Raw genomic sequence first — 72,089 nt, 5'->3', positions numbered from 1 at the left:
GTTGCAACGTAACAATGAAGAACTGCACACAAATATGCCATGAACCTGTACCCTCCATAACCTCCCCGTCTCACTGGAACGTACCAATGCAGAATTCCACACGAATTTGCCCTGAACCTGTACCCCTCCATAACCTCCCTGTCTCACTGGAACGTACCAATGCAGAACTACACTCAAATATGCCCTGAACCTGTACCGTGCATAACCTCCCTGTCTCACTGGAACGTACCAATGCAGAACTCCACAATAATATGCCCTGAACGTGTACCCGTCCATAACCTCCCTGTCTCACTGGAACGTCCCACTGCAGAACTCCACACAAATATGCAATTAAACTGTACCCTCCATAACCTCCCTGTCTCAATGGAACGTACCAATGCAGAACTCCACACAAATATGCCCTGAACATGTACCCTCCATAACCTTCCTGTCTCACTGGAACGTACCAATGCAGAACTCCACACAAATATGCCCTGAACCTGTACCCGTCCATAACCTCCCTGTCTCACTGGAACGTACCACTGCTGAACTCCACACAAATATACACTGAACCTGTACCCTCCTAAACCTCCCTGTCTCACTGGAACGTCCCACTGCAGAACTCCACACAAATATGCCATGAACCTGTACCCGTCCATAACCTCCCTGTCTCACTGGAACGTACCAGTACAGAACTGCACACAAATATGCCCTGAACCTGTACCCTCTATAACCTCCCTGTCTCACTGGAACATACCAATGCAGAACTCCACTCAAATATGCCCTGATCCTGCACCGTGCATAACCTCCCTGTCTCACTGGAACGTACCATTGCAGAACAGCACACAAATATGCCCTGAACCTGTACCCCTCCATAACCTTCCTGTCTCACTGGAACGTACTAATGCAGAACTCCACACAAATATGCCCTGAACCTGTACCCCTCCATAACTTCCCTGTCTCACTGGAACGTACCATTGCAGAACACCACACAAATATGCCCTGAACCTGTACCCGTCCATAACCTCCCTGTCCCACCAGAACGTCCCACTGCAGAACTCCACACAACTAGGCCCTGAACCTGTACCCCTACATAACTTCCCTGTCCCACTGGAATGTACCCATGCAGAACTCCACACAAATATGCCCTGAACCTGTACCCGTCCATAACCTCCCTGTCCCACCGGAACGTCCCACTGCAGAACTCCACACAAATATACCCTGAACCTGTACCCTCCATAACCTCCCTGTGTCAATGGAAAGTACCAATGCAGAACTCCACACAAATATGCCCTGAACATGTACCCTCCATAACCTCCCTGTCTCACTGGAACGCACCAATGCCGAACTCAACTCAAATATGCCCTGATTCTGTACCGTGCATAACCTCCCTGTCTCACTGGAACGTACCATTGCAGAACACCACACAAATATGCCCTGAACCTGTACCCCTCCATAACCTCCCTGTCTCACTGGAACGCACCAAGGCCGAACTCCACTCAAATATGCCCTGATCCTGTACCGTGCATATCCTGCCTGTCTCACTAGAATTTACCATTGTAGAACTCCACACAAATATGCCCTGAACCTGTACCCCTCCATAACCTCCCTGTCTCACTGGAACGTACCATTGCAGAACACCACACAAATATGCCCTGAACCTGTATCCCTCCATAACCTCCCTGTCTCACTGGAACGTACCAATGCAGAACTCCACACAAATATGCCATGAACCTGTACCCTCCATTACCTCCCCGTCTCACTGGAACGTACCAATGCTGAATTCCACACGAATTTGCGCTGAACCTGTACCCCTCCATAACCTCCCTGTCTCACTGGAACGTACCAATGCAGAACTACACTCAAATATGCCCTGAACCTGTACCGTGCATAACCTCCCTGTCTCACTGGAGCGTACCAATGCAGAACTCCACAATAATATGCCCTGAACGTGTACCCGTCCATAACCTCCCTGTCTCACTGGAACGTCCCACTGCAGAACTCCACACAACTAGGCCCTGAACCTGTACCCCTACATAACTTCCCTGTCCCACTGGAATGTACCCATGCAGAACTCCACACAAATATGCCCTGAACCTGTACCCGTCCATAACCTCCCTGTCCCACCGGAACGTCCCACTGCAGAACTCCACACAAATATGCCATGAACCTGTATCCTCCATAAACTCACTGTCTCACAGGGAAATACCATTGCAGAACTCCACACAAATATGCCCTGAACCTGTACCCCTCCATACCTTTGTGTCTCATTGCAACGTACCAATGCAGAACTCCACACAAATATACCCTGAACCTGTACCCTCCATAACCTCCCTGTGTCAATGGAAAGTACCAATGCAGAACTCCACACAAATATGCCCTGAACATGTACCCTCCATAAACTCCCTGTCTCACTGGAACGCACCAATGCCGTACTCAACTCAAATATGCCCTGATTCTGTACCGTGCATAACCTCCCTGTCTCACTGGAACGTACCATTGCAGAACACCACACAAATATGCCCTGAACCTGTACCCCTCCATAACCTCCCTGTCTCACTGGAACGCACCAAGGCCGAACTCCACTCAAATATGCCCTGATCCTGTACCGTGCATAACCTGCCTGTCTCACTGGAACTTACCATTGTAGAACTCCACACAAATATGCCGTGAACCTGTACACCTCCATAACCTCCCTGTCTCACTGGAACGTACCATGACAGACCACCACACAAAAATGCCATGAATCTGTACCCATCCTTAACCTCCCTGTCTCACTGGAACGTACCAATGCAGAACTCCACACAAATATGCCCTGAACCTGTACCCCTCCAGAACCTCCCTGTCTCAGTGGAACGTTCAAATGAAGAACTCCACACAAATATGCCCTGAACCTGTACCCCTCCATAACCTCCCTGTCTCACTGGAACGTACAAATACAGAACTCCACTCAAATATGCCCTGATCCTGTACCGTGCATAACCTCCCTGTCTCACTGGAACTTACCAATGCAGAACTCCACACAAATATTGCCTGAACGTGTACCCGGCCATAACCTCCCTGTCTCACAGGAACGAACCACTGCGGAACTCCACACAAATATGCCATGAACCTGTACCCCTCCATAACCTCCCTGTCTCACTGGAACGCACAAATGCTGAACTCCACACAAATATGCCCTGAACCTGTACCCCTCCATAAAATCCCTGTCTCACTGGAACGTGCAATGCAGAACTCCACACAACTATGCCCTGAACCTGTACACCTCCATAACTTCCCTGTCACACTGGAACGTACCAACGCTGAACTCCACACAAATATGACCTGCACCTGTACCCCTCCATAACCTCCCTGTCTCACTGGAATGCACCAATGCCGAACTCCACTCAAATATGCCCTGATCCTGTACCGTGCATAACCTCTCTGTCTCACTGGAACGTACCATTGCAGAACAGCACACAAATATGCCCTAACCTGTACCCCTCCATAACCTCCCTGTCTCACTGGAACGCACCAAGGCCGAACTCCACTCAAATATGCCCTGATCCTGTACCGTGCATAACCTCCCTGTCTCACTGGAACGTACCATTGTAGAACTCCACACAAATATGCCCTGAACCTGTACCCCTCCATAACCTCCCTGTCTCACTGGAACGTACCATTACAGACCACCACACAAAAATGCCCTGAATCTGTACCCATCCATAACCTCCCGGTCTCACTGGAACATACCAATGCAGAACTCCACACAAATATGCCCTGAACCTGTACCCCTCCAGAACCTCCCTGTCTCAGTGGAGCGTTCAAATGCAGAACTCCACACAAATATGCCCTGAACATGTACCCCTCCATAAACTCCCTGTCTCACTGGAACGTACCAATGCAGAACTCCACACAAATATGCCCTGAACCTGTACCCCGCCATAACGTCCCTGTCTCACTGGAACGCACAAATGCCGAACTCCACTCAAATATGCCCTGATCCTGTACCGTGCATAACCTCCCTGTCACACTGGAACGTACCATTGCAGACCACACACACAAATATGCCCTGAACCTGTACCCCTCCATAACCTCCCTGTCTCACTGGAACGTACAAATACAGAACTCCACTCAAAAATGCCCTGAACCTGTACCGTGCATAACCTCCCTGTCTCACTGGAACTTTCCAATGCAGAACTCCACACAAATATCCCCTGAACGTGTACCCGTCCATAACCTCCCTGTCTCACAGGAACGAATCACTGCGGAACTCCACACAAATATGCCATGAACCTGTACCCCTCCATAACCTCCCTGTCTCACTGGAACGCACAAATGCCGAACTCCACTCAAATATGCCCTGATCCCGTACCGTGCATAACCTCCCTGTCTCACTGGAACGTACCATTGCATAAAACCACACAAATATGCCCTGAAGCTGTATCCCTCCATAACCTCCCTGTCTCACTGGAACGTACCATTGCAGAACACCACACAAAAATGCCCTGAATCTGTACCCCTCCATAACCTCCCTGTCTGACTGAAACGTACCATTGCAGAACACCACACAAATATGCCCTGAACCTGTACCCCTCCATAAAATCCCTGTCTCACTGGAACGTACAATGCAGAATTCCACACAACTATGCCCTGAACCTGTACACCTCCATAAATTCCCTGTCACACTGGAACGTACCAATGCAGAACTCCACACAAATATGCCCTGCACCTGTACCCCTCCATAACCTCCCAGACTCGTTGCAACGTAACAATGAAGAACTGCACACAAATATGCCATGAACCTGTACCCTCCATAACCTCCCCGTCTCTCTGGAACGTACCAATGCAGAATTCCACACGAATTTGCCCTGAACCTGTACCCCTCCATAACCTCCCTGTCTCACTGGAACGTACCAATGCAGAACTCCACACAAATATGCCCTGAACCTGTACCCGTCCATAACCTCCCTGTCTGACTGGAAGGTACCAATGCAGAACTCCACACAAATATGCCCTGAACCTGTACCCCTCCATAACCTCCCAGACTCGTTGCAACGTAACAATGAAGAACTGCACACAAATATGCCATGAACCTGTACCCTCCATAACCTCCCCGTCTCACTGGAACGTACCAATGCAGAATTCCACACGAATTTGCCCTGAACCTGTACCCCTCCATAACCTCCCTGTCTCACTGGAACGTACCAATGCAGAACTACACTCAAATATGCCCTGAACCTGTACCGTGCATAAACTCCCTGTCTCAATGGAACGTACCAATGCAGAACTCCACACAAATGTGCCCTGAACATGTACCCTCCATAACCTTCCTGTCTCACTGGAACGTACCAATGCAGAACTCCACACAAATATGCCCTGAACCTGTACCCGTCCATAACCTCCCTGTCTCACTGGAACGTACCACTGCTGAACTCCACACAAATATACACTGAACCTGTACCCTCCTAAACCTCCCTGTCTCACTGGAACGTCCCACTGCAGAACTCCACACAAATATGCCATGAACCTGTACCCGTCCATAACCTCCCTGTCTCACTGGAACGTACCAGTGCAGAACTGCACACAAATATGCCCTAAACCTGTACCCTCTATAACCTCCCTGTCTCACTGGAACATACCAATGCAGAACTCCACACAAATATGCCCTGAACCTGTACCCCTCCATAACCTCCCTGTCTCAATGGAACGTACCAATGCAGAACTCCACACAAATATGCCCTGAACATGTACCCTCCATAACCTTCCTGTCTCACTGGAACGTACCAATGCAGAACTCCACACAAATATGCCCTGAACCTGTACCCGTCCATAACCTCCCTGTCTCACTGGAACGTACCACTGCTGAACTCCACACAAATATACACTGAACCTGTACCCTCCTAAACCTCCCTGTCTCACTGGAACGTCCCACTGCAGAACTCCACACAAATATGCCATGAACCTGTACCCGTCCATAACCTCCCTGTCTCACTGGAACGTACCAGTGCAGAACTGCACACAAATATGCCCTGAACCTGTACCCTCTATAACCTCCCTGTCTCACTGGAACATACCAATGCAGAACTCCACACAAATATGCCCTGAACCTGTACCCCTCCATAACCTCCCTGTCTCACTGGAACGCACCAATGCCAAACTCCACTCAAATATGCCCTGATCCTGTACCGTGCATAACCTCCCTGTCTCACTGGAACGTACCATTGCAGAACAGCACACAAATATGCCCTGAACCTGTACCCCTCCATAACCTTCCTGTCTCACTGGAACGTACTAATGCAGAACTCCACACAAATATGCCCTGAACCTGTACCCCTCCATAACTTCCCTGTCTCACTGGAACGTACCATTGCAGAACACCACACAAATATGCCCTGAACCTGTACCCGTCCATAACCTCCCTGTCCCACCAGAACGTCCCACTGCAGAACTCCACACAACTAGGCCCTGAACCTGTACCCCTACATAACTTCCCTGTCCCACTGGAATGTACCCATGCAGAACTCCACACAAATATGCCCTGAACCTGTACCCGTCCATAACCTCCCTGTCCCACCGGAACGTCCCACTGCAGAACTCCACACATATATGCCATGAACCTGTACCCTCCATAAACTCCCTGTCTCACAGGGAAATACCATTGCAGAACTCCACACAAATATGCCCTGAACCTGTACCCCTCCATACCTTTGTATGTCATTGCAACGTACCAATGCAGAACTCCACACAAATATACCCTGAACCTGTACCCTCCATAACCTCCCTGTGTCAATGGAAAGTTCCAATGCAGAACTCCACACAAATATGCCCTGAACATGTACCCTCCATAACCTCCCTGTCTCACTGGAACACACCAATGCCGAACTCAACTCAAATATGCCCTGATTCTGTACCGTGCATAACCTCACTGTCTCACTGGAACGTACCATTGCAGAACACCACACAAATATGCCCTGAACCTGTACCCCTCCATAACCTCACTGTCTCACTGGAACGCACCAAGGCCGAACTCCACTCAAATATGCCCTGATCCTGTACCGTGCATAACCTGCCTGTCTCACTGGAACTTACCATTGTAGAACTCCTCACAAATATGCCCTGAACCTGTACCCCTCCATAACCTCCCTGTCTCACTGGAACGTACCATTACAGACCACCACACAAAAATGCCATGAATCTGTACCCATCCATAACCTCCCTGTCTCACTGGAACGTACCAATGCAGAACTCCACACAAATATGCCCTGAACCTGTACCCCTCCAGAACCTCCCTGTCTCAGTGGAACGTTCAAATGCAGAACTCCACACAAATATGCCCTGAACATGTACCCCTCCATAACCTCCCTGTCTCACTGGATTGCACCAATGCCGAACTCCACTCAAATATGCCCTGATCCTGTACCGTGCATAACCTCCCTGTCTCACTGGAACGTACCATTGCACAACACCACACAAATATGCCCTGAACCTGTATCCCTCCATAACCTCCCTGTCTCACTGGAACGTACCAATGCAGAACTCCACACAAATATGCCATGAACCTGTACTCTCCATAACCTCCCCGTCTCACTGGAACGTACCAATGCAGAATTCCACATGAATTTGCCCTGAACCTGTACCCCTCAATAACCTCCCTGTCTCACTGGAACGTACCAATGCAGAACTACACTCAAATATGCCCTGAACCTGTACCGTGCATAACCTCCCTGTCTCACTGGAACGTACCAATGCAGAACTCCACAATAATATGCCCTGAACGTGTACCCGTCCATAACCTCCCTGTCTCACTGGAACGTCCCACTGCAGAACTCCACACAACTAGGCCCTGAACCTGTACCCCTACATAACTTCCCTGTCCCACTGGAATGTACCCATGCAGAACTCCACACAAATATGCCCTGAACCTGTACCCGTCCATAACCTCCCTGTCCCACCGGAACGTCCCACTGCAGAACTCCACACAAATATGCCATGAACCTGAACCCTCCATAAACTCCCTGTCTCACAGTGAAATACCATTGCAGAACTCCACACAAATATGCCCTGAACCTGAACCCCTCCATACATTTGTGTCTCATTGCAACGTACCAATGCAGAACTCCACACAAATATGCCCTGATCCTATACCGTGCATAACCTGCCTGTCTCACTGGAAGTTACCATTGTAGAACTCCACACAAATATGCCCTGAACCTGTACACCTCCATAACCTCCCTGTCTCACTGGAACGTACCATTACAGACCACCACACAAAAATGCCATGAATCTGTACCCATCCATAACCTCCCTGTCTCACTGGAACGTACAATGCAGAACTCCACACAACAATGCCCTGAACCTGTACACCTCCATAACTTCCCTGTCACACTGGAACGTACCAATGCAGAACTCCACACAAATATGCCCTGCACCTGTAACCGTCCATAACCTCCCTGTCTCACAGGAAAGTACCAATGCAGAACTCCACACAAAAATGCCCTGAACCTGAACCGCTCCATAACCTACCTGTCTGACTGGAAGGTACCAATGCAGAACTCCACACAAATATGCCCTGAACCTGTACCCCTCCATAACCTCCCAGACTCGTTGCAACGTAACAATGAAGAACTGCACACAAATATGCCATGAACCTGTACCCTCCATAACCTCCCCGTCTCACTGGAACGTACCAATGCAGAATTCCACACGAATTTGCCCTGAACCTGTACCCCTCCATAACCTCCCTGTCTCACTGGAACGTACCAATGCAGAACTCCACACAAATATGCCCTGAACCTGTACCCGTCCATAACCTCCCTGTCTCACTGGAACGTACCACTGCTGAACTCCACACAAATATACACTGAACCTGTACCCTCCTAAACCTCCCTGTCTCACTGGAACGTCCCACTGCAGAACTCCACACAAATATGCCATGAACCTGTACCCGTCCATAACCTCCCTGTCTCACTGGAACGTACCAGTGCAGAACTGCACACAAATATGCCCTGAACATGTACCCCTCCATAACCTCCCTGTCTCAATGGAACGTACCAATGCAGAACTCCACACAAATATGCCCTGAACCTGTACCCCTCCATAACCTCCCTGTCTCACTGGAACGTACCAATGCAGAACTCCACACAAATATGCCCTGAACCTGTACCCGTCCATAACTTCCCTGTCTCACTGGAACGTACCACTGCTGAACTCCACACAAATATACACTGAACCTGTACCCTCCTAAACCTCCCTGTCTCACTGGAACGTCCCACTGCAGAACTCCACACAAATATGCCATGAACCCGTACCCGTCCATAACCTCCCTGTCTCAGTGGAACGTCCCACTGCAGAACTCCACACAAATATGCCCTGAACCTGTACCCCTCCATAACCTCCCTGTCTCAATGGAACGTACCAATGCAGAACTCCACACAAATATGCCCTGAACATGTACCCTCCATAACCTTCCTGTCTCACTGGAACGTACCAATGCAGAACTCCACACAAATATGCCCTGAACCTGTACCCGTCCATAACCTCCCTGTCTCACTGGAACGTACCACTGCTGAACTCCACACAAATATACACTGAACCTGTACCCTCCTAAACCTCCCTGTCTCACTGGAACGTCCCACTGCAGAACTCCACACAAATATGCCATGAACCTGTACCCGTCCATAACCTCCCTGTCTCACTGGAACGTACCAGTGCAGAACTGCACACAAATATGCCCTGAACCTGTACCCTCTATAACCTCCGTGTCTCACTGGAACATACCAATGCAGAACTCCACACAAATATGCCCTGAACCTGTACCCCTCCATAACCTCCCTGTCTCACTGGAACGCACCAATGCCAAACTCCACTCAAATATGCCCTGATCCTGTACCGTGCATAACCTCCCTGTCTCACTGGAACGTACCATTGCAGAACAGCACACAAATATGCCCTGAACCTGTACCCCTCCATAACCTTCCTGTCTCACTGGAACGTACTAATGCAGAACTCCACACAAATATGCCCTGAACCTGTACCCCTCCATAACTTCCCTGTCTCACTGGAACGTACCATTGCAGAACACCACACAAATATGCCCTGAACCTGTACCCGTCCATAACCTCCCTGTCCCACCAGAACGTCCCACTGCAGAACTCCACACAACTAGGCCCTGAACCTGTACCCCTACATAACTTCCCTGTCCCACTGGAATGTACCCATGCAGAACTCCACACAAATATGCCCTGAACCTGTACCCGTCCATAACATCCCTGTCCCACCGGAACGTCCCACTGCAGAACTCCACACATATATGCCATGAACCTGTACCCTCCATAAACTCCCTGTCTCACAGGGAAATACCATTGCAGAACTCCACACAAATATGCCCTGAACCTGTACCCCTCCATACCTTTGTATGTCATTGCAACGTACCAATGCAGAACTCCACACAAATATACCCTGAACCTGTACCCTCCATAACCTACCTGTGTCAATGGAAAGTTCCAATGCAGAACTCCACACAAATATGCCCTGAACATGTACCCTCCATAACCTCCCTGTCTCACTGGAACGCACCAATGCCGAACTCCACTCAAATATGCCCTGATCCTGTACCGTGCATAACCTGCCTGTCTCACTGGAACTTACCATTGTAGAACTCCTCACAAATATGCCCTGAACCTGTACCCCTCCATAACCTCCCTGTCTCACTGGAACGTACCATTACAGACCACCACACAAAAATGCCATGAATCTGTACCCATCCATAACCTCCCTGTCTCACTGGAACGTACCAATGCCGAACTCCACACAAATATGCCCTGAACATGTACCCCTCCATAACCTCCCTGTCTCACTGGAATGCACCAATGCCGAACTCCACTCAAATATGCCCTGATCCTGTACCGTGCATAACCTCCCTGTCTCACTGGAACGTACCATTGCACAACACCACACAAATATGCCCTGAACCTGTATCCCTCCATAACCTCCCTGTCTCACTGGAACGTACCAATGCAGAACTCCACACAAATATGCCATGAACCTGTACCCTCCATAACCTCCCCGTCTCACTGGAACGTACCAATGCAGAATTCCACACGAATTTGCCCTGAACCTGTACCCCTCAATAACCTCCCTGTCTCACTGGAACGTACCAATGCAGAACTACACTCAAATATGCCCTGAACCTGTACCGTGCATAACCTCCCTGTCTCACTGGAACGTACCAATGCAGAACTCCACAATAATATGCCCTGAACGTGTACCCGTCCATAACCTCCCTGTCTCACTGGAACGTCCCACTGCAGAACTCCACACAACTAGGCCCTGAACCTGTACCCCTACATAACTTCCCTGTCCCACTGGAATGTACCCATGCAGAACTCCACACAAATATGCCCTGAACCTGTACCCGTCCATAACCTCCCTGTCCCACCGGAACGTCCCACTGCAGAACTCCACACAAATATGCCATGAACCTGAACCCTCCATAAACTCCCTGTCTCACAGTGAAATACCATTGCAGAACTCCACACAAATATGCCCTGAACCTGAACCCCTCCATACATTTGTGTCTCATTGCAACGTACCAATGCAGAACTCCACAGAAATATGCCCTGATCCTATACCGTGCATAACCTGCCTGTCTCACTGGAAGTTACCATTGTAGAACTCCACACAAATATGCCCTGAACCTGTACACCTCCATAACCTCCCTGTCTCACTGGAACGTACCATTACAGACCACCACACAAAAATGCCATGAATCTGTACCCATCCATAACTTCCCTGTCACACTGGAACGTACCAATGCAGAACTCCACACAAATATGCCCTGCACCTGTACCCGTCCATAACCTCCCTGTCTCACAGGAAAGTACCAATGCAGAACTCCACACAGAAATGCCCTGAACCTGAACCGCTCCATAACCTACCTGTCTGACTGGAAGGTACCAATGCAGAACTCCACACAAATATGCCCTGAACCTGTACCCCTACATAACCTCCCAGACTCGTTGCAACGTAACAATGAAGAACTGCACACAAATATGCCATGAACCTGTACCCTCCATAACCTCCCCGTCTCACTGGAACGTACCAATGCAGAATTCCACACGAATTTGCCCTGAACCTGTACCCCTCCATAACCTCCCTGTCTCACTGGAACGTACCAATGCAGAACTCCACACAAATATGCCCTGAACCTGTACCCGTCCATAACCTCCCTGTCTCACTGGAACGTACCACTGCTGAACTCCACACAAATATACACTGAACCTGTACCCTCCTAAACCTCCCTGTCTCACTGGAACGTCCCACTGCAGAACTCCACACAAATATGCCATGAACCTGTACCCGTCCATAACCTCCCTGTCTCACTGGAACGTACCAGTGCAGAACTGCACACAAATATGCCCTGAACCTGTACCCCTCCATAACCTCCCTGTCTCAATGGAACGTACCAATGCAGAACTCCACACAAATATGCCCTGAACCTGTACCCCTCCATAACCTCCCTGTCTCACTGGAACGTACCAATGCAGAACTCCACACAAATATGCCCTGAACCTGTACCCGTCCATAACTTCCCTGTCTCACTGGAACGTACCACTGCTGAACTCCACACAAATATACACTGAACCTGTACCCTCCTAAACCTCCCTGTCTCACTGGAACGTCCCACTGCAGAACTCCACACAAATATGCCATGAACCCGTACCCGTCCATAACCTCCCTGTCTCACTGGAACGTCACACTGCAGAACTCCACACAAATATGCCCTGAACCTGTACCCCTCCATAACCTCCCTGTCTCAATGGAACGTACCAATGCAGAACTCCACACAAATATGCCCTGAACATGTACCCTCCATAACCTTCCTGTCTCACTGGAACGTACCAATGCAGAACTCCACACAAATATGCCCTGAACCTGTACCCGTCCATAACCTCCCTGTCTCACTGGAACGTACCACTGCTGAACTCCACACAAATATACACTGAACCTGTACCCTCCTAAACCTCCCTGTCTCACTGGAACGTCCCACTGCAGAACTCCACACAAATATGCCATGAACCTGTACCCGTCCATAACCTCCCTGTCTCACTGGAACGTACCAGTGCAGAACTGCACACAAATATGCCCTGAACCTGTACCCTCTATAACCTCCCTGTTACACTGGAACATACCAATGCAGAACTCCACACAAATATGCCCTGAACCTGTACCCCTCCATAACCTCCCTGTCTCACTGGAACGCACCAATGCCAAACTCCACTCAAATATGCCCTGATCCTGTACCGTGCATAACCTCCCTGTCTCACTGGAACGTACCATTGCAGAACAGCACACAAATATGCCCTGAACCTGTACCCCTCCATAACCTTCCTGTCTCACTGGAACGTACTAATGCAGAACTCCACACAAATATGCCCTGAACCTGTACCCCTCCATAACTTCCCTGTCTCACTGGAACTTACCATTGCAGAACACCACACAAATATGCCCTGAACCTGTACCCGTCCATAACCTCCCTGTCCCACCAGAACGTCCCACTGCAGAACTCCACACAAATATGCCATGAACCTGTACCCTCCATAAACTCCCTGTCTCACAGGGAAATACCATTGCAGAACTCCACACAAATATGCCCTGAACCTGTACCCCTCCATACCTTTGTATGTCATTGCAACGTACCAATGCAGAACTCCACACAAATATACCCTGAACCTGTACCCTCCATAACCTCCCTGTGTCAATGGAAAGTTCCAATGCAGAACTCCACACAAATATGCCCTGAACATGTACCCTCCATAACCTCCCTGTCTCACTGGAACGCACCAATGCCGAACTCAACTCAAATATGCCCTGATTCTGTACCGTGCATAACCTCCCTGTCTCACTGGAACGTACCATTGCAGAACACCACACAAATATGCCCTGAACCTGTACCCCTCCATAAACTCCCTGTCTCACTGGAACGCACCAAGGCCGAACTCCACTCAAATATGCCCTGATCCTGTACCGTGCATAACCTGCCTGTCTCACTGGAACTTACCATTGTAGAACTCCACACAAATATGCCCTGAACCTGTACCCCTCCATAACCTCCCTGTCTCACTGGAACGTACCATTACAGACCACCACACAAAAATGCCATGAATCTGTACCCATCCATCACCTCCCTGTCTCACTGGAACGTACCAATGCAGAACTCCACACAAATATGCCCTGAACCTGTACCCCTCCAGAACCTCCCTGTCTCACTGGAACGTACCAATGCAGAACTCCACACAAATATGCCCTGAACCTGTACCCCTCCAGAATCTCCCTGTCTCAGTGGAACGTTCGAATGCAGAACTCCACACAAATATGCCCTGAACATGTACCCCTCCAGAACCTCCCTGTCTCACTGGAATGCACCAATGCAGAACTCCACACAAATATGCCATGAACCTGTACCCTCCATAACCTGCCCGTCTCACTGGAACGTACCAATGCAGAATTCCACACGAATTTGCCCTGAACCTGTACCCCTCCATAAGCTCCCTGTCTCACTGGAACGTACCAATGCAGAACTCCACACAAATATGCCATGAACCTGTACCCTCCATAACCTCCCCGTCTCACTGGAACGTACCAATGCAGAACTCCACACAAATATGCCATGAACCTGTACCCTCCATAACCTCCCCGTCTCACTGGAACGTACCAATGCAGAATTCCACACGAATTTGCCCTGAACCTGTACCCCTCCATAAGCTCCCTGTCTCACTGGAACGTACCAATGCAGAACTCCACACAAATATGCCATGAACCTGTACCCTCCATAACCTCCTCGTCTCACTGGAACGTACCAATGCAGAACTCCACACAAATATGCCATGAACCTGTACCCTCCATAACCTCCCCGTCTCACTGGAACGTACCAATGCAGAATTCCACACGAATTTGCCCTGAACCTGTACCCCTCCATAAGCTCCCTGTCTCACTGGAACGTACCAATGCAGAACTCCACAATAATATGCCCTGAACGTGTACCCGTCCATAACCTCCCTGTCTCACTGGAACATCCCACTGCAGAACTCCACACAACTAGGCCCTGAACCTGTACACCTACATAACTTCCCTGTCCCACTGGAATGTACCCATGCAGAACTCCACACAAATATGCCCTGAACCTGTACCCGTCCATAACCTCCCTGTCCCACCGGAACGTCCCACTGCAGAACTCCACACAAATATGCCATGAACCTGTACCCTGCATAAACTCCCTGTCTCACAGGGAAATACCATTGCAGAACTCCACACAAATATGCCCTGAACCTGTACCCCTCCATAGCTTTGTGTCTCATTGCAACGTACCAATGCAGAACTCCACACAAATATACACTGAACCTGTACCCTCCATAACCTCCCTGTGTCAATGGAAAGTACCAATGCAGAACTCCACACTAATATGCCCTGAACATGTACCCTCCATAACCTCCCTGTCTCTCTGGAACGCACCAATGCCGAACTCAACTCAAATATGCCCTGATTCTGTACCGTGCATAACCTCCCTGTCTCACTGGAACGTACCATTGCAGAACACCACACAAATATGCCCTGAACCTGTACCCCTCCGTAACCTCCCTGTCTCACTGGAACGCACCAAGGCCGAACTCCACTCAAATATGCCCTGATCCTGTACCGTGCATAACCTGCCTGTCTCACTGGAAGTTACCATTGTAGAACTCCACACAAATATGCCCTGAACCTGTACCCCTCCATAACCTCCCTGTCTCACTGGAACGTACCATTACAGACCACCACACAAAAATGCCATGAATCTGTACCCATCCATAACCTCCCTGTCTCACTGGAACGTACCAATGCAGAACTCCACACAAATATGCCCTGAACCTGTACCCCTCCAGAACCTCCCTGTCTCAGTGGAACGTTCAAATGCAGAACTCCACACAAATATGCCCTGAACATGTACCCCTCCATAACCTCCCTGTCTCACTGGAATGCACCAATGCCGAACTCCACTCAAATATGCCCTGATCCTGTACCGTGCATAACCTCCCTGTCTCACTGGAACGTACCATTGCAGAACACCACACAAATATGCCCTGAACCTGTATCCCTCCATAACCTCCCTGTCTCACTGGAACGTACCAATGCAGAACTCCACACAAATATGCCCTGAACCTGTACCCCTCCATAACCTCCCTGTCTCACTGCAACGTACAAATACAGAACTCCACTCAAATATGCCCTGAACCTGTACCGTGCATAACCTCCCTGTCCCACTGGAACTTACCAATGCAGAAGTCCACACAAATATCCCCTGAACGTGTACCCGTCCATAACCTCCCTGTCTCACAGGAACGAACCACTGCGGAACTCCACACAAATATGCCATGAACCTGTACCCCTCCATAACCTCCCTGTCTCACTGGAACGCACAAATGCTGAACTCCACACAAATATGCCCTGAACCTGTAACCCTCCATAACCTCCCTGTCTCACTGGAACGCACCAATGCAGAGCTCCACACAAATATGCCCTTAACCTGTACCCCTCCATAACGTCCCTGTCTCACTGGAACGCACCAATGCCGAACTCCACTCAAATATGCCCTGATCCTGTACCGTGCATAACCTCCCTGTCTCACTGGAACGTACCATTGCAGAACACCACACAAATATGCCCTGAACCTCTACCCCTCCATAACCTCATTGTCTCACTGGAAAGTACCAATGCAGAACTCCACACAAATATGCCCTTAACCTGTACCCCTCCATAACCTCCCTGTCTCACTGGAATGCACCAATGCCGAACTCCACTCAAATATGCCCTGATCCTGTACCGTGCATAACCTCCCTGTCTCACTGGAACGTACCATTGCACAACACCACACAAATATGCCCTGAACCTGTATCCCTCCATAACCTCCCTGTCTCACTGGAACGTACCAATGCAGAACTCCACACAAATATGCCATGAACCTGTACCCTCCATAACCTCCCCGTCTCACTGGAACGTACCAATGCAGAATTCCACACGAATTTGCCCTGAACCTGTACCCCTCAATAACCTCCCTGTCTCACTGGAACGTACCAATGCAGAACTACACTCAAATATGCCCTGAACCTGTACCGTGCATAACCTCCCTGTCTCACTGGAACGTACCAATGCAGAACTCCACAATAATATGCCCTGAACGTGTACCCGTCCATAACCTCCCTGTCTCACTGGAACGTCCCACTGCAGAACTCCACACAACTAGGCCCTGAACCTGTACCCCTACATAACTTCCCTGTCCCACTGGAATGTACCCATGCAGAACTCCACACAAATATGCCCTGAACCTGTACCCGTCCATAACCTCCCTGTCCCACCGGAACGTCCCACTGCAGAACTCCACACAAATATGCCATGAACCTGAACCCTCCATAAACTCCCTGTCTCACAGTGAAATACCATTGCAGAACTCCACACAAATATGCCCTGAACCTGAACCCCTCCATACATTTGTGTCTCATTGCAACGTACCAATGCAGAACTCCACAGAAATATGCCCTGATCCTATACCGTGCATAACCTGCCTGTCTCACTGGAAGTTACCATTGTAGAACTCCACACAAATATGCCCTGAACCTGTACACCTCCATAACCTCCCTGTCTCACTGGAACGTACCATTACAGACCACCACACAAAAATGCCATGAATCTGTACCCATCCATAACTTCCCTGTCACACTGGAACGTACCAATGCAGAACTCCACACAAATATGCCCTGCACCTGTACCCGTCCATAACCTCCCTGTCTCACAGGAAAGTACCAATGCAGAACTCCACACAGAAATGCCCTGAACCTGAACCGCTCCATAACCTACCTGTCTGACTGGAAGGTACCAATGCAGAACTCCACACAAATATGCCCTGAACCTGTACCCCTACATAACCTCCCAGACTCGTTGCAACGTAACAATGAAGAACTGCACACAAATATGCCATGAACCTGTACCCTCCATAACCTCCCCGTCTCACTGGAACGTACCAATGCAGAATTCCACACGAATTTGCCCTGAACCTGTACCCCTCCATAACCTCCCTGTCTCACTGGAACGTACCAATGCAGAACTCCACACAAATATGCCCTGAACCTGTACCCGTCCATAACCTCCCTGTCTCACTGGAACGTACCACTGCTGAACTCCACACAAATATACACTGAACCTGTACCCTCCTAAACCTCCCTGTCTCACTGGAACGTCCCACTGCAGAACTCCACACAAATATGCCATGAACCTGTACCCGTCCATAACCTCCCTGTCTCACTGGAACGTACCAGTGCAGAACTGCACACAAATATGCCCTGAACCTGTACCCCTCCATAACCTCCCTGTCTCAATGGAACGTACCAATGCAGAACTCCACACAAATATGCCCTGAACCTGTACCCCTCCATAACCTCCCTGTCTCACTGGAACGTACCAATGCAGAACTCCACACAAATATGCCCTGAACCTGTACCCGTCCATAACTTCCCTGTCTCACTGGAACGTACCACTGCTGAACTCCACACAAATATACACTGAACCTGTACCCTCCTAAACCTCCCTGTCTCACTGGAACGTCCCACTGCAGAACTCCACACAAATATGCCATGAACCCGTACCCGTCCATAACCTCCCTGTCTCACTGGAACGTCCCACTGCAGAACTCCACACAAATATGCCCTGAACCTGTACCCCTCCATAACCTCCCTGTCTCAATGGAACGTACCAATGCAGAACTCCACACAAATATGCCCTGAACATGTACCCTCCATAACCTTCCTGTCTCACTGGAACGTACCAATGCAGAACTCCACACAAATATGCCCTGAACCTGTACCCGTCCATAACCTCCCTGTCTCACTGGAACGTACCACTGCTGAACTCCACACAAATATACACTGAACCTGTACCCTCCTAAACCTCCCTGTCTCACTGGAACGTCCCACTGCAGAACTCCACACAAATATGCCATGAACCTGTACCCGTCCATAACCTCCCTGTCTCACTGGAACGTACCAGTGCAGAACTGCACACAAATATGCCCTGAACCTGTACCCTCTATAACCTCCCTGTTACACTGGAACATACCAATGCAGAACTCCACACAAATATGCCCTGAACCTGTACCCCTCCATAACCTCCCTGTCTCACTGGAACGCACCAATGCCAAACTCCACTCAAATATGCCCTGATCCTGTACCGTGCATAACCTCCCTGTCTCACTGGAACGTACCATTGCAGAACAGCACACAAATATGCCCTGAACCTGTACCCCTCCATAACCTTCCTGTCTCACTGGAACGTACTAATGCAGAACTCCACACAAATATGCCCTGAACCTGTACCCCTCCATAACTTCCCTGTCTCACTGGAACTTACCATTGCAGAACACCACACAAATATGCCCTGAACCTGTACCCGTCCATAACCTCCCTGTCCCACCAGAACGTCCCACTGCAGAACTCCACACAAATATGCCATGAACCTGTACCCTCCATAAACTCCCTGTCTCACAGGGAAATACCATTGCAGAACTCCACACAAATATGCCCTGAACCTGTACCCCTCCATACCTTTGTATGTCATTGCAACGTACCAATGCAGAACTCCACACAAATATACCCTGAACCTGTACCCTCCATAACCTCCCTGTGTCAATGGAAAGTTCCAATGCAGAACTCCACACAAATATGCCCTGAACATGTACCCTCCATAACCTCCCTGTCTCACTGGAACGCACCAATGCCGAACTCAACTCAAATATGCCCTGATTCTGTACCGTGCATAACCTCCCTGTCTCACTGGAACGTACCATTGCAGAACACCACACAAATATGCCCTGAACCTGTACCCCTCCATAAACTCCCTGTCTCACTGGAACGCACCAAGGCCGAACTCCACTCAAATATGCCCTGATCCTGTACCGTGCATAACCTGCCTGTCTCACTGGAACTTACCATTGTAGAACTCCACACAAATATGCCCTGAACCTGTACCCCTCCATAACCTCCCTGTCTCACTGGAACGTACCATTACAGACCACCACACAAAAATGCCATGAATCTGTACCCATCCATCACCTCCCTGTCTCACTGGAACGTACCAATGCAGAACTCCACACAAATATGCCCTGAACCTGTACCCCTCCAGAACCTCCCTGTCTCACTGGAACGTACCAATGCAGAACTCCACACAAATATGCCCTGAACCTGTACCCCTCCAGAATCTCCCTGTCTCAGTGGAACGTTCGAATGCAGAACTCCACACAAATATGCCCTGAACATGTACCCCTCCAGAACCTCCCTGTCTCACTGGAATGCACCAATGCAGAACTCCACACAAATATGCCATGAACCTGTACCCTCCATAACCTGCCCGTCTCACTGGAACGTACCAATGCAGAATTCCACACGAATTTGCCCTGAACCTGTACCCCTCCATAAGCTCCCTGTCTCACTGGAACGTACCAATGCAGAACTCCACACAAATATGCCATGAACCTGTACCCTCCATAACCTCCCCGTCTCACTGGAACGTACCAATGCAGAACTCCACACAAATATGCCATGAACCTGTACCCTCCATAACCTCCCCGTCTCACTGGAACGTACCAATGCAGAATTCCACACGAATTTGCCCTGAACCTGTACCCCTCCATAAGCTCCCTGTCTCACTGGAACGTACCAATGCAGAACTCCACACAAATATGCCATGAACCTGTACCCTCCATAACCTCCTCGTCTCACTGGAACGTACCAATGCAGAACTCCACACAAATATGCCATGAACCTGTACCCTCCATAACCTCCCCGTCTCACTGGAACGTACCAATGCAGAATTCCACACGAATTTGCCCTGAACCTGTACCCCTCCATAAGCTCCCTGTCTCACTGGAACGTACCAATGCAGAACTCCACAATAATATGCCCTGAACGTGTACCCGTCCATAACCTCCCTGTCTCACTGGAACATCCCACTGCAGAACTCCACACAACTAGGCCCTGAACCTGTACACCTACATAACTTCCCTGTCCCACTGGAATGTACCCATGCAGAACTCCACACAAATATGCCCTGAACCTGTACCCGTCCATAACCTCCCTGTCCCACCGGAACGTCCCACTGCAGAACTCCACACAAATATGCCATGAACCTGTACCCTGCATAAACTCCCTGTCTCACAGGGAAATACCATTGCAGAACTCCACACAAATATGCCCTGAACCTGTACCCCTCCATAGCTTTGTGTCTCATTGCAACGTACCAATGCAGAACTCCACACAAATATACACTGAACCTGTACCCTCCATAACCTCCCTGTGTCAATGGAAAGTACCAATGCAGAACTCCACACTAATATGCCCTGAACATGTACCCTCCATAACCTCCCTGTCTCTCTGGAACGCACCAATGCCGAACTCAACTCAAATATGCCCTGATTCTGTACCGTGCATAACCTCCCTGTCTCACTGGAACGTACCATTGCAGAACACCACACAAATATGCCCTGAACCTGTACCCCTCCGTAACCTCCCTGTCTCACTGGAACGCACCAAGGCCGAACTCCACTCAAATATGCCCTGATCCTGTACCGTGCATAACCTGCCTGTCTCACTGGAAGTTACCATTGTAGAACTCCACACAAATATGCCCTGAACCTGTACCCCTCCATAACCTCCCTGTCTCACTGGAACGTACCATTACAGACCACCACACAAAAATGCCATGAATCTGTACCCATCCATAACCTCCCTGTCTCACTGGAACGTACCAATGCAGAACTCCACACAAATATGCCCTGAACCTGTACCCCTCCAGAACCTCCCTGTCTCAGTGGAACGTTCAAATGCAGAACTCCACACAAATATGCCCTGAACCTGTACCCGTCCATAACCTCCCTGTCTCACTGGAATGCACCAATGCCGAACTCCACTCAAATATGCCCTGATCCTGTACCGTGCATAACCTCCCTGTCTCACTGGAACGTACCAATGCAGAACTCCACAATAATATGCCCTGAACGTGTACCCGTCCATAACCTCCCTGTCTCACTGGAACGTCCCACTGCAGAACTCCACACAACTAGGCCCTGAACCTGTACCCCTACATAACTTCCCTGTCCCACTGGAATGTACCCATGCAGAACTCCACACAAATATGCCCTGAACCTGTACCCGTCCATAACCTCCCTGTCCCACCGGAACGTCCCACTGCAGAACTCCACACAAATATGCCATGAACCTGAACCCTCCATAAACTCCCTGTCTCACAGTGAAATACCATTGCAGAACTCCACACAAATATGCCCTGAACCTGAACCCCTCCATACATTTGTGTCTCATTGCAACGTACCAATGCAGAACTCCACAGAAATATGCCCTGATCCTATACCGTGCATAACCTGCCTGTCTCACTGGAAGTTACCATTGTAGAACTCCACACAAATATGCCCTGAACCTGTACACCTCCATAACCTCCCTGTCTCACTGGAACGTACCATTACAGACCACCACACAAAAATGCCATGAATCTGTACCCATCCATAACTTCCCTGTCACACTGGAACGTACCAATGCAGAACTCCACACAAATATGCCCTGCACCTGTACCCGTCCATAACCTCCCTGTCTCACAGGAAAGTACCAATGCAGAACTCCACACAGAAATGCCCTGAACCTGAACCGCTCCATAACCTACCTGTCTGACTGGAAGGTACCAATGCAGAACTCCACACAAATATGCCCTGAACCTGTACCCCTACATAACCTCCCAGACTCGTTGCAACGTAACAATGAAGAACTGCACACAAATATGCCATGAACCTGTACCCTCCATAACCTCCCCGTCTCACTGGAACGTACCAATGCAGAATTCCACACGAATTTGCCCTGAACCTGTACCCCTCCATAACCTCCCTGTCTCACTGGAACGTACCAATGCAGAACTCCACACAAATATGCCCTGAACCTGTACCCGTCCATAACCTCCCTGTCTCACTGGAACGTACCACTGCTGAACTCCACACAAATATACACTGAACCTGTACCCTCCTAAACCTCCCTGTCTCACTGGAACGTCCCACTGCAGAACTCCACACAAATATGCCATGAACCTGTACCCGTCCATAACCTCCCTGTCTCACTGGAACGTACCAGTGCAGAACTGCACACAAATATGCCCTGAACCTGTACCCCTCCATAACCTCCCTGTCTCAATGGAACGTACCAATGCAGAACTCCACACAAATATGCCCTGAACCTGTACCCCTCCATAACCTCCCTGTCTCACTGGAACGTACCAATGCAGAACTCCACACAAATATGCCCTGAACCTGTACCCGTCCATAACTTCCCTGTCTCACTGGAACGTACCACTGCTGAACTCCACACAAATATACACTGAACCTGTACCCTCCTAAACCTCCCTGTCTCACTGGAACGTCCCACTGCAGAACTCCACACAAATATGCCATGAACCCGTACCCGTCCATAACCTCCCTGTCTCACTGGAACGTCCCACTGCAGAACTCCACACAAATATGCCCTGAACCTGTACCCCTCCATAACCTCCCTGTCTCAATGGAACGTACCAATGCAGAACTCCACACAAATATGCCCTGAACATGTACCCTCCATAACCTTCCTGTCTCACTGGAACGTACCAATGCAGAACTCCACACAAATATGCCCTGAACCTGTACCCGTCCATAACCTCCCTGTCTCACTGGAACGTACCACTGCTGAACTCCACACAAATATACACTGAACCTGTACCCTCCTAAACCTCCCTGTCTCACTGGAACGTCCCACTGCAGAACTCCACACAAATATGCCATGAACCTGTACCCGTCCATAACCTCCCTGTCTCACTGGAACGTACCAGTGCAGAACTGCACACAAATATGCCCTGAACCTGTACCCTCTATAACCTCCCTGTTACACTGGAACATACCAATGCAGAACTCCACACAAATATGCCCTGAACCTGTACCCCTCCATAACCTCCCTGTCTCACTGGAACGCACCAATGCCAAACTCCACTCAAATATGCCCTGATCCTGTACCGTGCATAACCTCCCTGTCTCACTGGAACGTACCATTGCAGAACAGCACACAAATATGCCCTGAACCTGTACCCCTCCATAACCTTCCTGTCTCACTGGAACGTACTAATGCAGAACTCCACACAAATATGCCCTGAACCTGTACCCCTCCATAACTTCCCTGTCTCACTGGAACTTACCATTGCAGAACACCACACAAATATGCCCTGAACCTGTACCCGTCCATAACCTCCCTGTCCCACCAGAACGTCCCACTGCAGAACTCCACACAAATATGCCATGAACCTGTACCCTCCATAAACTCCCTGTCTCACAGGGAAATACCATTGCAGAACTCCACACAAATATGCCCTGAACCTGTACCCCTCCATACCTTTGTATGTCATTGCAACGTACCAATGCAGAACTCCACACAAATATACCCTGAACCTGTACCCTCCATAACCTCCCTGTGTCAATGGAAAGTTCCAATGCAGAACTCCACACAAATATGCCCTGAACATGTACCCTCCATAACCTCCCTGTCTCACTGGAACGCACCAATGCCGAACTCAACTCAAATATGCCCTGATTCTGTACCGTGCATAACCTCCCTGTCTCACTGGAACGTACCATTGCAGATCACCACACAAATATGCCCTGAACCTGTACCCCTCCATAAACTCCCTGTCTCACTGGAACGCACCAAGGCCGAACTCCACTCAAATATGCCCTGATCCTGTACCGTGCATAACCTGCCTGTCTCACTGGAACTTACCATTGTAGAACTCCACACAAATATGCCCTGAACCTGTACCCCTCCATAACCTCCCTGTCTCACTGGAACGTACCATTACAGACCACCACACAAAAATGCCATGAATCTGTACCCATCCATCACCTCCCTGTCTCACTGGAACGTACCAATGCAGAACTCCACACAAATATGCCCTGAACCTGTACCCCTCCAGAACCTCCCTGTCTCACTGGAACGTACCAATGCAGAACTCCACACAAATATGCCCTGAACCTGTACCCCTCCAGAATCTCCCTGTCTCAGTGGAACGTTCGAATGCAGAACTCCACACAAATATGCCCTGAACATGTACCCCTCCAGAACCTCCCTGTCTCACTGGAATGCACCAATGCAGAACTCCACACAAATATGCCATGAACCTGTACCCTCCATAACCTGCCCGTCTCACTGGAACGTACCAATGCAGAATTCCACACGAATTTGCCCTGAACCTGTACCCCTCCATAAGCTCCCTGTCTCACTGGAACGTACCAATGCAGAACTCCACACAAATATGCCATGAACCTGTACCCTCCATAACCTCCCCGTCTCACTGGAACGTACCAATGCAGAACTCCACACAAATATGCCATGAACCTGTACCCTCCATAACCTCCCCGTCTCACTGGAACGTACCAATGCAGAATTCCACACGAATTTGCCCTGAACCTGTACCCCTCCATAAGCTCCCTGTCTCACTGGAACGTACCAATGCAGAACTCCACACAAATATGCCATGAACCTGTACCCTCCATAACCTCCTCGTCTCACTGGAACGTACCAATGCAGAACTCCACACAAATATGCCATGAACCTGTACCCTCCATAACCTCCCCGTCTCACTGGAACGTACCAATGCAGAATTCCACACGAATTTGCCCTGAACCTGTACCCCTCCATAAGCTCCCTGTCTCACTGGAACGTACCAATGCAGAACTCCACAATAATATGCCCTGAACGTGTACCCGTCCATAACCTCCCTGTCTCACTGGAACATCCCACTGCAGAACTCCACACAACTAGGCCCTGAACCTGTACACCTACATAACTTCCCTGTCCCACTGGAATGTACCCATGCAGAACTCCACACAAATATGCCCTGAACCTGTACCCGTCCATAACCTCCCTGTCCCACCGGAACGTCCCACTGCAGAACTCCACACAAATATGCCATGAACCTGTACCCTGCATAAACTCCCTGTCTCACAGGGAAATACCATTGCAGAACTCCACACAAATATGCCCTGAACCTGTACCCCTCCATAGCTTTGTGTCTCATTGCAACGTACCAATGCAGAACTCCACACAAATATACACTGAACCTGTACCCTCCATAACCTCCCTGTGTCAATGGAAAGTACCAATGCAGAACTCCACACTAATATGCCCTGAACATGTACCCTCCATAACCTCCCTGTCTCTCTGGAACGCACCAATGCCGAACTCAACTCAAATATGCCCTGATTCTGTACCGTGCATAACCTCCCTGTCTCACTGGAACGTACCATTGCAGAACACCACACAAATATGCCCTGAACCTGTACCCCTCCGTAACCTCCCTGTCTCACTGGAACGCACCAAGGCCGAACTCCACTCAAATATGCCCTGATCCTGTACCGTGCATAACCTGCCTGTCTCACTGGAAGTTACCATTGTAGAACTCCACACAAATATGCCCTGAACCTGTACCCCTCCATAACCTCCCTGTCTCACTGGAACGTACCATTACAGACCACTACACAAAAATGCCATGAATCTGTACCCATCCATAACCTCCCTGTCTCACTGGAACGTACCAATGCAGAACTCCACACAAATATGCCCTGAACCTGTACCCCTCCAGAACCTCCCTGTCTCAGTGGAACGTTCAAATGCAGAACTCCACACAAATATGCCCTGAACATGTACCCCTCCATAACCTCCCTGTCTCACTGGAATGCACCAATGCCGAACTCCACTCAAATATGCCCTGATCCTGTACCGTGCATAACCTCCCTGTCTCACTGGAACGTACCATTGCAGAACACCACACAAATATGCCCTGAACCTGTATCCCTCCATAACCTCCCTGTCTCACTGGAACGTACCAATGCAGAACTCCACACAAATATGCCCTGAACCTGTACCCCTCCATAACCTCCCTGTCTCACTGCAACGTACAAATACAGAACTCCACTCAAATATGCCCTGAACCTGTACCGTGCATAACCTCCCTGTCCCACTGGAACTTACCAATGCAGAAGTCCACACAAATATCCCCTGAACGTGTACCCGTCCATAACCTCCCTGTCTCACAGGAACGAACCACTGCGGAACTCCACACAAATATGCCATGAACCTGTACCCCTCCATAACCTCCCTGTCTCACTGGAACGCACAAATGCTGAACTCCACACAAATATGCCCTGAACCTGTAACCCTCCATAACCTCCCTGTCTCACTGGAACGCACCAATGCAGAGCTCCACACAAATATGCCCTTAACCTGTACCCCTCCATAACGTCCCTGTCTCACTGGAACGCACCAATGCCGAACTCCACTCAAATATGCCCTGATCCTGTACCGTGCATAACCTCCCTGTCTCACTGGAACGTACCATTGCAGAACACCACACAAATATGCCCTGAACCTCTACCCCTCCATAACCTCATTGTCTCACTGGAAAGTACCAATGCAGAACTCCACACAAATATGCCCTTAACCTGTACCCCTCCATAACCTCCCTGTCTCACTGGAATGCACCAATGCCGAACTCCACTCAAATATGCCCTGATCCTGTACCGTGCATAACCTCCCTGTCTCACTGGAACGTACCATTGCAGAACAGCACACAAATATGCCCTGAACCTGTACCCCTCCATACACTCCCTGTCTCACTGGAACGTACCAATGCAGAACTCCACACAAATATGCCCTCAACCTGTACCCCTCCATAACGTCCCTGTCTCACTGGAACGCACCAAGGCCGAACTCCACTCAAATATGTCCTGATCCTGTACCGTGCATAACCTCCCTGTTTCACTGGAACGTACAAATACAGAACTCCACACAAATATGCCCTGAACCTGTACCCCTCCATAAAATCCCTGTCTCACTGGAACGTACAATGCAGAACTCCACACAACTATGCCCTGAACCTGTACACCTCCATAACTTCCCTGTCACACTGGAACTTACCAATGCAGAACTCCACACAAATATGCCCTGCACCTGTACCCCTCCATAACCTCCCTGTCTCACTGGAATGCACCAATGCCGAACTCCACTCAAATATGCCCTGATCCTGTACCGTGCATAACCTCCCTGTCTCACTGGAACGTACCATTGCAGAACAGCACACAAATATTCCCTGAACCTGTACCCCTCCATAACCTCCCTGTCTCACTGGAACGCACCAAGGCCGAACTCCACTCAAATATGCCCTGATCCTGTACCGTGCATAACCTCCCTGTCTCACTGGAACGTACCATTGTAGAACTCCATACAAATATGCCCTGAAACTGTACCCCTCCATAACCTCCCTGTCTCACTGGAACGTACCATTACAGACCACCACACAAAAATGCCCTGAATCTGTACCCATTCATAACCTCCCTGTCTCACTGGAACATACCAATGCAGAACTCCACACAAATATGCCCTGAACCTGTACCCCTCCAGAACCTCCCTGTCTCAGTGGAGCGTTCAAATGCAGAACTCCACACAAATATGCCCTGAACCTGTACCCATCCATAACCTCCCTGTCTCACTGGAACGTACCATTGCAGAACACCACACAAATATGCCCTGAACCTGTATCCCTCCATAAACTCCCTGTCTCACTGGAACGTACCAATGCAGAACTCCACACAAATATGCCCTGAACCTGTACCCCGCCATAACGTCCCTGTCTCACTGGAACGCACCAATGCCGAACTCCACTCAAATATGCCCTGATCCTGTACCGTGCATAACCTCCCTGTCACACTGGAACGTACCATTGCAGACCACACACACAAATATGCCCTGAACCTGTACCCCTCCATAACCTCCCTGTCTCACTGGAACGTACAAATACAGAACTCCACTCAAATATGCCCTGAACCTGTACCGTGCATAACCTCCCTGTCTCACTGGAACTTACCAATGCAGAACTCCACACAAATATCCCCTGAACGTGTACCCGTCCATAACCTCCCTGTCTCACAGGAACGAACCACTGCGGAACTCCACACAAATATGCCATGAACCTGTACCCCTCCATAACCTCCCTGTCTCACTGGAACGCACAAATGCTGAACTCCACACAAATATGCCCTGAACCTGTACCCCTCCATAACCTCCCTGTCTCACTGGAACGTACCAATGCAGAGCTCCACACAAATATGCCCTTAACCTGTACCCCTCCAAAACCTCCCTGTCTCACTGGAACGCACTAATGCCGAACTCCACTCAAATATGCCCTGATCCTGTACCGTGCATAACCTCCCTGTCTCACTGGAACGTACCATTGCATAAAACCACACAAATATGCCCTGAAGCTGTATCCCTCCATAACCTCCCTGTCTCACTGGAACGTACCATTGCAGAACACCACACAAAAATGCCCTGAATCTGTACCCCTCCATAACCTCCCTGTCTCACTGAAACGTACCATTGCAGAACACCACACAAATATGCCCTGAACCTGTACCCCTCCATAAAATCCCTGACTCACTGGATCGTACAATGCAGAACTTCACACAACAATGCCCTGAACATGTACCCTCCATAACCTCCCTGTCTCACTGGAACGCACCAATGCCGAACTCAACTCAAATATGCCCTGATTCTGTACCGTGCATAACCTCCCTGTCTCACTGGAACGTACCATTGCAGAACACCACACAAATATGCCCTGAACCTGTACCCCTCCATAACCTCCCTGTCTCACTGGAACGCACCAAGGCCGAACTCCACTCAAATATGCCCTGATCCTGTACCGTGCATAACCTGCCTGTCTCACTGGAACTTACCATTGTAGAACTCCACACAAATATGCCCTGAACCTGTACCCCTCCATAACCTCCCTGTCTCACTGGAACGTACCATTACAGACCACCACACAAAAATGCCGTGAATCTGTACCCATCCATAACCTCCCTGTCTCACTGGAACGTACCAATGCAGAACTCCACACAAATATGCCCTGAACCTCTACCCCTCCAGAACCTCCCTGTCTCAGTGGAACGTTCAAATGCAGAACTCCACACAAATATGCCCTGAACATGTACCCCTCCATAACCTCCCTGTCTCACTGGAATGCAACAATGCCGAACTCCACTCAAATATGCCCTGATCCTGTACCGTGCATAACCTCCCTGTCTCACTGGAACGTACCATTGCAGAACACCACACAAATATGCCCTGAACCTGTATCCCTCCATAACCTCCCCGTCTCACTGGAACGTACCAATGCAGAATTCCACACGAATTTGCCCTGAACCTGTACCCCTCCATAACCTCCCTGTCTCACTGGAACGTACCAATGCAGAACTACACTCAAATATGCCCTGAACCTGTACCGTGCATAGCCTCGCTGTCTCACTGGAACGTACCAATGCAGAACTCCACAATAATATGCCCTGAACGTGTACCCGTCCATAACCTCCCTGTCTCACTGGAATGCACCAATGCCGAACTCCACTCAAATATGCCCTGATCCTGTACCGTGCATAACCTCCCTGTCACACTGGAACGTACCATTGCAGACCACACACACAAATATGCCCTGAACCTGTACCCCTCCATAACCTCCCTGTCTCACTGGAACGTACAAATACAGAACTCCACTCAAATATGCCCTGAACCTGTACCGTGCATAACCTCCCTGTCTCACTGGAACTTACCAATGCAGAACTCCACACAAATATCCCCTGAACGTGTACCCGTCCATAACCTCCCTGTCTCACAGGAACGAACCACTGCGGAACTCCACACAAATATGCCATGAACCTGTACCCCTCCATAACCTCCCTGTCTCACTGGAACGCACAAATGCTGAACTCCACACAAATATGCCCTGAACCTGTACCCCTCCATAACCTCACTGTCTCACTGGAACGTACCAATGCAGAGCTCCACACAAATATGCCCTTAACCTGTACCCCTCCATAACCTCCCTGTCTCACTGGAACGCACTAATGCCGAACTCCACTCAAATATGCCCTGATCCTGTACCGTGCATAACCTCCCTGTCTCACTGGAACGTACCATTGCATAAAACCACACAAATATGCCCTGAAGCTGTATCCCTCCATAACCTCCCTGTCTCACTGGAACGTACCATTGCAGAACACCACACAAAAATGCCCTGAATCTGTACCCCTCCATAACCTCCCTGTCTCACGGAAACGTACCATTGCAGAACACCACACAAATATGCCCTGAACCTGTACCCCTCCATAAAATCCCTGTCTCACTGGAACGTACAATGCAGAACTCCACACAACTATGCCCTGAACATGTACCCTCCATAACCTCCCTGTCTCACTGGAACGCACCAATGCCGAACTCAACTCAAATATGCCCTGATTCTGTACCGTGCATAACCTCCCTGTCTCACTGGAACGTACCATTGCAGAACACCACACAAATATGCCCTGAACCTGTACCCCTCCATAACCTCCCTGTCTCACTGGAACGCACCAAGGCCGAACTCCACTCAAATATGCCCTGATCCTGTATCGTGCATAACCTGCCTGTCTCACTGGAACGTACAATTGCAGACCACACACACAAATATGCCCTGAACCTGTACCCCTCCATAACCTCCCTGTCTCCCTGGAACGTACCATTACAGACCACCACACAAAAATGCCATGAATCTGTACCAATCCATAACCTCCCTGTCTCACTGGAACGTACCAATGCAGAACTCCACACAAATATGCCCTGAACCTGTACCCCTCCAGATCCTCCCTGTCTCAGTGGAACGTTCAAATGCAGAACTCCACACAAATATGCCCTGAACATGTACCCCTCCATAACCTCCCTGTCTCACTGGAATGCACCAATGCCGAACTCCACTCAAATATGCCCTGATCCTGTACCGTGCATAACCTCCCTGTCTCACTGGAACGTACCATTGCAGAACACCACACAAATATGCCCTGAAACTGTATCCCTCCATAACCTCCCAGTCTCACTGGAACGTACCAATGCAGAACTCCACACAAATATGCCCTGAACCTGTACCCCTCCATAACCTCCCTGTCTCACTGGAACGCACCAATGCCGAACTCCACTCAAATATGCCCTGATCCTGTACCGTGCATAACCTCCCTGTCACACTGGAACGTACAATTGCAGACCACACACATAAATATGCCCTGAACCTGTACCCCTCCATAACCTCCCTGTCTCACTGGAACGTACAAATACAGAACTCCACTCAAATATGCCCTGAACCTGAACCGTGCATAACCTCCCTGTCTCACTGGAACTTACCAATGCAGAACTCCACACAAATATCCCCTGAACGTGTACCCGTCCATAACCTCCCTGTCTCACAGGAACGAACCACTGCGGAACTCCACACAAATATGCCATGAACCTGGACCCCTCCATAACCTCCCTGTCTCACTGGAACGCACAAATGCTGAACTCCACACAAATATGCCCTGAACCTGTACCCCTCCATCACCTCCCTGTCTCACTGGAACGTACCAATGAGGAACTCCACTCAAATATGCCCTGATCCTGTACCGTGCATAACCTCCCTGTCTCACTGGAACGTACCATTGCAGAACACCACACAAATATGCCCTGAACCTGTATCCCTCCATAACCTACCTGTCTCACTGGAACGCACCAATGCCGAACTCCTCTCAAATATGCCCTGATCCTGTACCGTGCATAACCTCCCTGTCTCACTGGAACGTACCATTGCAGAACAGCACACAAATATGCCCTGAACCTGTACCCCTCCATACACTCCCTGTCTCACTGGAACGTACCAATGCAGAACTCCACACAAATATGCCCTGAACCTGTACCCCTCCATAACCTCCCTGTCTCACTGGAACGCACCAAGGCCGAACTCCACTCAAATATGCCCTGATCCTGTACCGTGCATAACCTGCCTGTCTCACTGGAACGTACCATTGTAGAACTCCACACAAATATGCCCTGAACCTGTACCCCTCCATAACCTCCCTGTCTCACTGGAACGTACCATTACAGACCACCACACAAAAATGCCATGAATCTGTACACATCCATAACCTCCCTGTCTCACTGGAACGTACCAATGCAGAACTCCACACAAATATGCCCTGAACCTGTACCCCACCAGAACCTCCCTGTCTCAGTGGAACGTTCAAATGCAGAACTCCACACAAATATGCCCTGAACATGTACCCCTCCATAACCTCCCTGGCTCACTGGAATGCACCAATGCCGAACTCCACTCAAATATGCCCTGATCCTGTACCGTGCATAACCTCCCTGTCTCACTGGAACGTACCATTGCAGAACACCACACAAATATGCCCTGAACCTGTATCCCTCCATAACCTCCCTGTCTCACTGGAACGTACCAATGCAGAACTCCACACAAATATGCCCTGAACCTGTACCCCTCCATAACCTCCCTGTCTCACTGGAACGCACCAATGCCGAACTCCACTCAAATATGCCCTGATCCTGTACCGTGCATAACCTCCCTGTCACACTGGACGGTACAATTGCAGACCACACACACAAATATGCCCTGAACCTGTACCCCTCCATAACCTCCCTGTCTCACTGGAATGCCCCAATGCCGAACTCCACTCAAATATGCCCTGATCCTGTACCGTGCATAACCTCCCAGTCTCACTGGAACGTACCATTGCAGAACAGCACACAAATATGCCCTGAACCTGTACCCCTCCATACACTCCCTGTCTCACTGGAACGTACGAATGCAGAACTCCACACAAATATTCCCTCAACATGTACCCCTCCACAATCTCCCTGTCTCACTGGAACGCACCAAGGCCGAACTCCACTCAAATATGCCCTGATCCTGTACCGTGCATAATCTCCCTGTCTCACTGAAACGTACAATGCAGAACTCCACACAACTATGCCCTGAACCTGTATCGCTCCATAACCTACCTGTCTCACTGGAACGCACCAATGCCGAACTCCACTCAAATATGCCCTGATCCTGTACCGTGCATAACCTCGCTGTCTCACTGGAACGTGCCATTGCAGAACAGCACACAAATATGCCCTGAACCTGTACCCCTCCATAACCTCCCTGTCTCACTGGAACGCACCAAGGCCGAACACCACTCAAATATGCCCTGATCCTGTACCGTGCATAACCTCCCTGACTCACTGGAACGTACCATTGTAGAACTCCACACAAATATGCCCTGAACCTGTACCCCTCCATAACCTCCCTGTCTCACTGGAACGTACCATTACAGACCACCACACAAAAATGCCCTGAATCTGTACCCATCCATAACCTCCCTGTCTCACTGGAACGTACCAATGCAGAACTCCACACAAATATGCCCTGAACCTGTACCCCTCCAGAACCTTCCTGTCTCAGTGGAACGTTCAAATGCAGAACTCCACACAAATATGCCCTGAACATGTGCCCCTCCATAACCTCCCTGTCTCACTGGAATGCACCAATGCCGAACTCCACTCAAATATGCCCTGATCCTGTACCGTGCATAACCTCCCTGTCTCACTGGAACGTACCATTGCAGAACACCACACAAATATGCCCTGAAACTGTATCCCTCCATAACCTACCTGTCTCACTGGAACGCACCAATGCCGAACTCCACTCAAATATGCCCTGATCCTGTACCGTGCATAACCTCCCTGTCTCACTGGAACGTACCATTGCAGAACAGCACACAAATATGCCCTGAACCTGTACCCCTCCATACACTCCCTGTCTCACTGGAACGTACCAATGCAGAACTCCACACAAATATGCCCTGAACCTGTACCCCTCCATAACCTCCCTGTCTCACTGGAACGCACCAAGGCCGAACTCCACTCAAATATGCCCTGATCCTGTACCGTGCATAACCTGCCTGTCTCACTGGAATGTACAATTGCAGACCACACACACAAATATGCCCTGAACCTGTACCCCTCCATAACCTCCCAGTCTCACTGGAACGTACCATTACAGACCACCACACAAAAATGCCATTAATCTGTACCCACCCATAACCTCCCTGTCTCACTGGAACGTACCAATGCAGAACTCCACACAAATATGCCCTGAACCTGTACCCCTCCAGAACCTCCCTGTCTCAGTGGAACGTTCAAATGCAGAACTCCACACAAATATGCCCTGAACATGTACCCCTCCATAACCTCCCTGTCTCACTGGAATGCACCAATGCCGAACTCCACTCAAATATGCCCTGATCCTGTACCGTGCATAACCTCCCTGTCTCACTGGAACGTACCATTGCAGAACACCACACAAATATGCCCTGAACCTGTATCCCTCCATAACCTCCCAGTCTCACTGGAACGTACCAATGCCGAACTCCACTCAAATATGCCCTGATCCTGTACCGTGCATAACCTCCCTGTCACACTGGAAGGTACCATTGCAGACCACACACACAAATATGCCCTGAACCTGTACCCCTCCATAACCTCCCTGTCTCACTGGAACGTACAAATACAGAACTCCACTCAAATATGCCCTGAACCTGAACCGTGCATAACCTCCCTGTCTCACTGGACTTACCAATGCAGAACTCCACACAAATATCCCCTGAACGTGTACCCGTCCATAACCTCCCTGTCTCACAGGAACGAACCACTGCGGAACTCCACACAAATATGCCATGAACCTGGACCCCTCCATAACCTCCCTGTCTCACTGGAACGCACAAATGCTGAACTCCACACAAATATGCCCTGAACCTGTACCCCTCCATAACCTCCCAGTCTCACTGGAACGTACCAATGCAGAACTCCACACAAATATGCCCTGAACCTGTACCCCTCCAGAACCTCCCTGTCTCAGTGGAACGTTCAAATGCAGAACTCCACACAAATATGCCCTGAACATGTGCCCCTCCATAACCTCCCTGTCTCACTGGAATGCACCAATGCCGAACTCCACTCAAATATGCCCTGATCCTGTACCGTGCATAATCTCCCTGTCTCACTGGAACGTACAAATACAGAACTCCACACAAATATGCCCTGAACCTGTACCCCTCCATAAAATCGCTGTCTCACTGGAACGTACAATGCAGAACTCCACACAACTATGCCCTGAACCTGTATCGCTCCATAACCTACCTGTCTCACTGGAACGCACCAATGCCGAACTCCACTCAAATATGCCCTGATCCTGTACCGTGCATAACCTCGCTGTCTCACTGGAACGTGCCATTGCAGAACAGCACACAAATATGCCCTGAACCTGTACCCCTCCATAACCTCCCTGTCTCACTGGAACGCACCAAGGCCGAACACCACTCAAATATGCCCTGATCCTGTACCGTGCATAACCTCCCTGACTCACTGGAACGTACCATTGTAGAACTCCACACAAATATGCCCTGAACCTGTACCCCTCCATAACCTCCCTGTCTCACTGGAACGTACCATTACAGACCACCACACAAAAATGCCCTGAATCTGTTCCCATCCATAACCTCCCTGTCTCACTGGAACGTACCAATGCAGAACTCCACACAAATATGCCCTGAACCTGTACCCCTCCAGAACCTTCCTGTCTCAGTGGAACGTTCAAATGCAGAACTCCACACAAATATGCCCTGAACATGTGCCCCTCCATAACCTCCCTGTCTCACTGGAATGCACCAATGCCGAACTCCACTCAAATATGCCCTGATCCTGTACCGTGCATTACCTCCCTGTCTCACTGGAACGTACCATTGCAGAACACCACACAAATATGCCCTGAAACTGTATCCCTCCATAACCTACCTGTCTCACTGGAACGCACCAATGCCGAACTCCACTCAAATATGCCCTGATCCTGTACCGTGCATAACCTCCCTGTCTCACTGGAACGTACCATTGCAGAACAGCACACAAATATGCCCTGAACCTGTACCCCTCCATACACTCCCTGTCTCACTGGAACGTACCAATGCAGAACTCCACACAAATATGCCCTGAACCTGTACCCCTCCATAACCTCCCTGTCTCACTGGAACGCACCAAGGCCGAACTCCACTCAAATATGCCCTGATCCTGTACCGTGCATAACCTGCCTGTCTCACTGGAACGTACAATTGCAGACCACACACACAAATATGCCCTGAACCTGTACCCCTCCATAACCTCCCAGTCTCACTGGAACGTACCATTACAGACCACCACACAAAAATGCCATTAATCTGTACCCACCCATAACCTCCCTGTCTCACTGGAACGTACCAATGCAGAACTCCACACAAATATGCCCTGAACCTGTACCCCTCCAGAACCTCCCTGTCTCAGTGGAACGTTCAAATGCAGAACTCCACACAAATATGCCCTGAACATGTACCCCTCCATAACCTCCCTGTCTCACTGGAATGCACCAATGCCGAACTCCACTCAAATATGCCCTGATCCTGTACCGTGCATAACCTCCCTGTCTCACTGGAACGTACCATTGCAGAACACCACACAAATATGCCCTGAACCTGTCTCCCTCCATAACCTCCCAGTCTCACTGGAACGTACCAATGCCGAACTCCACTCAAATATGCCCTGATCCTGTACCGTGCATAACCTCCCTGTCACACTGGAAGGTACCATTGCAGACCACACACACAAATATGCCCTGAACCTGTACCCCTCCATAACCTCCCTGTCTCACTGGAACGTACAAATACAGAACTCCACTCAAATATGCCCTGAACCTGAACCGTGCATAACCTCCCTGTCTCACTGGACTTACCAATGCAGAACTCCACACAAATATCCCCTGAACGTGTACCCGTCCATAACCTCCCTGTCTCACAGGAACGAACCACTGCGGAACTCCACACAAATATGCCATGAACCTGGACCCCTCCATAACCTCCCTGTCTCACTGGAACGCACAAATGCTGAACTCCACACAAATATGCCCTGAACCTGTACCCCTCCATAACCTCCCAGTCTCACTGGAACGTACCAATGCAGAACTCCACACAAATATGCCCTGAACCTGTACCCCTCCAGAACCTCCCTGTCTCAGTGGAACGTTCAAATGCAGAACTCCACACAAATATGCCCTGAACATGTGCCCCTCCATAACCTCCCTGTCTCACTGGAATGCACCAATGCCGAACTCCACTCAAATATGCCCTGATCCTGTACCGTGCATAACCTCCCTGTCTCACTGGAACGTACCATTGCAGAACACCACACAAATATGCCCTGAACCTGTATCCCTCCATAACCTACCTGTCTCACTGGAACGCACCAATGCCGAACTCCACTCAAATATGCCCTGATCCTGTACCGTGCATAACCTCCCTGTCTCACTGGAACGTACCATTGCAGAACAGCACACAAATATGCCCTGAACCTGTACCCCTCCATACACTCCCTGTCTCACTGGAACGTACCAATGCAGAACTCCACACAAATATGCCCTGAACTTGTACCCCTCCATAACCTCCCTGTCTCACTGGAACGCACCAAGGCCGAACTCCACTCAAATATGCCCTGATCCTGTACCGTGCATAACCTGCCTGTCTCACTGGAACGTACCATTGTAGAACTCCACACAAATATGCCCTGAACCTGTACCCCTCCATAACCTCCCTGTCTCACTGGAACGTACCATTACAGACCACCACACAAAAATGCCATGAATCTGTACCCATCCATAACTTCCCTGTCTCACTGGAACGTACCAATGCAGAACTCCACACAAATATGCCCTGAACCTGTACCCCTCCAGAACCTCCCTGTCTCAGTGGAACGTTCAAATGCAGAACTCCACACAAATATGCCCTGAACATGTACCCCTCCATAACCTCCCTGTCTCACTGGAATGCACCAATGCCGAACTCCACTCAAATATGCCCTGCTCCTGTACCGTGCATAACCTCCCTGTCTCACTGGAACGTACCATTGCAGAACACCACACAAATATGCCCTGAACCTGTATCCCTCCATAACCTCCCTGTCTCACTGGAACGTACAATTGCAGACCACACACACAAATATGCCCTGAACCTGTACCCCTCCATAACCTCCCTGTCTCACTGGAACGTACAAATACAGAACTCCAATCAAATATGCCCTGAACCTGTACCGTGCATAACTTCCCTGTCTCACTGGAACTTACCAATGCAGAACTCCACACAAATATCCCCTGAACGTGTACCCGTCCATAACCTCCCTGTCTCACAGGAACGAACCACTGCGGAACTCCACACAAATATGCCATGAACCTGTACCCCTCCATAACCTCCCTGTCTCACTCGAACGCACAAATGCTGAACTCCACACAAATATGCCCTGAACCTGTACCCCTCCATAACCTCCCTGTCTCACTGGAACGCACCAATGCAGAGCTCCACACAAATATGCCCTTAACCTGTACCCCTCCATAACGTCCCTGTCTCACTGGAACGCACCAATGCCGAACTCCACTCAAATATGCCCTGATCCTGTACTGTGCATAACCTCCCTGTCTCACTGGAACGTACCATTGCAGAACACCACACAAATATGCCCTGAACCTGTACCCCAACATAACCTCATTGTCTCACTGGAAAGTACCAATGCAGAACTCCACACAAATATGCCCTTAACCTGTACCCCTCCATAACCTCCCTGTCTCACTGGAATGCACCAATGCCGAACTCCACTCAAATATGCCCTGATCCTGTACCGTGCATAACATCCCTGTCTCACTGGAACGTACCATTGCAGAACAGCACACAAATATGCCCTGAACCTGTACCCCTCCATACACTCCCTGTCTCACTGGAACGTACCAATGCAGAACTCCACACAAATATGCCCTCAACCTGTACCCCTCCATAACGTCCCTGCCTCACTGGAACTCACCAAGGCCGAACTCCACTCAAATATGCCCTGATCCTGTACCGTGATAACCTCCCTGTCTCACTGGAACGTACAAATACAGAACTCCACACAAATATGCCCTGAACCTGTACCCCTCCATAAAATCCCTGTCTCACTGGAACGTGCAGTGCAGAACTCCACACAACTATGCACTGAACCTGTACACCTCCATAACTTCCCTGTCACACTGGAACGTACCATTGCAGAACACCACACAAATATGCCCTGAACCTGTACCCCTCCATAACCTCCCTGTCTCACTGGAACGTACAAATACAGAACTCCACTCAAATATGCCCTGAACCTGAACCGTGCATAACCTCCCTGTCTCACTGGACTTACCAATGCAGAACTCCACACAAATATCCCCTGAACGTGTACCCGTCCATAACCTCCCTGTCTCACAGGAACGAACCACTGCGGAACTCCACACAAATATGCCATGAACCTGGACCCCTCCATAACCTCACTGTCTCACTGGAACGCACAAATGCTGAACTCCACACAAATATGCCCTGAACCTGTACCCCTCCATAACCTCCCAGTCTCACTGGAACGTACCAATGCAGAACTCCAGACAAATATGCCCTGAACCTGTACCCCTCCAGAACCTCCCTGTCTCAGTGGAACGTTCAAATGCAGAACTCCACACAAATATGCCCTGAACATGTGCCCCTCCATAAAATTCCTGTCTCACTGGAACGTGCAGTGCAGAACTCCACACAACTATGCACTGAACCTGTACACCTCCATAACTTCCCTGTCACACTGGAACGTACCATTGCAGAACACCACACAAATATGCCCTGAACCTGTACCCCTCCATAACCTCCCTGTCTCACTGGAACGTACAAATACAGAACTCCGCTCAAATATGCCCTGAACCTGAACCGTGCATAACCTCCCTGTCTCACTGGACTTACCAATGCAGAACTCCACACAAATATCCCCTGAACGTGTACCCGTCCATAACCTCCCTGTCTCACTGGAACGAACCACTGCGGAACTCCACACAAATATGCCATGAACCTGGACCCCTCCATAAACTCCCTGTCTCACTGGAACGCACAAATGCTGAACTCCACACAAATATGCCCTGAACCTGTACCCCTCCATAACCTCCCAGTCTCACTGGAACGTACCAATGCAGAACTCCACACAAATATGCCCTGAACCTGTACCCCTCCAGAACCTCCCTGTCTCAGTGGAACGTTCAAATGCAGATCTCCACACAAATATGCCCTAAACATGTGCCCCTCCATAACCTCCCTGTCTCACTGGAATGCACCAATGCCGAACTCCACTCAAATATGCCCTGATCCTGTACCGTGCATAAACTCCCTGTCTCACTGGAACGTACCATTGCAGAACACCACACAAATATGCCCTGAACCTGTATCCCTCCATAACCTACCTGTCTCACTGGAACGCACCAGTGCCGAACTCCACTCAAATATGCCCTGATCCTGTACCGTGCATAACCTCCCTGTCTCACTGGAACGTACCATTGCAGAACAGCACACAAATATGCCCTGAACCTGTACCCCTCCATACACTCCCTGTCTCACTGGAACGTACCAATGCAGAACTCCACAAAAATATGCCCTGAACCTGTACCCCTCCATAACCTCCCTGTCTCACTGCAACGCACCAAGGCCGAACTCCACTCAAATATGCCCTGATCCTGTACCGTGCATAACCTGCCTGTCTCACTTGAACGTACCATTGTAGAACTCCACACAAATATGCCCTGAACCTGTACCCCTCCATAACCTCCCTGTCTCACTGGAACATACCATTACAGACCACCACACAAAAATGCCATGAATCTGTACCCATCCATAACCTCCCTGTCTCACTGGAACGTACCAATGCAGAACTCCACACAAATATGCCCTGAACCTGTACCCCTCCAGAACCTCCCTGTCTCAGTGGAACGTTCAAATGCAGAACTCCACACAAATATGCCCTGAACATGTACCCCTCCATAACCTCCCTGTCTCACTGGAATGCACCAATGCCGAACTCCACTCGAATATGCCCTGCTCCTGTACCGTGCATAACCTCCCTGTCTCACTGGAACGTACCATTGCAGAACACCACACAAATATGCCCTGAACCTGTATCCCTCCATAACCTCCCTGTCTCACTGGAACGTACAATTGCAGACCACACACACAAATATGCCCTGAACCTGTACCCCTCCATAACCTCCCTGTCTCATGGAACGTACAAATACAGAACTCCACTCAAATATGCCCTGAACCTGTACCGTGCATAACTTCCCTGTCTCACTGGAACTTACCAATGCAGAACTCCACACAAATATCCCCTGAACGTGTACCCGTCCATAACCTCCCTGTCTCACAGGAACGAACCACTGCGGAACTCCACACAAATATGCCATGAACCTGTACCCCTCCATAACCTCCCTGTCTCACTGGAACGCACAAATGCTGAACTCCACACAAATATGCCCTGAACCTGTACCCCTCCATAACCTCCCTGTCTCACTGGAACGCACCAAGGCCGAACTCCACTCAAATATGCCCTGATCCTGTACCGTGCATAACCTCCCTGTCTCACTGGAACGTACAAATACAGAACTCCACACTAATATGCCCTGAACCTGTACCCCTCCATAAAATCGCTGTCTCACTGGAACGTACAATGCAGAACTCCACACAACTATGCCCTGAACCTGTATCCCTCCATAACCTACCTGTCTGACTGGAACGCACCAATGCCGAACTCCACTCAAATATGCCCTGATCCTGTACCGTGCATAACCTCGCTGTCTCACTGGAACGTGCCATTGCAGAACAGCACACAAATATGCCCTGAACCTGTACCCCTCCATAACCTCCCTGTCTCACTGGAACGCACCAAGGCCGAACTCCACTCAAATATGCCCTGATCCTGTACCGTGCATAACCTCCCTGACTAACTGGAACGTACCATTGTAGAACTCCACACAAATATGCCCTGAACCTGTACCCCTTCATAACTTCCCTGTCTCACTGGAACGTACCATTACAGACCACCACACAAAAATGCCCTGAATCTGTACCCATCCATAACCTCCCTGTCTCACTGGAACGTACCAATGCAGAACTCCACACAAATATGCCCTGAACCTGTACCCCTCCAGAACCTTCCTGTCTCAGTGGAACGTTCAAATGCAGAACTCCACACAAATATGCCCTGAACATGTGCCCCTCCATAACCTCCCTGTCTCACTGGAATGCACCAATGCCGAACTCCACTCAAATATGCCCTGATCCTGTACCGTGCATAACCTCCCTGTCTCACTGGAACGTACCATTGCAGAACACCACACAAATATGCCCTGAACCTGTATCCCTCCATAACCTACCTGTCTCACTGGAACGCACCAATGCCGAACTCCACTCAAATATGCCCTGATCCTGTACCGTGCATAACCTCCCTGTCTCACTGGAACGTACCATTGCAGAACAGCACACAAATATGCCCTGAACCTGTACCCCTCCATACACTCCCTGTCTCACTGGAACGTACCAATGCAGAACTCCACACAAATATGCCCTGAACCTGTACCCCTCCATAACCTCCCTGTCTCACTGGAACGCACCAAGGCCGAACTCCACTCAAATATGCCCTGATCCTGTACCGTGCATAACCTGCCTGTCTCACTGGAACGTACAATTGCAGACCACACACACAAATATGCCCTGAACCTGTACCCCTCCATAACCTCCCAGTCTCACTGGAACGTACCATTACAGACCACCACACAAAAATGCCATTAATCTGTACCCACCCATAACCTCCCTGTCTCACTGGAACGTACCAATGCAGAACTCCACACAAATATGCCCTGAACCTGTACCCCTCCATAACCTCCCTGTCTCACTGGAACGTACCATTACAGACCACCACACAAAAATGCCATTAATCTGTACCCACCCATAACCTCCCTGTCTCACTGGAACGTACCAATGCAGAACTCCACACAAATATGCCCTGAACCTGTACCCCTCAAGAACCTCCCTGTCTCAGTGGAACGTTCAAATGCAGAACTCCACACAAATATGCCCTGAACATGTACCCCTCCATAACCTCCCTGTCTCACTGGAATGCACCAATGCCGAACTCCACTCAAATATGCCCTGATCCTGTACCGTGCATAACCTCCCTGTCTCACTGGAACGTACCATTGCAGAACACCACACAAATATGCCCTGAACCTGTATCCCTCCATAACCTCCCAGTCTCACTGGAACGTACCAATGCCGAACTCCACTCAAATATGCCCTGATCCTGTACCGTGCATAACCTCCCTGTCACACTGGAACGTACCATTGCAGACCACACACACAAATATGCCCTGAACCTGTATCCCTCCGTAACCTACCTGTCTCACTGGAACGCACCAATGCCGAACTCCACTCAAATATGCCCTGATCCTGTACCGTGCATAACCTCCCTGTCTCACTGGAACGTACCATTGCAGAACAGCACACAAATATGCCCTGAACCTGTACCCCTCCATACACTCCCTGTCTCACTGGAACGTACCAATGCAGAACTCCACACAAATATGCCCTGAACCTGTACCCCTCCATAACCTCCCTGTCTCACTGGAACGCACCAAGGCCGAACTCACTCAAATACGCCCTGATCCTGTACCGTGCATAACCTGCCTGTCTCACTGGAACGTACAATTGCAGACCACACACACAAATATGCCCTGAACCTGAACCCTGCATAACCTCCCTGTCTCACTGGAACGTACCATTACAGACCACCACACAAAAATGCCATTAATCTGTACCCATCCATAACCTCCCTGTCTCACTGGAACGGACCAATGCAGAACTCCACACAAATATGCCCTGAACCTGTACCCCTCCAGAACCTCCCTGTCTCAGTGGAACGTTTAAATGCAGAACTCCACACAAATATGCCCTGAACATGTACCCCTCCATAACCTCCCTGTCTCACTGGAATGCACCAATGCCGAACTCCACTCAAATATGCCCTGATCCTGTACCGTGCATAACCTCCCTGTCTCACTGGAACGTACCATTGCAGAACACCACACAAATATGCCCTGAACCTGTATCCCTCCATAACCTCCCAGTCTCACTGGAACGTACCAATGCCGAACTCCACTCAAATATGCCCTGATCCTGTACCGTGCATAACCTCCCTGTCACACTGGAACGTACCATTGCAGACCACACACACAAATATGCCCTGAACCTGTACCCCTCCATAACCTCCCTGTCTCACTGGAACGTACAAATACAGAACTCCACTCAAATATGCCCTGATCCTGTACCGTGCATAACCTCCCTGTCTCACTGGAACGTACAAATACAGAACTCCACACAAATATGCCCTGAACCTCTACCCCTCCATAAAATCGCTGTCTCACTGGAACGTACAATGCAGAACTCCACACAACTATGCCCTGAACCTGTATCCCTCCATAACCTACCTGTCTCACTGGAACGCACCAATGCCGAACTCCACTCAAATATGCCCTGATCCTGTACCGTGCATAACCTCGCTGTCTCACTGGAACGTGCCATTGCAGAACAGCACACAAATATGCCCTGAACCTGTACCCCTCCATAACCTCCCTGTCTCACTGGAACGCACCAAGGCCGAACTCCACTCAAATATGCCCTGATCCTGTACCGTGCATAACCTCCCTGACTAACTGGAACGTACCATTGTAGAACTCCACACAAATATGCCCTGAACCTGTACCCCTCCATAACCTCCCTGTCTCACTGGAACGTACCATTACAGACCACCACACAAAAATGCCCTGAATCTGTACCCATCCATAACCTCCCTGTCTCACTGGAACGTACCAATGCAGAACTCCACACAAATATGCCCTGAACCTGTACCCCTCCAGAACCTCCCTGTCTCAGTGGAACGTTCAAATGCAGAACTCCACACAAATATGCCCTGAACATGTGCCCCTCCATAACCTCCCTGTCTCACTGGAATGCACCAATGCCGAACTCCACTCAAATATGCCCTGATCCTGTACCGTGCATAACCTCCCTGTCTCACTGGAACGTACCATTGCAGAACACCACACAAATATGCCCTGAACCTGTATCCCTCCATAACCTACCTGTCTCACTGGAACGCACCAATGCCGAACTCCACTCAAATATGCCCTGATCCTGTACCGTGCATAACCTCCCTGTCTCACTGGAACGTACCATTGCAGAACAGCACACAAATATGCCCTGAACCTGTACCCCTCCATACACTCCCTGTCTCACTGGAACGTACCAATGCAGAACTCCACACAAATATGCCCTGAACCTGTACCCCTCCATAACCTCCCTGTCTCACTGGAACGCACCAAGGCCGAACTCCACTCAAATATGCCCTGATCCTGTACCGTGCATAACCTGCCTGTCTCACTGGAACGTACAATTGCAGACCACACACACAAATATGCCCTGAACCTGTACCCCTCCATAATCTCCCTGTCTCACTGGAACGTACCATTACAGACCACCACACAAAAATGCCATTAATCTGTACCCACCCATAACCTCCCTGTCTCACTGGAACGTACCAATGCAGAACTCCACACAAATATGCCCTGAACCTGTACCCCTCAAGAACCTCCCTGTCTCAGTGGAACGTTCAAATGCAGAACTCCACACAAATATGCCCTGAACATGTACCCCTCCATAACCTCCCTGTCTCACTGGAATGCACCAATGCCGAACTCCACTCAAATATGCCCTGATCCTGTACCGTGCATAACCTCCCTGTCTCACTGGAACGTACCATTGCAGAACACCACACAAATATGCCCTGAACCTGTATCCCTCCATAACCTCCCAGTCTCACTGGAACGTACCAATGCCGAACTCCACTCAAATATGCCCTGATCCTGTACCGTGCATAACCTCCCTGTCACACTGGAACGTACCATTGCAGACCACACACACAAATATGCCCTGAACCTGTATCCCTCCGTAACCTACCTGTCTCACTGGAACGCACCAATGCCGAACTCCACTCAAATATGCCCTGATCCTGTACCGTGCATAACCTCCCTGTCTCACTGGAACGTACCATTGCAGAACAGCACACAAATATGCCCTGAACCTGTACCCCTCCATACACTCCCTGTCTCACTGGAACGTACCAATGCAGAACTCCACACAAATATGCCCTGAACCTGTACCCCTCCATAACCTCCCTGTCTCACTGGAACGCACCAAGGCCGAACTCCACTCAAATATGCCCTGATCCTGTACCGTGCATAACCTGCCTGTCTCACTGGAACGTACAATTGCAGACCACACACACAAATATGCCCTGAACCTGAACCCTGCATAACCTCCCAGTCTCACTGGAACGTACCATTACAGACCACCACACAAAAATGCCATTAATCTGTACCCATCCATAACCTCCCTGTCTCACTGGAACGGACCAATGCAGAACTCCACACAAATATGCCCTGAACCTGTACCCCTCCAGAACCTCCCTGTCTCAGTGGAACGTTCAAATGCAGAACTCCACACAAATATGCCCTGAACATGTACCCCTCCATAACCTCCCTGTCTCACTGGAATGCACCAATGCCGAACTCCACTCAAATATGCCCTGATCCTGTACCGTGCATAACCCCCCTGTCTCACTGGAACGTACCATTGCAGAACACCACACAAATATGCCCTGAACCTGTATCCCTCCATAACCTCCCAGTCTCACTGGAACGTACCAATGCCGAACTCCACTCAAATATGCCCTGATCCTGTACCGTGCATAACCTCCCTGTCACACTGGAACGTACCATTGCAGACCACACACACAAATATGCCCTGAACCTGTATCCCTCCATAACCTCCCAGTCTCACTGGAACGTACCAATGCCGAACTCCACTCAAATATGCCCTGATCCTGTACCGTGCATAACCTCCCTGTCACACTGGAACGTACCATTGCAGACCACACACACAAATATGCCCTGAACCTGTACCCCTCCATAACCTCCCTGTCTCACTGGAACGTACAAATACAGAACTCCACTCAAATATGCCCTGATCCTGTACCGTGCATAACCTCCCTGTCTCACTGGAACGTACAAATACAGAACTCCACACAAATATGCCCTGAACCTGTACCCCTCCATAAAATCGCTGTCTCACTGGAACGTACAATGCAGAACTCCACACAACTATGCCCTGAACCTGTATCCCTCCATAACCTACCTGTCTCACTGGAACGCACCAATGCCGAACTCCACTCAAATATGCCCTGATCCTGTACCGTGCATAACCTCGCTGTCTCACTGGAACGTGCCATTGCAGAACAGCACACAAATATGCCCTGAACCTGTACCCCTCCATAACCTCCCTGTCTCACTGCAACGCACCAAGGCCGAACTCCACTCAAATATGCCCTGATCCTGTACCGTGCAAAACCTCCCTGACTAACTGGAACGTACCATTGTAGAACTCCACACAAATATGCCCTGAACCTGTACCCCTCCATAACCTCCCTGTCTCACTGGAACGTACCATTACAGACCACCACACAAAAATGCCCTGAATCTGTACCCCTCCATACACTCCCTGTCTCACTGGAACGTACCAATGCAGAACTCCACACAAATATGCCCTGAACCTGTACCCCTCCATAACCTCCCTGTCTCACTGGAACGCACCAAGGCCGAACTCCACTCAAATATGCCCTGATCCTGTACCGTGCATAACCTGCCTGTCTCACTGGAACGTACAATTGCAGACCACACACACAAATATGCCCTGAACCTGTACCCCTCCATAATCTCCCTGTCTCACTGGAACGTACCATTACAGACCACCACACAAAAATGCCATTAATCTGTACCCACCCATAACCTCCCTGTCTCACTGGAACGTACCAATGCAGAACTCCACACAAATATGCCCTGAACCTGTACCCCTCAAGAACCTCCCTGTCTCAGTGGAACGTTCAAATGCAGAACTCCACACAAATATGCCCTGAACATGTACCCCTCCATAACCTCCCTGTCTCACTGGAATGCACCAATGCCGAACTCCACTCAAATATGCCCTGATCCTGTACCGTGCATAACCTCCCTGTCTCACTGGAACGTACCATTGCAGAACACCACACAAATATGCCCTGAACCTGTATCCCTCCATAACCTCCCAGTCTCACTGGAACGTACCAATGCCGAACTCCACTCAAATATGCCCTGATCCTGTACCGTGCATAACCTCCCTGTCACACTGGAACATACCATTGCAGACCACACACACAAATATGCCCTGAACCTGTATCCCTCCGTAACCTACCTGTCTCACTGGAACGCACCAATGCCGAACTCCACTCAAATATGCCCTGATCCTGTACCGTGCATAACCTCCCTGTCTCACTGGAACGTACCATTGCAGAACAGCACACAAATATGCCCTGAACCTGTACCCCTCCATACACTCCCTGTCTCACTGGAACGTACCAATGCAGAACTCCACACAAATATGCCCTGAACCTGTACCCCTCCATAACCTCCCTGTCTCACTGGAACGCACCAAGGCCGAACTCCACTCAAATATGCCCTGATCCTGTACCGTGCATAACCTGCCTGTCTCACTGGAACGTACAATTGCAGACCACACACACAAATATGCCCTGAACCTGAACCCTGCATAACCTCCCTGTCTCACTGGAACGTACCAATACAGACCACCACACAAAAATGCCATTAATCTGTACCCATCCATAACCTCCCTGTCTCACTGGAACGGACCAATGCAGAACTCCACACAAATATGCCCTGAACCTGTACCCCTCCAGAACCTCCCTGTCTCAGTGGAACGTTCAAATGCAGAACTCCACACAAATATGCCCTGAACATGTACCCCTCCATAACCTCCCTGTCTCACTGGAATGCACCAATGCCGAACTCCACTCAAATATGCCCTGATCCTGTACCGTGCATAACCCCCCTGTCTCACTGGAACGTACCATTGCAGAACACCACACAAATATGCCCTGAACCTGTATCCCTCCATAACCTCCCAGTCTCACTGGAACGTACCAATGCCGAACTCCACTCAAATATGCCCTGATCCTGTACCGTGCATAACCTCCCTGTCACACTGGAACGTACCATTGCAGACCACACACACAAATATGCCCTGAACCTGTATCCCTCCATAACCTCCCAGTCTCACTGGAACGTACCAATGCCGAACTCCACTCAAATATGCCCTGATCCTGTACCGTACATAACCTCCCTGTCACACTGGAACGTACCATTGCAGACCACACACACAAATATGCCCTGAACCTGTACCCCTCCATAACCTCCCTGTCTCACTGGAACGTACAAATACAGAACTCCACTCAAATATGCCCTGATCCTGTACCGTGCATAACCTCTCTGTCTCACTGGAACGTACAAATACAGAACTCCACACAAATATGCCCTGAACCTGTACCCCTCCATAAAATCGCTGTCTCACTGGAACGTACAATGCAGAACTCCACACAACTATGCCCTGAACCTGTATCCCTCCATAACCTACCTGTCTCACTGGAACGCACCAATGCCGAACTCCACTCAAATATGCCCTGATCCTGTACCGTGCATAACCTCGCTGTCTCACTGGAACGTGCCATTGCAGAACAGCACACAAATATGCCATGAACCTGTACCCCTCCATAACCTCCCTGTCTCACTGGAACGCACCAAGGCCGAACTCCACTCAAATATGCCCTGATCCTGTACCGTGCATAACCTCCCTGACTAACTGGAACGTACCATTGTAGAACTCCACACAAATATGCCCTGAACCTGTACCCCTCCATAACCTCCCTGTCTCACTGGAACGTACCATTACAGACCACCACACAAAAATGCCCTGAATCTGTACCCATCCATAACCTCCCTGTCTCACTGGAACGTACCAATGCAGAACTCCACACAAATATGCCCTGAACATGTGCCCCTCCATAACCTCCCTGTCTCACTGGAATGCACCAATGACGAACTCCACTCAAATATGCCCTGATCCTGTACCGTGCATAACCTCCCTGTCTCACTGGAACGTACCATTGCAGAACACCACACAAATATGCCCTGAACCTGTATCCCTCCATAACCTACCTGTCTCACTGGAACGCACCAATGCCGAACTCCACTCAAATATGCCCTGATCCTGTACCGTGCATAACCTCCCTGTCTCACTGGAACGTACCATTGCAGAACAGCACACAAATATGCCCTGAACCTGTACCCCTCCATACACTCCCTGTCTCACTGGAACGTACCAATGCAGAACTCCACACAAATATGCCCTGAACCTGTACCCCTCCATAACCTCCCTGTCTCACTGGAACGCACCAAGGCCGAACTCCACTCAAATATGCCCTGATCCTGTACCGTGCATAACCTGCCTGTCTCACTGGAACGTACAATTGCAGACCACACACACAAATATGCCCTGAACCTGTACCCCTCCATAACCTCCCTGTCTCACTGGAACGTACCATTACAGACCACCACACAAAAATGCCATTAATCTGTACCCACCCATAACCTCCCTGTCTCACTGGAACGTACCAATGCAGAACTCCACACAAATATGCCCTGAACCTGTACCCCTCAAGAACCTCCCTGTCTCAGTGGAACGTTCAAATGCAGAACTCCACACAAATATGCCCTGAACATGTACCCCTCCATAACCTCCCTGTCTCACTGGAATGCACCAATGCTGAACTCCACTCAAATATGCCCTGATCCTGTACCGTGCATAACCTCCCTGTCTCACTGGAACGTACCATTGCAGAACACCACACAAATATGCCCTGAACCTGTATCCCTCCATAACCTCCCAGTCTCACTGGAACGTACCAATGCCGAACTCCACTCAAATATGCCCTGATCCTGTACCGTGCATAACCTCCCTGTCTCACTGGAACGTACCATTGCAGAACAGCACACAAATATGCCCTGAACCTGTACCCCTCCATACACTCCCTGTCTCACTGGAACGTACTAATGCAGAACTCCACACAAATATGCCCTGAACCTGTACCCCTCCATAACCTCCCTGTCTCACTGGAACGCACCAAGGCCGAACTCCACTCAAATATGCCCTGATCCTGTACCGTGCATAACCTGCCTGTCTCACTGGAACGTACAATTGCAGACCACACACACAAATATGCCCTGAACCTGAATCCTGCATAACCTCCCTGTCTCACTGGAACGTACCATTACAGACCACCACACAAAAATGCCATTAATCTGTACACATCCATAACCTCCCTGTCTCACTGGAACGGACCAATGCAGAACTCCACACAAATATGCCCTGAACCTGTACCCCTCCAGAACCTCCCTGTCTCAGTGGAACGTTCAAATGCAGAACTCCACACAAATATGCCCTGAACATGTACCCCTCCATAACCTCCCTGTCTCACTGGAATGCACCAATGCCGAACTCCACTCAAATATGCCCTGATCCTGTACCGTGCATAACCTCCCTGTCTCACTGGAACGTACCATTGCAGAACACCACACAAATATGCCCTGAACCTGTATCCCTCCATAACCTCCCAGTCTCACTGGAACGTACCAATGCCGAACTCCACTCAAATATGCCCTGATCCTGTACCGTGCATAACCTCCCTGTCTCACTGGAACGTACCATTGCAGAACACCACACAAATATGCCCTGAACCTGTACCCCAACATAACCTCATTGTCTCACTGGAAAGTACCAATGCAGAACTCCACACAAATATGCCCTTAACCTGTACCCCTCCATAACCTCCCTGTCTCACTGGAATGCACCAATGCCGAACTCCACTCAAATATGCCCTGATCCTGTACCGTGCATAACATCCCTGTCTCACTGGAAAGTACCATTGCAGAACAGCACACAAATATGCCCTGAACCTGTACCCCTCCATACACTCCCTGTCTCACTGGAACGTACCAATGCAGAACTCCACACAAATATGCCCTCAACCTGTACCCCTCCATAACGTCCCTGCCTCACTGGAACTCACCAAGGCCGAACTCCACTCAAATATGCCCTGATCCTGTACCGTGATAACCTCCCTGTCTCACTGGAACGTACAAATACAGAACTCCACACAAATATGCCCTGAACCTGAACCCCTCCATAAAATCCCTGTCTCACTGGAACGTGCAGTGCAGAACTCCACACAACTATGCACTGAACCTGTACACCTCCATAACTTCCCTGTCACACTGGAACGTACCATTGCAGAACACCACACAAATATGCCCTGAACCTGTATCCCTCCATAACCTCCCAGTCTCACTGGAACGTACCAATGCCGAACTCCACTCAAATATGCCCTGATCCTGTACCTTGCATAACCTCCCTGTCACACTGGAACGTACCATTGCAGACCACACACACAAATATGCCCTGAACCTGTACCCCTCCATAACCTCCCTGTCTCACTGGAACGTACAAATACAGAACTCCACTCAAATATGCCCTGAACCTGAACCGTGCATAACCTCCCTGTCTCACTGGACTTACCAATGCAGAACTCCACACAAATATCCCCTGAACGTGTACCCGTCCATAACCTCCCTGTCTCACAGGAACGAACCACTGCGGAACTCCACACAAATATGCCATGAACCTGGACCCCTCCATAACCTCCCTGTCTCACTGGAACGCACAAATGCTGAACTCCACACAAATATGCCCTGAACCTGTACCCCTCCATAACCTCCCAGTCTCACTGGAACGTACCAATGCAGAACTCCACACAAATATGCCCTGAACCTGTACCCCTCCAGAACCTCCCTGTCTCAGTGGAACGTTCAAATGCAGAACTCCACACAAATATGCCCTGAACATGTGCCCCTCCATAACCTCCCTGTCTCACTGGAATGCACCAATGCCGAACTCCACTCAAATATGCCCTGATCCTGTACCGTGCATAACCTCCCTGTCTCACTGGAACGTACCATTGCAGAACACCACACAAATATGCCCTGAACCTGTATCCCTCCATAACCTACCTGTCTCACTGGAACGCACCAATGCCGAACTCCACTCAAATATGCCCTGATCCTGTACCGTGCATAACCTCCCTGTCTCACTGGAACGTACCATTGCAGAACAGCACACAAATATGCCCTGAACCTGTACCCCTCCATACACTCCCTGTCTCACTGGAACGTACCAATGCAGAACTCCACACAAATATGCCCTTAACCTGTACCCCTCCATAACCTCCCTGTCTCACTGGAACGCACCAAGGCCGAACTCCACTCAAATATGCCCTGATCCTGTACCGTGCATAACCTGCCTGTCTCACTGGAACGTACCATTGTAGAACTCCACACAAATATGCCCTGAACCTGTACCCCTCCATAACCTCCCTGTCTCACTGGAACGTACCATTACAGACCACCACACAAAAATGCCATGAATCTGTACCCATCCATAACCTCCCTGTCTCACTGGAACGTACCAATGCAGAACTCCACACAAATATGCCCTGAACCTGTACCCCTCCAGAACCTCCCTGTCTCAGTGGAACGTTCAAATGCAGAACTCCACACAAATATGCCCTGAACATGTACCCCTCCATAACCTCCCTGTCTCACTGGAATGCACCAATGCCGAACTCCACTCAAATATGCCCTGCTCCTGTACCGTGCATAACCTCCCTGTCTCACTGGAACGTACCATTGCAGAACACCACACAAATATGCCCTGAACCTGTATCCCTCCATAACCTCCCTGTCTCACTGGAACGTACAATTGCAGACCACACACACAAATATGCCCTGAACCTGTACCCCTCCATAACCTCCCTGTCTCACTGGAACGTACAAATACAGAACTCCACTCAAATATGCCCTGAACCTGTACCGTGCATAACTTCCCTGTCTCACTGGAACTTACCAATGCAGAACTCCACACAAATATCCCCTGAACGTGTACCCGTCCATAACCTCCCTGTCTCACAGGAACGAACCACTGCGGAACTCCACACAAATATGCCATGAACCTGTACCCCTCCATAACCTCCCTGTCTCACTGGAACGCACAAATGCTGAACTCCACACAAATATGCCCTGAACCTGTACCCCTCCATAACCTCCCTGTCTCACTGGAACGCACCAATGCAGAGCTCCACACAAATATGCCCTTAACCTGTACCCCTCCATAACGTCCCTGTCTCACTGGAACGCACCAATGCCGAACTCCACTCAAATATGCCCTGATCCTGTACCGTGCATAACCTCCCTGTCTCACTGGAACGTACCATTGCAGAACACCACACAAATATGCCCTGAACCTGTACCCCAACATAACCTCATTGTCTCACTGGAAAGTACCAATGCAGAACTCCACACAAATATGCCCTTAACCTGTACCCCTCCATAACCTCCCTGTCTCACTGGAATGCACCAATGCCGAACTCCACTCAAATATGCCCTGATCCTGTACCGTGCATAACATCCCTGTCTCACTGGAACGTACCATTGCAGAACAGCACACAAATATGCCCTGAACCTGTACCCCTCCATACACTCCCTGTCTCACTGGAACGTACCAATGCAGAACTCCACACAAATATGCCCTCAACCTGTACCCCTCCATAACGTCCCTGCCTCACTGGAACTCACCAAGGCCGAACTCCACTCAAATATGCCCTGATCCTGTACCGTGATAACCTCCCTGTCTCACTGGAACGTACAAATACAGAACTCCACACAAATATGCCCTGAACCTGTACCCCTCCATAAAATCCCTGTCTCACTGGAACGTGCAGTGCAGAACTCCACACAACTATGCACTGAACCTGTACACCTCCATAACTTCCCTGTCACACTGGAACGTACCAACGCTGAACTCCACACAAATATGCCCTGCACCTGTACCCCTCCATAACCTCCCTGTCTCACTGGAATGCACCAATGCCGAACTCCACTCAAATATGCCCTGATCCTGTACCGTGCATAACCTCCCTGTCTCACTGGAACGTACCATTGCAGAACAGCACACAAATATGCCCTGAACCTGTACCCCTCCATAACCTCCCTGTCTCACTGGAACGCACCAAGGCCGAACTCCACTCAAATATGCCCTGATCCTGTACCGTGCATAACCTCCCTGTCTCACTGGAACGTACCATTGTAGAACTCCACACAAATATGCCCTGAACCTGTACCCCTCCATAACCTCCCTGTCTCACTGGAACGTACCATTACAGACCACCACACAAAAATGCCCTGAATCTGTACCCATCCATAACCTCCCTGTCTCACTGGAACATACCAATGCAGAACTCCACACAAATATGCCCTGAACCTGTACCCCTCCAGAACCTCCCTGTCTCAGTGGAGCGTTCAAATGCAGAACTCCACACAAATATGCCCTGAACATGTACCCCTCCATAACCTCCCTGTCTCACTGGAATGCACCAATGCCGAATTCCACTCAAATATGCCCTGATCCTGTACCGTGCATAACCTCCCTGTCTCACTGGAACGTACCATTGCAGAACACCACACAAATATGCCCTGAACCTGTATCCCTCCATAAACTCCCTGTCTCACTGGAACGTACCAATGCAGAAATCCACTCAAATATGCCCTGATCCTGTACCGTGCATAACCTCGCTGTCTCACTGGAACGTGCCATTGCAGAACAGCACACAAATATGCCCTGAACCTGTACCCCTCCATAACCTCCCTGTCTCACTGGAACGCACCAAGGCCGAACTCCACTCAAATATGCCCTGATCCTGTACCGTGCATAACCTCCCTGACTCACTGGAACGTACCATTGTAGAACTCCACACAAATATGCCCTGAACCTGTACCCCTCCATAACCTCCCTGTCTCACTGGAACGTACCATTACAGACCACCACACAAAAATGCCCTGAATCTGTACCCATCCATAACCTCCCTGTCTCACTGGAACGTACCAATGCAGAACTCCACACAAATATGCCCTGAACATGTGCCCCTCCATAACCTCCCTGTCTCACTGGAATGCACCAATGCCGAACTCCACTCAAATATGCCCTGATCCTGTACCGTGCATAACCTCCCTGTCTCACTGGAACGTACCATTGCAGAACACCACACAAATATGCCCTGAACCTGTATCCCTCCGTAACCTACCTGTCTCACTGGAACGCACCAATGCCGAACTCCACTCAAATATGCCCTGATCCTGTACCGTGCATAACCTCCCTGTCTCACTGGAACGTACCATTGCAGAACAGCACACAAATATGCCCTGAACCTGTACCCCTCCATACACTCCCTGTCTCACTGGAACGTACCAATGCAGAACTCCACACAAATATGCCCTGAACCTGTACCCCTCCATAACCTCCCTGTCTCACTGGAACGAACCAAGTCCGAACTCCACTCAAATATGCCCTGATCCTGTACCGTGCATAACCTGCCTGTCTCACTGGAACGTACAATTGCAGACCACACACACAAATATGCCCTGAACCTGAACCCTGCATAACCTCCCTGTCTCACTGGAACGTACCATTACAGACCACCACACAAAAATGCCATTAATCTGTACCAATCCATAACCTCCCTGTCTCACTGGAACGGACCAATGCAGAACTCCACACAAATATGCCCTGAACATGTACCCCTCCATAACCTCCCTGTCTCACTGGAATGCACCAATGCCGAACTCCACTCAAATATGCCCTGATCCTGTACCGTGCATAACCTCCCTGTCTCACTGGAACGTACCATTGCAGAACACCACACAAATATGCCCTGAACCTGTATCCCTCCATAACCTCCCAGTCTCACTGGAACGTACCAATGCCGAACTCCACTCAAATATGCACTGATCCTGTACCGTGCATAACCTCCCTGTCACACTGGAACGTACCATTGCAGACCACACACACAAATATGCCCTGAACCTGTATCCCTCCATAACCTCCCAGTCTCACTGGAACGTACCAATGCCGAACTCCACTCAAATATGCCCTGATCCTGTACCGTGCATAACCTCCCTGTCACACTGGAACGTACCATTGCAGACCACACACACAAATATGCCCTGAACCTGTACCCCTCCATAACCTCCCTGTCTCACTGGAACGTACAAATACAGAACTCCACTCAAATATGCCCTGAACCTGAACCGTGCATAACCTCCCTGTCTCACTGGACTTACCAATGCAGAACTCCACACAAATATCCCCTGAACGTGTACCCGTCCATAACCTCCCTGTCTCACAGGAACGAACCACTGCGGAACTCCACACAAATATGCCATGAACCTGGACCCCTCCATAACCTCCCTGTCTCACTGGAACGCACAAATGCTGAACTCCACACAAATATGCCCTGAACCTGTACCCCTCCATAACCTCCCAGTCTCACTGGAACGTACCAATGCAGAACTCCACACAAATATGCCCTGAACCTGTACCCCTCCAGAACCTCCCTGTCTCAGTGGAACGTTCAAATGCAGAGCTCCACACAAATATGCCCTGAACATGTGCCCCTCCATAACCTCCCTGTCTCTCTGGAATGCACCAATGCCGAACTCCACTCAAATATGCCCTGATCCTGTACCGTGCATAACCTCCCTGTCTCACTGGAACGTACCATTGCAGAACACCACATAAATATGCCCTGAACCTGTATCCCTCCATAACCTACCTGTCTCACTGGAACGCACCAATGCCGAACTCCACTCAAATATGCCCTGATCCTGTACCGTGCATAACCTCCCTGTCTCACTGGAACGTACCATTGCAGAACAGCACACAAATATGCCCTGAACCTGTACCCCTCCATACACTCCCTGTCTCACTGGAACGTACCAATGCAGAACTCCACACAAATATGCCCTGAACCTGTACCCCTCCATAACCTCCCTGTCTCACTGGAACGCACCAAGGCCGAACTCCACTCAAATATGCCCTGATCCTGTACCGTGCACAACCTGCCTGTCTCACTGGAACGTACCATTGTAGAACTCCACACAAATATGCCCTGAACCTGTACCCCTCCATAACCTCCCTGTCTAACTGGAACGTACCATTACAGACCACCACACAAAAATGCCATGAATCTGTACCCATCCATAACCTCCCTGTCTCACTGGAACGTACCAATGCAGAACTCCACACAAATATGCCCTGAACCTGTACCCCTCCAGAACCTCCCTGTCTCAGTGGAACGTTCAAATGCAGAACTCCACACAAATATGCCCTGAACATGTACCCCTCCATAACCTCCCTGTCTCACTGGAATGCACCAATGCCGAACTCCACTCAAATATGCCCTGCTCCTGTACCGTGCATAACCTCCCTGTGTCACTGGAACGTACCATTGCAGAACACCACACAAATATGCCCTGAACCTGTATCCCTCCATAACCTCCCTGTCTCACTGGAACGTACAATTGCAGACCACACACACAAATATGCCCTGAACCTGTACCCCTCCATAACCTCCCTGTCTCACTGGAACGTACAAATACAGAACTCCACTCAAATATGCCCTGAACCTGTACCGTGCATAACTTCCCTGTCTCACTGGAACTTACCAATGCAGAACTCCACACAAATATCCCCTGAACGTGTACCCGTCCATAACCTCCCTGTCTCACAGGAACGAACCACTGCGGAACTCCACACAAATATGCCATGAACCTGTACCCCTCCATAACCTCCCTGTCTCACTGGAACGCACAAATGCTGAACTCCACACAAATATGCCCTGAACCTGTACCCCTCCATAACCTCCCTGTCTCACTGGAACGCACCAATGCAGAGCTCCACACAAATATGCCCTTAACCTGTACCCCTCCATAACGTCCCTGTCTCACTGGAACGCACCAATGCCGAACTCCACTCAAATATGCCCTGATCCTGTACCGTGCATAAACTCCCTGTCTCACTGGAACGTACCATTGCAGAACACCACACAAATATGCCCTGAACCTGTACCCCAACATAACCTCATTGTCTCACTGGAAAGTACCAATGCAGAACTCCACACAAATATGCCCTTAACCTGTACCCCTCCATAACCTCCCTGTCTCTCTGGAATGCACCAATGCCGAACTCCACTCAAATATGCCCTGATCCTGTACCGTGCATAACATCCCTGTCTCACTGGAACGTACCATTGCAGAACAGCACACAAATATGCCCTGAACCTGTACCCCTCCATACACTCCCTGTCTCACTGGAACGTACCAATGCAGAACTCCACACAAATATGCCCTCAACCTGTACCCCTCCATAACGTCCCTGCCTCACTGGAACTCACCAAGGCCGAACTCCACTCAAATATGCCCTGATCCTGTACCGTGCATAACCTCCCTGTCTCACTGGAACGTACAAATACAGAACTCCACACAAATATGCCCTGAACCTGTACCCCTCCATAAAATCCCTGTCTCACTGGAACGTGCAGTGCAGAACTCCACACAACTATGCACTGAACCTGTACACCTCCATAACTTCCCTGTCACACTGGAACGTACCAACGCTGAACTCCACACAAATATGCCCTGCACCTGTACCCCTCCATAACCTCCCTGTCTCACTGGAATGCACCAATGCCGAACTCCACTCAAATATGCCCTGATCCTGTACCGTGCATAACCTCCCTGTCTCACTGGAACGTACCATTGCAGAACAGCACACAAATATGCCCTGAACCTGTACCCCTCCATAACCTCCCTGTCTCACTGGAACGCACCAAGGCCGAACTCCACTCAAATATGCCCTGATCCTGTACCGTGCATAACCTCCCTGTCTCACTGGAACGTACCATTGTAGAACTCCACACAAATATGCCCTGAACCTGTACCCCTCCATAACCTCCCTGTCTCACTGGAACGTACCATTACAGACCACCACACAAAAATGCCCTGAATCTGTACCCATCCATAACCTCCCTGTCTCACTGGAACATACCAATGCAGAACTCCACACAAATATGCCCTGAACCTGTACCCCTCCAGAACCTCCCTGTCTCAGTGGAGCGTTCAAATGCAGAACTCCACACAAATATGCCCTGAACATGTACCCCTCCATAACCTCCCTGTCTCACTGGAATGCACCAATGCCGAACTCCACTCAAATATGCCCTGATCCTGTACCGTGCATAACCTCCCTGTCTCACTGGAACGTACCATTGCAGAACACCACACAAATATGCCCTGAACCTGTATCCCTCCATAACCTCCCAGTCTCACTGGAACGTACCAATGCCGAACTCCACTCAAATATGCCCTGATCCTGTACCGTGCATAACCTCCCTGTCACACTGGAACGTACAATTGCAGACCACACACACAAATATGCCCTGAAACTGAACCGTGCATAACCTCCCTGTCTCACTGGACTTACCAATGCAGAACTCCACACAAATATCCCCTGAACGTGTACCCGTCCATAACCTCCCTGTCTCACAGGAACGAACCACTGCGGAACTCCACACAAATATGCCATGAACCTGGACCCCTCCATAACCTCCCTGTCTCACTGGAACGCACAAATGCTGAACTCCACACAAATATGCCGTGAACCTGTACCCCTCCATAACCTCCCTGACTCACTGGAACGTACCAATGCAGAACTCCACACAAATATGCCCTGAACCTGTACCCCTCCAGAACCTCCCTGTCTCTGTGGAACGTTCAAATGCAGAACTCCACACAAATATGCCCTGAACATGTGCCCCTCCATAACCTCCCTGTCTCACTGGAATGCACCAATGCCGAACTCCACTCAAATATGCCCTGATCCTGTACCGTGCATAAACTCCCTGTCTCACTGAAACGTACCATTGCAGAACACCACACAAATATGCCCTGAACCTGTATCCCTCCATAACCTACCTGTCTCACTGGAACGCACCAATGCCGAACTCCACTCAAATATGCCCTGATCCTGTACCGTGCATAACCTCCCTGTCTCACTGGAACGTACCATTGCAGAACAGCACACAAATATGCCCTGAACCTGTACCCCTCCATACACTCCCTGTCTCACTGGAACGTACCAATGCAGAACTCCACACAAATATGCCCTGATCCTGTACCCCTCCATAACCTCCCTGTCTCACTGGAACGCACCAAGGCCGAACTCCACTCAAATATGCCCTGATCCTGTACCGTGCATAACCTGCCTGTCTCACTGGAACGTACCATTGTAGAACTCCACACAAATATGCCCTGAACCTGTACCCCTCCATAACCTCCCTGTCTCACTGGAACGTACCATTACAGACCACCACACAAAAATGCCATGAATCTGTACCCATCCATAACCTCCCTGTCTCACTGGAACGTACCAATGCAGAACTCCACACAAATATGCCCTGAACCTGTACCCCTCCAGAACCTCCCTGTCTCAGTGGAACGTTCAAATGCAGAACTCCACACAAATATGCCCTGAACATGTACCCCTCCATAACCTCCCTGTCTCACTGGAATGCACCAATGCCGAACTCCACTCAAATATGCCCTGATCCTGTACCGTGCATAACCTCCCTGTCTCACTGGAACGTACCATTGCAGAACACCACACAAATATGCCCTGAACCTGTATCCCTCCATAACCTCCCTGTCTCACTGGAACGTACCAATGCAGAACTCCACACAAATATGCCCTTAACCTGTACCCCTTCATAACCTCCCTGTCTCACTGGAACGCACCAATGCCGAACTCCACTCAAATATGCCCTGATCCTGTACCGTGCATAACCTCCCTGTCACACTGTAACGTACAATTGCAGACCACACACACAAATATGCCCTGAACCTGTACCCCTCCATAAACTCCCTGTCTCACTGGAACGTACAAATACAGAACTCCACTCAAATATGCCCTGAACCTGTACCGTGCATAACTTCCCTGTCTCACTGGAACTTCCCAATGCAGAACTCCACACAAATATCCCCTGAACGTGTACCCGTCCATAACCTCCCTGTCTCACAGGAACGAACCACTGCGGAACTCCACACAAATATGCCATGAACCTGTACCCCTCCATAACCTCCCTGTCTCACTGGAACGCACAAATGCTGAACTCCACACAAATATGCCCTGAACCTGTACCCCTCCTTAACCTCCCTGTCTCACTGGAACGCACCAATGCAGAGCTCCACACAAATATGCCCTTACCCTGTACCCCTCCATAACCTCCCTGTCTCACTGGAACGCACCAATGCCGAACTCCACTCAAATATGCCCTGATCCTGTACCGTGCATAACCTCCCTGTCTCACTGGAACGTACCATTGCAGAACACCACACAAATATGCCTTGAACCTGTACCCCAACATAACCTCATTGTCTCACTGGAAAGTACCAATGCAGAACTCCACACAAATATGCCCTTAACCTGTACCCCTCCATAACCTCCCTGTCTCACTGGAATGCACCAATGCCGAACTCCACTCAAATATGCCCTGATCCTGTACCGTGCATAACATCCCTGTCTCACTGGAACGTACCATTGCAGAACAGCACACAAATATGCCCTGAACCTGTACCACTCCATACACTCCCTGTCTCACTGGAACGTACCAATGCAGAACTCCACACAAATATGCCCTCAACCTGTACCCCTCCATAACGTCCCTGCCTCACTGGAACTCACCAAGGCCGAACTCCACTCAAATATGCCCTGATCCTGTACCGTGATAACCTCCCTGTCTCACTGGAACGTACAAATACAGAACTCCACACAAATATGCCCTGAACCTGTACCCCTCCATAAAATCCCTGTCTCACTGGAACGTGCAGTGCAGAACTCCACACAACTATGCCCTGAACCTGTACACCTCCATAACTTCCCTGTCACACTGGAACGTACCAACGCTGAACTCCACACAAATATGCCCTGCACCTGTACCCCTCCATAACCTCCCTGTCTCACTGGAATGCACCAATGCCGAACTCCACTCAAATATGCCCTGATCCTGTACCGTGCATAACCTCCCTGTCTCACTGGAACGTACCATTGCAGAACAGCACACAAATATGCCCTGAACCTGTACCCCTCCATAACTTCCCTGTCTCACTGGAACGCACCAAGGCCGAACTCCACTCAAATATGCCCTGATCCTGTACCGTGCATAACCTCCCTGTCTCACTGGAACGTACCATTGTAGAACTCCACACAAATATGCCCTGAACCTGTACCCCTCCATAACCTCCCTGTCTCACTGGAACATACCAATGCAGAACTCCACACAAATATGCCCTGAACCTGTACCCCTCCAGAACCTCCCTGTCTCAGTGGAGCGTTCAAATGCAGAACTCCACACAAATATGTCCTGAACATGTACCCCTCCATAACCTCCCTGTCTCACTGGAATGCACCAATGCCGAATTCCACTCAAATATGCCCTGATCCTGTACCGTGCATAACCTCCCTGTCTCACTGGAACGTACCATTGCAGAACACCACACAAATATGCCCTGAACCTGTATCCCTCCATAAACTCCCTGTCTCACTGGAACGTACCAATGCAGAACTCCACACAAATATGCCCTGAACCTGTACCCCGCCATAACGTCCCTGTCTCACTGGAACGCACCAATGCCGAACTCCACTCAAATATGCCCTGATCCTGTACCGTGCATAACCTCCCTGTCACACTGGAACGTACCATTGCAGACCACACACACAAATATGCCCTGAACCTGTACCCCTCCATAACCTCCCTGTCTCAATGGAACGTACAAATACAGAACTCCACTCAAATATGCCCTGATCCTGTACCGTGCATAACCTGCCTGTCTCACTGGAACGTACCATTGTAGAACTCCACACAAATATGCCCTGAACCTGTACCCATCCATAACCTCCCTGTCTCACTGGAACGTACCAATGCAGAACTCCACACAAATATGCCCTGAACCTGTACCCCTCCAGAACCTCCCTGTCTCAGTGGAACGTTCAAATGCAGAACTCCACACAAATATGCCCTGAACATGTACCCCTCCATAACCTCCCTGTCTCACTGGAATGCACCAATGCCGAACTCCACTCAAATATGCCCTGATCCTGTACCGTGCATAACCTCCCTGTCTCACTGGAACGTACCATTGTAGAACTCCACACAAATATGCCCTGAACCTGTACCCCTCCATAACCTCCCTGTCTCACTGGAACGTACCATTACAGACCACCACACAAAAATGCCCTGAATCTGTACCCATCCATAACCTCCCTGTCTCACTGGAACATACCAATGCAGAACTCCACACAAATATGCCCTGAACCTGTACCCCTCCAGAACCTCCCTGTCTCAGTGGAGCGTTCAAATGCAGAACTCCACACAAATATGCCCTGAACATGTACCCCTCCATAACCTCCCTGTCTCACTGGAATGCACCAATGCCGAACTCCACTCAAATATGCCCTGATCCTGTACCGTGCATAACCTCCCTGTCTCACTGGAACGTACCATTGCAGAACACCACACAAATATGCCCTGAACCTGTATCCCTCCATAACCTCCCAGTCTCACTGGAACGTACCAATGCCGAACTCCACTCAAATATGCCCTGATCCTGTACCGTGCATAACCTCCCTGTCACACTGGAACGTACAATTGCAGACCACACACACAAATATGCCCTGAAACTGAACCGTGCATAACCTCCCTGTCTCACTGGACTTACCAATGCAGAACTCCACACAAATATCCCCTGAACGTGTACCCGTCCATAACCTCCCTGTCTCACAGGAACGAACCACTGCGGAACTCCACACAAATATGCCATGAACCTGGACCCCTCCATAACCTCCCTGTCTCACTGGAACGCACAAATGCTGAACTCCACACAAATATGCCCTGAACCTGTACCCCTCCATAACCTCCCTGTCTCACTGGAACGTACCAATGCAGAACTCCACACAAATATGCCCTGAACCTGTACCCCTCCAGAACCTCCCTGTCTCAGTGGAACGTTCAAATGCAGAACTCCACACAAATATGCCCTGAACATGTGCCCCTCCATAACCTCCCTGTCTCACTGGAATGCACCAATGCCGAACTCCACTCAAATATGCCCTGATCCTGTACCGTGCATAAACTCCCTGTCTCACTGAAACGTACCATTGCAGAACACCACACAAATATGCCCTGAACCTGTATCCCTCCATAACCTACCTGTCTCACTGGAACGCACCAATGCCGAACTCCACTCAAATATGCCCTGATCCTGTACCGTGCATAACCTCCCTGTCTCACTGGAACGTACCATTGCAGAACAGCACACAAATATGCCCTGAACCTGTACCCCTCCATACACTCCCTGTCTCACTGGAACGTACCAATGCAGAACTCCACACAAATATGCCCTGATCCTGTACCCCTCCATAACCTCCCTGTCTCACTGGAACGCACCAAGGCCGAACTCCACTCAAATATGCCCTGATCCTGTACCGTGCATAACCTGCCTGTCTCACTGGAACGTACCATTGTAGAACTCCACACAAATATGCCCTGAACCTGTACCCCTCCATAACCTCCCTGTCTCACTGGAACGTACCATTACAGACCACCACACAAAAATGCCATGAATCTGTACCCATCCATAACCTCCCTGTCTCACTGGAACGTACCAATGCAGAACTCCACACAAATATGCCCTGAACCTGTACCCCTCCAGAACCTCCCTGTCTCAGTGGAACGTTCAAATGCAGAACTCCACACAAATATGCCCTGAACATGTACCCCTCCATAACCTCCCTGTCTCACTGGAATGCACCAATGCCGAACTCCACTCAAATATGCCCTGATCCTGTACCGTGCATAACCTCCCTGTCTCACTGGAACGTACCATTGCAGAACACCACACAAATATGCCCTGAACCTGTATCCCTCCATAACCTCCCTGTCTCACTGGAACGTACCAATGCAGAACTCCACACAAATATGCCCTTAACCTGTACCCCTTCATAACCTCCCTGTCTCACTGGAACGCACCAATGCCGAACTCCACTCAAATATGCCCTGATCCTGTACCGTGCATAACCTCCCTGTCACACTGTAACGTACAATTGCAGACCACACACACAAATATGCCCTGAACCTGTACCCCTCCATAAACTCCCTGTCTCACTGGAACGTACAAATACAGAACTCCACTCAAATATGCCCTGAACCTGTACCGTGCATAACTTCCCTGTCTCACTGGAACTTCCCAATGCAGAACTCCACACAAATATCCCCTGAACGTGTACCCGTCCATAACCTCCCTGTCTCACAGGAACGAACCACTGCGGAACTCCACACAAATATGCCATGAACCTGTACCCCTCCATAACCTCCCTGTCTCACTGGAACGCACAAATGCTGAACTCCACACAAATATGCCCTGAACCTGTACCCCTCCTTAACCTCCCTGTCTCACTGGAACGCACCAATGCAGAGCTCCACACAAATATGCCCTTACCCTGTACCCCTCCATAACCTCCCTGTCTCACTGGAACGCACCAATGCCGAACTCCACTCAAATATGCCCTGATCCTGTACCGTGCATAACCTCCCTGTCTCACTGGAACGTACCATTGCAGAACACCACACAAATATGCCCTGAACCTGTACCCCAACATAACCTCATTGTCTCACTGGAAAGTACCAATGCAGAACTCCACACAAATATGCCCTTAACCTGTACCCCTCCATAAACTCCCTGTCTCACTGGAACGTACAAATACAGAACTCCACTCAAATATGCCCTGATCCTGTACCGTGATAACCTCCCTGTCTCACTGGAACGTACAAATACAGAACTCCACACAAATATGCCCTGAACCTGTACCCCTCCATAAAATCCCTGTCTCACTGGAACGTGCAGTGCAGAACTCCACACAACTATGCCCTGAACCTGTACACCTCCATAACTTCCCTGTCACACTGGAACGTACCAACGCTGAACTCCACACAAATATGCCCTGCACCTGTACCCCTCCATAACCTCCCTGTCTCACTGGAATGCACCAATGCCGAACTCCACTCAAATATGCCCTGATCCTGTACCGTGCATAACCTCCCTGTCTCACTGGAACGTACCATTGCAGAACAGCACACAAATATGCCCTGAACCTGTAACCCTCCATAACTTCCCTGTCTCACTGGAACGCACCAAGGCCGAACTCCACTCAAATATGCCCTGATCCTGTACCGTGCATAACCTCCCTGTCTCACTGGAACGTACCATTGTAGAACTCCACACAAATATGCCCTGAACCTGTACCCCTCCATAACCTCCCTGTCTCACTGGAACGTACCATTACAGACCACCACACAAAAATGCCCTGAATCTGTACCCATCCATAACCTCCCTGTCTCACTGGAACATACCAATGCAGAACTCCACACAAATATGCCCTGAACCTGTACCCCTCCAGAACCTCCCTGTCTCAGTGGAGCGTTCAAATGCAGAACTCCACACAAATATGTCCTGAACATGTACCCCTCCATAACCTCCCTGTCTCACTGGAATGCACCAATGCCGAATTCCACTCAAATATGCCCTGATCCTGTACCGTGCATAACCTCCCTGTCTCACTGGAACGTACCATTGCAGAACACCACACAAATATGCCCTGAACCTGTATCCCTCCATAAACTCCCTGTCTCACTGGAACGTACCAATGCAGAACTCCACACAAATATGCCCTGAACCTGTACCCCGCCATAACGTCCCTGTCTCACTGGAACGCACCAATGCCGAACTCCACTCAAATATGCCCTGATCCTGTACCGTGCATAACCTCCCTGTCACACTGGAACGTACCATTGCAGACCACACACACAAATATGCCCTGAACCTGTACCCCTCCATAACCTCCCTGTCTCACTGGAACGTACAAATACAGAACTCCACTCAAATATGCCCTGATCCTGTACCGTGCATAACCTGCCTGTCTCACTGGAACGTACCATTGTAGAACTCCACACAAATATGCCCTGAACCTGTACCCATCCATAACCTCCCTGTCTCACTGGAACGTACCAATGCAGAACTCCACACAAATATGCCCTGAACCTGTACCCCTCCAGAACCTCCCTGTCTCAGTGGAACGTTCAAATGCAGAACTCCACACAAATATGCCCTGAACATGTACCCCTCCATAACCTCCCTGTCTCACTGGAATGCACCAATGCCGAACTCCACTCAAATATGCCCTGATCCTGTACCGTGCATAACCTCCCTGTCTCACTGGAACGTACCATTGCAGAACACCACACAAATATGCCCTGAACCTGTATCCCTCCATAACCTCCCTGTCTCACTGGAACGTACCAATGCAGAACTCCACACAAATATGCCCTGAACCTGTACCCCTCCATAACCTCCCTGTCTCACTGGAACGCACCAATGCCGAACTCCACTCAAATATGCCCTGATCCTGTACCGTGCATAACCTCCCTGTCACACTGGAACGTACAATTGCAGACCACACACACAAATATGCCCTGAACCTGTACCCCTCCATAACCTCCCTGTCTCACTGGAACGCACAAATGCTGAACTCCACACAAATATGCCCTGAACCTGTACCCCTCCATAACCTCCCTGTCTCACTGGAACGCACCATTGCAGAGCTCCACACAAATATGCCCTTAACCTGTACCCCTCCATAACGTCCCTGTCTCACTGGAACGCACCAATGCCGAACTCCACTCAAATATGCCCTGATCCTGTACCGTGCATAACCTCCCTGTCTCACTGGAACGTACCATTGCAGAACACCACACAAATATGCCCTGAACCTGTACCCCAACATAACCTCATTGTCTCACTGGAAAGTACCAATGCAGAACTCCACACAAATATGCCCTTAACCTGTACACCTCCATAACGTCCCTGTCTCACTGGAATGCACCAATGCCGAACTCCACTCAAATATGCCCTGATCCTGTACCGTGCATAACATCCCTGTCTCACTGGAACGTACCATTGCAGAACAGCACACAAATATGCCCTGAACCTGTACCCCTCCATACACTCCCTGTCTCACTGGAACGTACCAATGCAGAACTCCACACAAATATGCCCTCAACCTGTACCCCTCCATAACGTCCCTGTCTCACTGGAACTCACCAAGGCCGAACTCCACTCAAATATGCCCTGATCCTGTACCGTGATAACCTCCCTGTCTCACTGGAACGTACAAATACAGAACTCCACACAAATATGCCCTGAACCTGTACCCCTCCATAAAATCCCAGTCTCACTGGAACGTGCAATGCAGAACTCCACACAACTATGCCCTGAACCTGTACACCTCCATAACTTCCCTGTCACACTGGAACGTACCAACGCTGAACTCCACACAAATATGCCCTGCACCTGTACCCCTCCATAACCTCCCTGTCTCACTGGAATTCACCAATGCCGAACTCCACTCAAATATGCCCTGATCCTGTACCTTGCATAACCTCCCTGTCTCACTGGAACGTACCATTGCAGAACAGCACACAAATATGCCCTGAACCTGTACCCCTCCATAACCTCCCTGTCTCACTGGAACGCACCAAGGCCGAACTCCACTCAAATATGCCCTGATCCTGTACCCCTCCAGAACCTCCCAGTCTCAGTGGAGCGTTCAAATGCAGAACTCCACACAAATATGCCCTGAACATGTACCCCTCCATATCCTCACTGTCTCACTGGAATGCACCAATGCCGAATTCCACTCAAATATGCCCTGATCCTGTACCGTGCATAACCTCCCTGTCTCACTGGAACGTACCATTGCAGAACACCACACAAATATGCCCTGAACCTGTATCCCTCCATAAACTCCCTGTCTCACTGGAACGTACCAATGCAGAACTCCACACAAATATGCCCTGAACCTGTACCCCGCCATAACGTCCCTGTCTCACTGGAACGTACAAATACAGAACTCCACTCAAATATGCCCTGAACCTGTACCGTGCATAACCTCCCTGTCTCACTGGAACTTACCAATGCAGAACTCCACACAAATATCCCCTGAACGTGTACCCGTCCATAACCTCCCTGTCTCACAGGAACGAACCACTGCGGAACTCCACATAAATATGCCATGAACCTGTACCCCTCCATAACCTCCCTGTCTCACTGGAACGCACAAATGCTGAACTCCACACAAATATGCCCTGAACCTGTACCCCTCCATAACCTCACTGTCTCACTGGAACGTACCAATGCAGAGCTCCACACAAATATGCCCTTAACCTGTACCCCTCCATAACCTCCCTGTCTCACTGGAACGCACCAATGCCGAACTCCACTCAAATATGCCCTGATCCTGTACCGTGCATAACCTCCTTGTCTCACTGGAACATACCATTGCATAAAACCACACAAATATGCCCTGAAGCTGTATCCCTCCATAACCTCCCTGTCTCACTGGAACGTACCATTGCAGAACACCACACAAAAAATGCCCTGAATCTGTACCCCTCCATAACCTCCCTGTCTCACTGAAACGTACCATTGCAGAACACCACACAAATATGCCCTGAACCTGTACCCTTCCATAAAATCCCTGTCTCACTGGAACGTACAATGCAGAACTCCACACAACTATGCCCTGAACCTGTACACCTCCATAACTTCCCTGTCACACTGGAACGTACCAATGCAGAACTCCACACAAATATGCCCTGCACCTGTACCCGTCCATAACCTCCCTGTCTCACAGGAAAGTACCAATGCAGAACTCCACACAAAAATGCCCTGAACCTGAACCGCTCCATAACCTACCTGTCTGACTGGAAGGTACCAATGCAGAACTCCACACAAATATGCTCTGAACCTGTACGCCTCCATAACCTCCCAGACTCGTTGCAACGTAACAATGAAGAACTGCACACAAATATGCCATGAACCTGTACCCTCCATAACCTCCCCGTCTCACTGGAACGTACCAATGCAGAATTCCACACGAATTTGCCCTGAACCTGTACCCCTCCATAACCTCCCTGTCTCACTGGAACGTACCAATGCAGAACTACACTCAAATATGCCCTGAACCTGTACCGTGCATAACCTCCCTGTCTCACTGGAACGTACCAATGCAGAACTCCACAATAATATGCCCTGAACGTGTACCCGTCCATAACCTCCCTGTCTCACTGGAACGTCCC

The sequence above is a fragment of the Hemitrygon akajei genome, unplaced genomic scaffold (assembly GCF_048418815.1).
Source record: "Hemitrygon akajei unplaced genomic scaffold, sHemAka1.3 Scf000085, whole genome shotgun sequence".
NCBI classification, from domain to species: domain Eukaryota; kingdom Metazoa; phylum Chordata; class Chondrichthyes; order Myliobatiformes; family Dasyatidae; genus Hemitrygon; species Hemitrygon akajei.
This window is presented reverse-complemented; position numbering follows the sequence as displayed.